This window comes from Cryptomeria japonica, chromosome 2 (genome assembly GCF_030272615.1).
Source record: "Cryptomeria japonica chromosome 2, Sugi_1.0, whole genome shotgun sequence".
In the NCBI taxonomy this organism is placed as follows: Eukaryota; Viridiplantae; Streptophyta; class Pinopsida; order Cupressales; family Cupressaceae; genus Cryptomeria; species Cryptomeria japonica.
In genome coordinates this window covers 552147981-552220069 of record NC_081406.1, presented here as the reverse complement: position 1 = coordinate 552220069, position 72089 = coordinate 552147981, and the positions used below count along the sequence as shown (strand labels likewise).

Below are 72089 nucleotides of genomic sequence, written 5' to 3'. Positions count from 1 at the left end.
CAAACTGGCAAATGACACTTTTAGTACGTACCCGACTAGATTTATGCAGAACGAACTTCACAAGGGAGTGTCACCGGAAGCTAGGGCTTTGGTATAGAAATTTGGAGCCACATTCCTACAGTTTCCAAAGTTCACTTATATTAGGATGCATCGATTCACGTACCAGCCATATAAATTACCAAGGTATCCATTTGATAAACTGGTGCTGCTAGAGCTTATGAGGTAATTGACGGCTTATGACCAAATTCAAAAGAAGAAAAGAAAGTTGTCTATTGAATTCCCAATTGTTCTCGGTGATTATGTAGAAGCGTGCTCAAACTTGGCAGCAGCTGAGAAGGTAGCAGAGGAATTGGCATTCTACCGCTTGGCATTTTACACTTCCAAATCTTATTATGATCCATATCGTAAAATCAAGAAGGTTGTTGGATTAAAATTTGTGCACAAGTTTCACCTAGAGGATTATTGGGTAGGTGCCAAGGATGACCTTGAGGTTAGGAAGAAAATGTTTTCCTGGCTACCCCTTGACACAATTAGGGTAGGTGAAATAATGCAAGTGCTCGATCAAGTCAAAGAGGATTTTGACTTAATGCAACCAGAGTTTGAAAAGGTGAAGGATCAGCCCATTCAACTTCCAAATTGTTCCGAGCTTGAAATTGATGATCTAGACATTTTGGCCAAACCTGTACAGAAATTCACCAAGCATTGGGTTGATCAGCATCTCAGGAGGTTGAAAGAAGGAAATGTCCGCCTAACTTACCAGTTGATGGAAAATATGGATTCCCATAGTGAAGCCACAAAAGGATCTTCACAGGCCCAAGATGAAGAAGGAGGAGTCTGACAAAAAGAAGCTGATCTGAGTAAGGGAAAGAGTGCTCTGAATAGGCCAAGAACAATAAGGAAGAAAGAAACCCAGCCAGACGTTCAGCGGGAAATCCAACAAGAAGAACCACCACAAAAGAGGGCGAAAGTGGAAGAGACTAAATCACCAGCCAGCTCTTCCAGTGTGCAGGAGGTAGAAATGTTTACACAGGAAAATCCAATGAATCCACCTCAAGGCAACCTTCCTGACAATGCTCCAGCACAGGATGTTCTCAGTGCCAGCGCTTCACATAGACCCAATCAGCCAGGAGATCAGAGACAAGAACTTCCTCCCCATCAAGAAGAACCCTGCCAGGATAGTTTCATAGAAACAATCCTTGGAGAAATGGAGGAAAAATCATGGGAGCACGCACACATGGAGATTCAGGATCAACCGGCAACTGCTTCTGATTGGCTTAAAGATAGATTGAGTAAGGAACCAGAAAAGGAAATTGATCCAGCAGAAGAATTTGAAGAACTCTTGAAAAGAATGGATCAGCCAGCAGAGAAGAAGGCTCCACAGAAGTTCTCCAAGGTCATAAGAAATGAGTCTGGATCTCGGACTTTGCAGATAGCGGAGTCTGCAACGAGTAAGGACAAGAATGAGATCACGCCAGATGACTACGTAATCAGAGAAGCTGATCTAGGGCATGCTTCCACAGGGCAGGTGATGGAAGAATTTGAAGGATCTTCCCTGGTTATGAGAGAGAAGATGCAGAAGATGAAGGCAAAATGCAAAAGGTTGAAAGGAGAAAACAGGGCTTTGTGTGAATATGTGAAGAGATTTAAACATCCGCTCAGGGAAGCCGATCCTTCATTTGTTCCTCCTTCCTCTCTTCCTCAAGAGGCCGTTGATGAAGCTGAAACAATTAGGAAAATAGCCCAAAACGCTAGAGAATGGGTGGAAGATGTCTTCGCGGCAGCTGGAAAATTCATTGAAGACTTAGCTCGTCTTCACTCCAGGAGTGTTACCCTTTTGAACAGATTGGAAGTAGAAGATGGTCTTTGGGAGGATGTTCACATTTATCAGGACCTAACCATTCCGTAACTTAGAGCCTTGATGAGGATTCTATAGCAAACATTGATTGATGGAAAGGTAATCCAAGAAAATGAAATTTACGACTTCCCGCGGTGGTTTTGTGCCATCTGCACTGGATGGGATATCTTTGAACAATTCAGTATGGAGTCTTTAACTCTGAAGGACTCAATTAGAAGAGTGCAAGAAGAAATTATTAGCGCAATTGAGACATTGTTCGCAAGAAAGCTGAATGAAGGCGGAGTGACGCTGAACTTCCTGAGGTCCCAGTTGCATGAATTCTTCTTTGTAGGGTCATTTTCCAAGGACCATTTTGAGAATGTTTCTTCATTTTCCAACACAATGAAGAAGACATAGGAAATGATGGTGGAATGGGATAACTTCTTCTCCAAGAGCAAAGAGGAAATCACCTTGATGGAGTTCAAGATTTAGAGTGTGCCAAGTGTCTCCGTAGGAGAGCTGGAGGTAGTCATCGCCAAATTTATCACTTATTTAATGAACGAGATAACGGTCCTCCATTCCTGGACGAGAATTTTTTGACCGAGTAGTGGTGGCGCACTTATTGTTGGAATATTTTGACTAAGTGGCGGCCCAGTCAATGCATGTTGATTTTATGGAGCACCTTTTGCATGCAGCCGCCATATTTATGATTATATGACAGATTCCTTTTGCATGTTCCCATCACATGGGAGAATGATGGGCATTTATGTCTGCATGAACATTTTTGCATGGGGAATATTCATTGTATGATGGGCGAACTTGATGTAAGTGGTGCATTTAATGCACAAATAGATGCCATTTTGGGCAGGTTTGAATTAATTGTATATGGGTTTCATGGGTATTAATTGCTGATTCCCACCTTGTTGCATCACGTGTGGGGAATCTTTTGGGGAAAACCCTAATTAGAGTTTGCATGTAGCCAAGGCATGAAACCTATATAAAGGGGTGACCCCCTCATTTGTAAGGGAGGAGAGATTGATTCTGAGATTGTTGCGATAAGGTGTCGAAGCAGTAACTTAATACATTGTTCAATTTGATGGTGTATTACTTGTTTTGTTTTGGCAACTTGCATGATCTTGCTCTCTTCACTTAGATTAGGTTTTTCTTTTAAGTATTTAGATGAATAGGATTTGATGAGATTACTTGTTGTGAAATCCGAGCTCATAGCTTTTGTTTGAAGCTGATTGTTACCTACTTTGCAAGGTTATTCTAAGCCATTTACATGTGTAGACTTAACTTCGATCATCGGGTGAATGTTGTTCAAATTGATGGCTTTCATTGGTCATATGAAAAACTATTACACAACGTCTGAAGATTGCACTGTCTTCATGTAGTTGTGCTATGCTAGCGAAGTGAAGTGTGGTTTGATTTTGCACAAGTGATCTTGTCTCTTTGTTCTTAGAGTTAGACTAGACTTAGCTTAGCTTTCTTAACCCTCTTCCTATTTACTTTCCACGTATTTCAACCTCAAAAATCCCCAAAAAAGAGTTATTTAAAGCCAAATCATTCGTGTAAATATCCTTGAACCCGCAAATTTGTCAGAATCTTCTTTAAGTGATACGTAAGGCTACCAGTAAAACACATCACCCAACTGAGTCACGTCCGTTGCACGAAGGAACCTTGGAGTTGGCTATTTGATCTTATTGCAATCTTAGCATATGGTTTAACTTTGATCAAGAGAGTAAGGTGACCATTGGTAACTTTATTCTATGTTAGACGTTGTCCTAAAAAACACATCAACAGGTACGAAGAACGAAACTATAGGGAAGAGGAGGAGAGGTGTTGGTGTAAATAATTATTCATCTTGGATATTATTACACTTTACTTAAATTTACATAGGAAATGCATTTCATAGTAGTTTGGGTATGACACACTTGGGTGTTTGTGCCACATTGGGATAGTGTGTGTAGGAGAATTTCCACCTTTTATGATGTTGATCCTGTTACTACTCTATCATATCCACTTATTGTGGAATGATAATTCCACCTTCGGTGAGTGATCCACCTCGTGTGGAATATTTTATTGTTTCTCCTACCTACCCACACCTATTTCCTACCTACCCTTGTTTCTTATTGAGAAACATGTCATGTTTGTGTGCTCACATATCCATATAGCCTTGCCTATATAAGAAGGCTCATCTACATTGTTTGTACGGGCAATCATTGAACATCATGTAATGATCCAATTGATCAGTATTTTCTTGATAGAATACAATTTATTCCTATCATCTATTTTGTTCTCTCTTATTTGTGCTTTCCATTGCCTCTAGATCTTGGCAAAATCTCACAAGAGGGATATGTGTAGTCATCGTACCCCTAGCAATTAATGCCCCTACGATCGAAAAAATACCAACGACGTACTAGAACCACTTGAGACGCAGGGGAGGGATCAGTACATAGATCTCTCTGTGTAAGAGAACAACCTAAACGGAGGCGGCAGTTACGGGAACTTGGTGAAGGCCCGGAGAGTCCGGAGAGAAGAAGTAAGAGCTGGAGTGTGAGTCGAAGCCATAGTAAGAAGAGGTAGAAACCGTGTACGAGGAACCAGTTGGTAGAGGTTTCCAGGAACCAACCACTTCCAGACGTAGTAGAGGAAGATCTCGCCAACCAAGCCACACACTCGACGTCGAGTGAAGAGTCTGGAACCGAGTCCGAGAACAACCCGTTTGAAAGTGACGAATCAGATCCCTGGTGGAGCAATCAAGAATAGGAGGGTTTGAGTCGAAGACTCTAGGAAGAAGAGACTAAAGAAATGAAGGTGACCAAGGTGTAGAAGACACAAAAGGTGGACGTGCAGAGAGCTCACACGTGGTCAAGAATGCAAGAGAAGCACCAAAACATGGAGAGCGGGATGGTCCAATCTGGTTGAATGCACATGGTACCTTCCAAGTGACACACGGTACCTTCCAAGCAAGGACAATAGAGCGGGATGGTCCAATCTGGTTGATGCACATGGTACCTTCCAAGTGACACACGGTACCTTCCAAGCAAGGACAATGTTGCACAATCAAAATAACCCGAAGAGGCAGAAACTTCCAAAGTTCTCGAGAGATGGATCGGAGGACCCTGTATGACATTGCAAAACATGTATAACAATATGGGAGGCGAATGGCCTAGATGACCAAGACTACTGGCTGAAGGCATTTCCTGCCACTCTTCAAGGGATTGCCATTGATTGGTACACAAACCTCGACGCTAAGAGCAAGGTGGGATGGACTGATCTAAAGAAGGTGTTTGAGGAAGAGTTCAAACTCCTAAGGGATGACAACAAGATCGTGACTGAAATCTATAATACCAAGCAAGGGAAAAGTGAGTGTACGTGCTTACAATCATAGGTTGAAAGAATAGTTGAACAAGATGGAACACTAGTTGGTTGATGGATTGAAGAAGAGGTGGTTCGTGGAAGGACTTGTTCCATCCCTCAAGAGGAAGATGAAAGTTGTTCCTCCGCCCTCGTATGCTGAAGCGTACGACCGAGCTATGGATATTGAGAGTGAAAGTAGGACATCCAAAGGGAAGAAAAGGATAAGCAATGATGATAGTATGTGAAGTAGCGATGGAGAGTCTAAAACCGTACAAGCTCTTTAAAGAGACATGTTGTGGATGATGAAGGAATTGAAGGCGAAAAAGGAGAGTGCCAAAGAGAGCAAGGAAGTATGGTGTACCGACTACAAGGTAGAGGGTCATACCAAGGGAACCTACCCGAAAAAATCATTTTGCGACATCTGCCAGGTATTGGGCCAATCCATCAAGGAATGCTCGTACAACTTGAAAGCAAGGAACACACAAGTGCTCTTCGCCCAAGGGGAATAGGCTACCCCACCAACCACACCACCCAAACCACCAGCAAACTCAAATGCCTCGCCAGGTGGATACTATAACAATCGGTGAGGGAACAATCAATCTAACAACAACACGCCGAGAAGTAAAATCGAGTACTATGCGAAGGAGAGGCCCATGATACAGTGTCGAAAGTGCAATGAGTGGGGTCACTTCACTCGTGAATGCCCGAGCGGTAACAATAATCGGAGTTTGCTGTGTAAGCAGTGTGGGCCTGGAAACCATGAGGATGCGGACTGTCCGAAGCAAAAAGGAGTGAACATGCTGGACATAAAAGAGCCAGGCAAGGAAGTACTAGCAATCACTAGGCTCCAAACAAAAAAAGCATTGTACCCTGATCCACATATGAAGGAGAGGCTCTGAGAGGCAAAGGCCGATGTTGAACGAGCAATGGTGAAAGAAAGAAGAGTCTCACATGAATTTGCCAGTGCTCCACTATGGGCGAAGTCCGAAAAAATAATGCAGCAGATGTTGCAAGCCACTGTACCTGTACGGGTGGCAAACCTTCTACAAACCATGCCATCATTGAAGGTATCCCTTAGCAATGTACTCGAGGATGAACCAATTAGCCAAGAACAATGCAAACCAGAAACGAAATCACTCGGCCACCTTGCTACTAATCACATGCTACTCATAGTAGGGGTTGGAAGGAAGCCAACGGTGGTAGAAATGGAAATCATGGGACAGAAGTTGATGGATACCATCGTCGACAAAGGATTTGGAGTAAATGTATTGCCTAAAGAAACCTGGAAGGGCCTTGGCAAACTAACACTCTGGCCGCCAACCTTCCAATTGGTAGGTGTCGACCAGCATGACATCAAACCTATTGGGACGCTCATGGCATAGGTCTTTTTTGGCACTCAATCCTTCCTCTTGAACTTCGTGGTCATCCCACTAGAAAAGAAGGCATACGATGCCCTCCTTGGAAGGGGTTGGCTGATCGCCGCCAAAGGAAATCATAACTGGAAGAAGAACACACTCCCCATCGAGAGAGAATGGCAGAAGTACGTCATTGATTTGAAGAATCAAGCCGTAAGTGAAGAGTTGGCATCCTTAGACTTGGACTTTGATGACTCTCATGACTATGAATGGGGACCAGAGGATGGAAAGAGGAAGATGGAACCCAATGACGAAGGGGTGCTGGAACTGGAAGGCTGCTCGGAAGACAAAACCAGTTCTTTGAACAGGCTGTTTCATTGGCAAATGGAGGACTATGAGGTCTTCCACCCGGGTTGCAACATGTTGGAAATCAAGGAGATTGAGGAGGTTGGCGAAGGTACGGAGAAAGCCGCTTTCACCCCGGAGTACGGAGAATACTAGGAGGGAGTGGCACGAGTAGATGGCACACCAGCCCACTAGTTTGAAAGGGACAAAGCGATAAAATATGAGGAATGGGTTATAAATAAAGTGAAGCTTAGTGACGACGATAACCTAAAGATTATTTTGGTTGGAGATGATTGGAATCCCATACTAAAGGCAACCACATTTAAAAATTTTCATGGAGTTCAAGGACGTGTTTGCTTGGACATACAAGGACCTGAAGGGGATCCCTCTGGAGTTTTGCATGCATCGAATCCCTCTCGTATCGGGTGCCCAACCCGTATGGAAGAGGTCATACCAGATGATCAAGAATTATGCTACCAAGGTGAACGAAAAGATTGCCAAGATGCTGGAGGCAGGAATAATTTTTAAAGTGGAAACGAGCGAGTGGGTCTTGCCAATAGTGATATCCTTGAAGAAGGAAGCCAATCGAATAAGGATTTGTGTGGATTTCAGATGCCTCAGTGGAGTCACGATTAAGGACCCCTTCTCGATCCCGTTCACTGATAGTATCCTGGAAGAGGTGGAAGGCCACGAAATGTACTCCTTTATGGATGGATTCTCGAGATACAACCAAATAAGTATAGCGAAGGAGGACAAGTTGAAGACCATGTTCGTGGTAGAAGACAGGGTGTATGCATACAACATAATGGCATTCGGCCTATGCAACATTCCATCCACCTTCCAAAGGATCATACTACATATTTTTGATAAAATGTCCATGGGAAGTTTTAAAGCCTTCTTAGATGACTAGTCAATATACAGTGGGTAGGAAACTTGTAATATCCCCAACAATTTTTTCAATTTGTTTCCAGTTACAATCACAACAAGAACCCGTTAAGGTTAGGAAATCAAGATACAATAATGCTGAAGTTGTAACCCTTCCACTTTCTGATCACCAAGTGCCCAATATGGGAAGGTGAGAGCATACGGTGTTGAGGGGATCGTTAGCTTCAAATAACTGGAAATAATACAATGCTTGGGTGGCAAGCCAGCCCTTTCCACTTTTCAGCGAGATATGGAGAATATTGAAGATCACTTGGCCAGCCAAGGATAATACAAGAAACTGAAGAACAATCACTCTACCGCTTATGCAGCGGGAGGACTAGAAATGAAATTTACTATCAACTCCACCACTTATTCAACGGGAGGACAACATTACAATCAACTCAACCGCCTATGCAGCGGGAGGACACTATTACAAAATATTCAAAATAGGTGGCTAAGCCAGCCTCTTCCACTTATGCAATGGGACTACAAGCAATAATCCAAAAGATAGCTGTTAGTACTACTAACTAGCTTTACAATGCACATTATGGATTATCAATACATGAAATATCACTATCCCAAAGATAGGCGGCATAGCCATCCTCTTCCACTTATGCAGCGGGACTAAGAAATAACATAACTTTGCTGTTAGTACTACTAACCAGCATTACAATCATATAGAAAGAAGAATCAAGTGCTGATAACAAGTCCAACAACTGCAACAATAATAGATAATCACTCCCAAACCAATTTAGACTACTCACACCAAAAAGCTCTTCTAACACACAACTATGAAATTCTGAAAATCAATAACACGCACAGAAAACACGCAGACCAGCAAGCTACGGACATCCCAAAATGCTCATAACTTCTCCAAATCAACTCTGAATGACACAAAAACGGAAGCAAATGAAAGCTATGACTAAGGCAATGCAACCAGAGACTCAAACCTGCACCGCGGACACTAAAAACAACCAACATGCAACCCAAGGCAGCCAAGAGATGGTACGACCCGGCTAGAAAGTTCGATTTGCTGCCAAAAATCAGAAAGAACACCAAATGAAACGCCAATGCAGAAGAATGATCGCCCTTCAGATACGCTTCCAACGAGCTATTACCCAAAATAATTGATTGCACAGGCAAGGAGATACGATCAAATCTTCGCTTCAGCCACACCAAAAACAGCAACACAACCACACCACACTGAAAATCTGAAAATGCACACTAAAAATCGAACCACACATTCAAAAGATCCAATCACAACTAGGAGTGATGTCTCACACTCGAAGTCTGTCAAGAGCCCTAGGAGGTATTCACCCTCGAAGATTGTCTGGAGTTAATCCAACAGCATAACGATGTAAATTGTCTGAGATACCAAATGAGAAGCCCAACACTCTCATTTATAGATTTTGAGGGCCCAAATTCAAATTCACATTCCCTCCAAATGAACGCCAAATCCAAATCCACATTCACTTCACATTATTTTGAAATTACATTTCATTTCTCATTTCTCCAAGTCGACCTTCTCATAGGAGAAATCATAATGTTGCATCCAAAGTAGATAAGTGAAATAAATTATAAAATTTAACTTATTTCTCCATAAGGCATCCATCTTGCCGTATTAATATTTCACTTTATAAAGTATTTTTCCTCAACAATAAATCACCCAATATATAATTAAGGAAATGACTTATATATCAATATAACTTAGGCAATCCCTTTTAAATAAATCGTCCAACCTTTGCCTTAAGTTATAATTTAATTTAAAACACCATTTTTCATCAAATACTGAACCTCCCAAAACAAGCTCCAAGTATATGGGGAAACAAGCTGAGAGAATTGCCCTACTAGAAATAATCACTGAACTGAGCTGAGGAACCTTTTCCAAGAATAGCACCAAAAAATGAGGGAAGACCAACTGCTCAAACTGACTTGTCGAAAATAGCCATCTGAACAAGCCTGCTGACATCCTGCTAAAAATAACATACTGCTAAAAATAGTAAGTGTTTCCAAAGTGATTTTAACCACATTCTGAGCAGTCGTCACACTTACTAAAAATAGTAAGTCTAGAAAAAGTAACCCGATGCAGATGCATGTCGAACCATCCTGAAGCTCTCTGAAAACCCAGAAGGAATCCAGAATCCAAACTATCAAACTCCCACATACACCCCCTGAAAACACCAAAGAATCCTCCTAGAAAATCGGAAACCCTAATTTTTGCTCCTGACTAGCCTACGGGCCTCCAAAATAGGTTAACGGCCAGCTGAACTAATCACTGCGAAGAAGGGGACATTACAAAACTCACCTCACTGCACTAGGGGAGTGTATGGAAAGGTGTCAGAGGGCACAACTGGCACTGAACCCTAAGAAGTGTCGATTTATGGTGCCACAAGGGAAACTGCTCAGTCACATAGTATGCAAAGAAGGACTGAAGATCGACCCGGATAAGATAAGCATCATCGTCAGAATGGAGAGCCTGAAAGATGTCACTAGGGTGAAGTCCTTCCTATGACACGTCGACTACTACATAATGTTTATCAAGGGCTTCGTTGCAATGTCCCCTTCTCAATGATGTGCCTTCACTGGCCCATTGGCCTATTACGGAGACCCATAGGCTATGTGGAATTGGAGAATTAGGGTTTCAAACGTTGGTGAAGTGAGAACTTACTATTTTTAGTAAGTTAGGGTTTGGCTCTTTGGATGATATTGTCTTACTGAGCTTTCCAAGCTCTATCTCTGGGTGCGAAGATCATGCTTTTCGAAGGAGTAATTCATGACTTACTATTTTTAGTAAGTGTCAATATGGAGCATTTCTATTTTTTGCAGTGGGCAAGCTCTTGATCCTGCAACAGTTCAGTGGTCTTCTTTGCTCAGCTTCATCCTGGTTTTGTTGATGATCAGTATGGGAGTCATAAGTGATTTAATTAAATATTATTTCCTTGTCCTAAGGTTTAATATTTAATTAATTTTATTATTTTTACTACTGATTAATGACTTTAGAAATTGTGCATAACATGATGTCTCCTAAGTTGCTAGGCGAATTGTTTATGTCTTGAAGGGGGAGGCCAATATTAAAAACATAAATCATGGTCTTTACTGGCTAGGTGTGATTTTGACTTGAAGTATGGTGCTATCTTTGGGTCCACTTTGGTAAATGAAATGCAAATGGGAAAGATGAATTTGGGCGTATTTGTGAGCATTTGCATTTGAATTTGGGGAGCATGAAGTTATAAATAAGAGCCTTGGGCTCTCATTTTGAGCATCTTGAAAAATTGCATCGTTATGCTGCCGGTTTGGCGAATGAATTTGAAGCTTCAGAGTGTGGCTCCCTAGTATTGCCAGTTTCGTACTTGAGACATAGTACCTAGTTGAGTGGTGTATTCTTGTGACATTTTTAGTGCATATTTCAGTATTTTCAGGGTGTAGTGTGCTTTCTAGAGTTGCTGGTTTGTTGTGGCTGAAGCATGTTTTCGATCATACCTCCCTGCCTGAGCGACTTGTCATTCTGGGTACTAGCTCAAACCTTTTCTATGCTATTGGCGATATATGTTGTAAGTTTGCAGCCACTTATTTGGAGTTTTAGATTTTATAATGCAAATCGAAATTTTCTAGCTAGGCGTGGGTTTTGGTGAGTGCATTGGGATGCGTGCAGGGTGTTTTGGGATGTTTGGTAGCTTCGTTTTGGTGTGTTCTTAATCGCTTATTGTCTAGTGATTGTTTGGGAGTGATTTGGGGTGAATTGAAGAGGATATGAGTGAGATATGAGCAATTTAGTGAGTTTGTGTTGTTGGTTATGCATTTCCAGCCTGCTATCTTTCATGTCAGATTCTAGGAAGTTGGTGTTGAATTAGTCTGATGATATTTATCTCATGTGTTCAGCATTATACTTCTACTCTATCTTTCCTCTCTATTGTAAGGTTAAGTAGTAGTACTACCAACCGTTTCTAGATTGTATTCTTCATATCCCGCTGAAAAGTGGAAGAGGCTGGCTTGCTGCCTAACTCTGATATTTTGTAACTCAGTCCTCCCGCTGCATAAGCGGTTGAGTGATATTTGTTGTAATAATCCTCCCGCTACATAAGCGGTCGAGTTGAGTTTGTTTGGTGTGTTCAGTCCTCCCGCTGAAATATTGCGGTAGAGTGATTTGTGTTGGGAGTATTATTCTCTTGGATGGTTTACCACCAAGTTCTTTGCTTTCCTGCTGGATAAGCGGAAGGGGCTGGCTTGCCACCTATTATTGTATTTCAGCAGTTCAACAGATTATTTCTAATGATCCCCTGCTACCATATGTTCTCACCCTCCCAGTCTGGGCTCTCGGTGATCAGAAAGTATAGGGTTCCTTCCAGTTGTTTGGATTTCATTATTCTAACCCTAACGGGTAATTGGTGTGATTGTGATATTGCTTTGAAAAATCAAAAAAAAAATAGTGGGAATATTACATTTTGAATCTTCTCCAGAGATAGTTGATCTGCCTTCACTTTCTTTGACTTCTTCTCCAAAGTCACTAATTGAGATTTTCATCATTCCTGATCAGCAAGACCATCAGTGTCTTTCACACTTGGCTAAAGGACACATTGTCAATGATTCATTGCATGAGGTATCTATTTGTCTTCTCGATTGAGACTCCTATTTGACATTGGTTCATTGTTTGTGGAGTCTCACATTTCAGATTTGGAGGACATATTTAAGGGTTTATCTCTCCTCTTTGATGACAATCATTGCACTTCTGTTGTCACCTCATATTTGTCTTTTGAGCTTGTTCTACATTAGTTTATGCATAGTTCCAGCTTGTCTCTTTCTTGTTTGTTTGGACATGTACCTGATTGGATTGTGGCATCATCTTCTTTCATCGACAAGGAGACACGAGCAGTTTTTAGAGACACCATCTTCATTTTTCATGCTTCCATCTTTTCCAGCATATCTAGAATGGGAAGCATACCTCTATCTATTAATGGTTTTGTTTCTTCCTAAGGGAAGACAAGTTGTTTGTAAGCATTGGATCTTGTTTGTTTGTTAAACACTTACCGTTTTTGTGAGGGCTTATTCATTATGGGGGAGATACATAGTCTCTCACTTTCCGTCCTATGGGGGGCTATCGATTGTATTTTTCGTGATGGATGTAGTTCTTGGGGGTATTGATGTTGAGACCTCCATTCATCACTTATCCTATCACTTATCTTCATTTGCATTATCTCTTTTTTTGGAGAGGAGTTTTGTCCCATTAGGTTTTCTCCTTTCTCCGTTTGTGAGAGATTAGTTGCATGATTAGTTGTACATGGGTACCTAACATTGCCTAGTTGTCGGGACCCATCATAATATCATATTGCATTTTGCATAATAATTCTTCTCCCTAAGTTGCACTTAAGGGGGGGTGTTGGAGTAAATATTATTTACTCATGCTTAAATCCAACTTAGGCATTTATCATTTAATAGCAAGGTTACCAAGGGACGGGGGTACTTGGAGACTCTGGACACTAGCACTAGTATCGATACGACTAATTTTTAAAAATAGGAGATGGGGGTACTTAGAGAAGCCAATTTTTTTAATATAATTTAATACTTTCCAGAAAATATCATGACATAGAACTTTGAAAGCAAGAACAGTGGTAAACCTTAACATTAACTTCAAAGTTTAAATACACAAATGTCAAATGTCATTGTGTCAAAGAGTTCAAAACTCACACAACATATTTCATACTAGATTATCATTACATATTGACCTTCAAAAATATTAATAGTTTGATGCTGATACACATGCCAAAGGATATGAGATGCCTAGTTATGAGAAATTTTGTATTGTTCTCTTTTGAGAATGGAGAAGGTTTACAAGGATGTGTCCTTATAAGATATTTGGGAAGGCAGGAGATACTTAGTGGCTTCTATTATTTCCAACAATTGAATTAATGTTATGCAAAGATCTCTTATTATCATTCTAGTGACTTCTTTAAAAGATCAACAATTAGTAAATCATGACACTACAAGAAAAGTGAATAATTGTACATCATTGATGAGTCTTTCTTGAGAGGCAATTGACCAAATTGATTAGAAGGCTATAGTGGCTATCATTATCATTACTAACATATAGGTAATAATGATTTTGGAAGGGTTATGATAGAGGATAAGAGTCAAAGATTTTTATGCCACCTTATGGCCTATGTTTTCTAGTGGGAGACGTCAATTTTTGGTCGGGAGACTTAGGAGATAATAGGAGATGACGGCTAGAAGAACCCTATGCATTGAGAGGTTTTTGGGGGCAATTCTGGTCTCCAATACATGTCTCAAGGGGTAGGAGACCGGTCTCCTAGTAACTATGTTTAATAGTCTTAGAGCATAAATAACAGTTAGTTGTCATTTACATGTTAAGCTTACTTAGGTTTAGTTGGCATAAGTTAGTTATCATAAATTTACTTTATGTAACTTTTCATTTAATATTGTTCATATGATCATGTTAGTTACCCTAGGTGGCATTTTAGAAGATATGAGTCATGTCTCATTATTTAATATTTTCTTCAGGCATTTATTATTATGCATCATGCATTTAATTTTGTATCAAGGGTAGTTGTAACTACCTCATCATCTCTTGCCTATATAAGCAAGGCTCATTTTTACATTGTATCATATCAATTTCATCTCATATCATTGCGATCTCCATTGTTCATTACTGCTCATGTTCAATTTTGGTTGGTTTGTTTCTTGGTCGATCACTTCAAGTTTGCAACTTCATGATGGGGCTCTTAATCTTTCTAACAGAGAGTGTTTACTTGGAGTTTATAGAGTAAATGGAAGTAACAAAATTACAAAACAATAAGATAAATTAATTGCAAACATTTTCATAAAGATATTGTTGTATTCTCATTTCACAAATATGCAATGTGCACAGTATATTATATAACCAATTCCTAACAACATGTACAATATGAAATATATAGGTTGTAATATCCCAGCTATTTTTTTTTGTTTTTAGGCCAATAACAATCATCCACAACAAATAACCCCTTAAGGTTAGAAAGCATAAACTGAAAACTTGTTGAAGATTGCAACCCTTCCACTTTCTAATCACCAAGTGCCCAATGTGGGAAGGCGAGAGCATACGGTGAATAGGGGATCGTTAGCTTCAAGTAACTGGAAACAATACAATGCTTGGGTGGCAAACCAGCCCCTTCTGCTTATCCAGCAGGAATTCAAGAAACTTGGCGGTGAACCAACCAAGAGAAACATACAAAGGCACAAATCACTCAACCGCAATATTTCAGCGGGAGGACTGAAATTGCAAAACAATCTCAACTCAACCGCTTATGCAGTGGGAGGACCATTACACTCAAACATCACTCGACCACTTATGCAGTGGGAGGACTAAATTACAATTTACTTGAAAATAGGCGGCAAGCCAGCCTCTTCCGCTTTTCAGCGGGGTGAGAGTTACAAACCAGAATTGGTTAGTAGTACTACTACTTAACCTTACAATAATCAATATAATGTGAGAAGAGAGTAATTCTGAATATCCAAATAAGAACATGAAATTTCTGCTAACATCAAAATCTACAGGCTGGAATTGCAAAACCAGCAACCTATGGATTCACTAAAATGCTCATAACTCTCTCATTACTCACCCAATTCACCCAAACTCTGTTCTAAACAATTGCTATACTCGCCACAATGAGAACAAACCCAAGGAAAGCCATTCAAACACCCATATTTATTTTGCACGCTTCCCAATGCATTAACTAAACCCCACGCCTAACCTGGGAAGTTCAATTTTCAATATAAAAATCCACACTCAAAATAAGACGCTAAAAACTTACAATATGCATCGCCAGTGGTAGGAAGGAAGGATGAGCCGGTACCCAGAATGATGGAATCGCCTGGCCAAGAGGTGCGAGCAAAATACACTTTCAACAGTCCCGCGACCAGCAACCAGAAAACACTCCAATCTCAATCAAAACACTCCACAATCTACAACTCACTCACCAACAGCACTGGGAATACATGAACACAGCTAGGTACTATCTTGCAATTACAAAACTGAGACTTAGCTAGGAAGCCACACTTCGAAGCTCAGATTTTTCAATCGCCAATTCGACAACATAACGATGCAAATTCATTTCATTTCTCCTTTCTCCAAATCAACCTTCTCATAGGAGCAAATATTCTTTATAAAAATGACAATAAAATCATAATGTGGCATCCAAGGTAGATAAGTGAATATATTATAAAATTAACTTATTTCTCCATAAGGCGTCCATCTTGCCGTATTAATATTTCACTTTATAAAGTATTTTTCCTCAACAATAAATCACCCAATATATAATTAAGGAAATGACTTATATATCAATATAACTTAAGCAACCCCTTTTAAATAAATCGTCCAACCTTTGCCTTAAGTTATAATTTAATTTAAAACACCATTTTTCATCAAATACTAAACCTGCCAAAACAAGCTCCAAGGATATGGGGAAACAAGTTGAGAGAATTGCCCTGCTAGAAATAGTCACTGAACTCAGCTGAGGAACCCTTGCCAAGAATAGCACCAAAAAATGAGGGAAGACCAACTGCTCAAACTAACCTGTCGGAAAAAGCCATCTGAACAAGCCTGCTGATATCCTGCTAAAAATAGAACTGCTAAAAATTGTGCTTACTAAAAATAGCATACTGCTAAAAATAGTAAGTGTTTCCAAAGTAATTTTAACCACATTCAGAGCAATCGTCGTACTTAATAAAACTAGTAAGTCTGGAAAAAGTCACCTGATACAGATGCATGTCGAACCATCCCAAAGCTCTCTGAAAACCCAGAAGGAATCTAGAATCCAAACTGTCAAACTCCCACATATAGCCCTTCAAATCACCAAAGAATCCTCCTAGAAAATAGGAAACCCTAATTTCTGCCCCCGACTAGCCTACAAGCCTCCGAACTAGGCTAACGACCAACAGAACTAATCACTGCGGAGAAGGCGACATTACAATCCACCCTTCCCAAAATTGCTTGTCCTCAAGCAATGCCACCACAATTTCAAAAATTTTTAAACAAATCCACACCCAAGCCAGTATGAGCCTAAGGTCCCATGTCCGTCTCAAGAAGAACCTACCATGCCGATGCTGCACCACTCTGATCACATCAATGAAAACATCACGCCAAAACTCCATTAACCTCCCTTGTAACTCCAAAATATCACCATCCATGATACTCAAACTGAAAAATATTAAAGCACTTACATCACTATCATGCAACATCTCATGCCCATAAAGCTCTGAGTAATCAATATCAACAATGCCACTAGATATCACAAGCCTGGGCAATAGGGAAGATAGTCTACTCAACTCAAAATCAAACTCCACAACACATGTCCATATGGTATCTAACAGAGCCACGACTGTCAATGTGATATCTCCAAATCTTCTTGCAAAGAGGAAAGCATTCCTTTGCAAGAGCTCAACAAACTCATACTCATATCTGCACATGTATCTACTATGCCTCAATTGAATTATCCTGATACAACCATGGAGATTTTTGAAAACTCTTACAGTTCGCACTCCAAGTACCTAAAAAAGGCGAACCAAAGAAACAAAAGGTTCGCTATGCCAACCATAAGAAGAAGAAAGGGCATAAGGATAACCTCTAGTTAGAGCTTGAACACTTCCCATACACGGATACTCATTGCCCCAACTCGCCATACCTCTCACTTGAGACCACAAACCCGTCCTGCTAGGAGACTGTAAAGTCTGAAAAAGAGTGTACCAGTAGCCCACCAAGTCTGAAATGATTGTCTTGAGGTCTGATTTTAGGAAAATCAGCATCCAAGAACATGAACAGCTGCTGCAACACAAGAAACCATCATCCAAAACAACACATTTACTCATGTCCAAGGCTGCAAAAGACCTCCAAGCAATCTCCAATTGAAAACCATTAATTGCATTACCAACGAAATTGTACCAACTACCCTGAATGAGAGCACACCATAAAGTGAAGTGGCTAATCTACAACCAATCAGCAAGCCCAAATCTGAAAAATCTGATCCATTCTTTTCCAAAGAAGATGCCCAAGAGTATGCATTTGATCAATGCTCCAATTTTGAAACAATATCTCATGGTTGCAAATTGCACCTAGATCCCAAACTCTGCAATGTGATCCACCCTCACCACTGAAGTCAAAAGGAATTCCCACATCAAACTTGAAAAGTGCATTAATAAATGTCCAATCAGCATCTGTATCAAACAATGGACTATCAACCCGCTGATTACTATCAAAGTCATGTTCCACCCAAACATTCTTTTGCTCCAAAATCACTTTTTCAAATCTTTGGGGACAAAGAACAAGATCATACTCCTCCTGAATGCAATCAAGCTCCTCCATTACCTGATTGATCTCCTTGGCCATTTCTCTATTCTCTTTCTCTCTTAAATGTTTGAAATCAACAAACTGATCTTCTACCTCCATTAGAACCAACTGAGTATTTTCTAACATGTCCTTTGTTGACTCAAGCTCAAGAGTAAGCTCTTCAACTTTCCTCTCTTTTCCTTGGAAAACACTAAGGATCTTCTTTGCTGATTCGATGGCATAATCACTACCTTTGATCAATTGTATGCACTCTAATTTCAATGTCTCCAAAGAATCTTTGATGAGTTGCAGATTAAGGAGAGAAACTTCATCCTTAACTCCCTTCCGTCTCTCTTCAATTTGAGCCTTCCAATAGAGTTTTTCTATCAAACTATGTGTATGGTCAAATCCAGATAGAACTCGCACGTAATTCTCAAAGGACCTCATGAATTTATACTTCCACTCGTGAACATTTAATGGTGGTGTACTAGTCATTGGCTACAACTGAAAATCAGAACTTTGTTTCTTGTCTTTGCTGCCCGCACAGCTTCTCCAAGACTCCTTTTCTTCACCACCCACTAGCTGCAATTGCTCAATATCATGAAGAGTATCAGATTCCACTAAATCTTCAACTTTTTGCTTACTACCAACTTCACGAATGGGAGAATCAGATTTGCATTTTAGAACTTCTTTAAACTTTCCATCATCAAAAACCATATGGTCCTCTAACTCTACAACACAATCTGCTTTTTGAGCTTCATTAGGATCAAAGGGAAATTCATCCCACACAGGTTCCTTGTCATCGCTAGGTGCCATCATACCCGGATCCCAAGTGCTAAAGGGTTGATTAATTTGTTTAGTTAAAAAGTGCTCACCATAGCTCCAAGTATCATCCAACTTAGATCTTGAATCTTCTCTTAATTTCCACACATTGCTATTCTCACCAAGAGCAATGCTAGAATCAAGTGATGTTTCATCTTCCCACTCAAACAGTGGATTGTCATATGTTTTCACTTTACCCATCTCAAACAATGGGTTATCAACGATTTGGGAAGTATTTCCTTTTTCCAACTTAGACCAACAATCCTGCTGTCCTAAATCTGAAAATTCCAATTTAGGACATTGCTCAAAGACTTACAGAATTTGGTCAAGCTCATTCTTCAAACTACGAGTCTCAACCGCATTATTCTGAAATGCAATTTCTGATTGGTCCTCTAAATCTGCCCCTTGAATGTCATCATTTTGGTATATTTTAAACTCACAAAATAGGACAGCCTCTTGGTCATTAGGAACTTCATCATTAGCTGCAATATTTTCAGCTTCATAACATGAATCTCCAGCCAACAATCTGTTAATCTTTCCCTCTTGTTTAACATCTTCAATTTTCATCTGCTCTTCCTCTAGAAGCACATGAGTGCATTCAACACTGTCACTAGCTCCATAAGAAACATTAAGAGATTCATCATGCACAACCTCAAATATCGTTTTTTCTTCTTCTTGAATGACAACCTCATCAATGGTAGGTGCATGCATCACCAAAGAGTCTTCATGAAGCACTGTCTCAAAGTTAGGTGTCAAAACACCAACTCCATCATTTGTCTTTGTATTAAAGATATTGTTTTCAGAAACTTCCTTATGTTTGGATTTTGCACGAACCTTCATGAACCCCATTTTAATATCTGGATCCTTCATCAAATTAATCAATCCTTGCATTAACTCACAAATAGACTTATCTGTAGTAGACATTCTTCCAAACTCTGATATGCAACAAAAACCACAACCCAACAGGATGGCAGGGAGAACTTGTGCTCATATCAATTTGAACACACAGGCTGGCAGGAAAACTAGCTCTGATACCACTGTAGTATCCCGGTTATTTTTTTTTGTTTTTAGGCCAATAACAATCATCCACAACAAATAACCCGTTAAGGTTAGTTAGAAAGCATAAACTGAAAACTTGCTAAAGATTGCAACCCTTCCACTTTCTGATCACCAAGTGCCCAATGTGAGAAGGTGAGAGCATACGGTGAATAGGGGATCGTTAGCTTCAAGTAACTGGAAACAATACAATGCTTGGGCGGCAAACCAACCCCTTCCGCTCATCCAGCGGGAATTCAAGAAACTTGGCGGTGAACCAGCCAAGAGAAACATACAAAGGCACAAATCACTTAACCGCAATATTTCAGAGGGAGGACTGAAATTACAAAACAATCTCAACTCAACCGCTTATGCAGCGAGAGGACCATTACACTCAAACATCACTCGACCACTTATGCAGTGGGAGGACTGAATTACAATTTACTTGAAAATAGGCGGCAAGCCAGCCTCTTCCACTTTTCAGTGGGGTGAGAGTTACAAACCAAAATTGGTTAGTAGTACTACTACTTAACCTTACAATAATCAAGATAATGTGAGAAGAGAGTAATGCTGAATATCCAAATAAGAACATGAAATTTTTGCTAACATCAAAATCTGCAGGCTAGAATTGCAAAACCAGAAGCCTATGGATTCACTAAAATGCTCATAACTCTCTTATTACTCACCCAATTCACCCAAAATCTATTCTAAACAATTGCTATACCCGCCACAATGAGAACAAACCCAAGGAAAGCCATCGAAACACCCATATTTATTTTGCACGCTTCCCAATGCATTAACTAAACCCCACGCCTAACCTGGGAAGTTCGATTTTCAATATAAAAATCCACACTCAAAATAAGATGCTAAAAACTTACAATATGCATTGCCAGTGGTAGGAAGGAAGGATGAGCCGGTACCCAGAATGATGGAATCGCCTGGCCAAGAGGTGCGAGCAAAATACACTTTCAGCAGTCCCGCGACCAGCATCCAGAAAACACTCCAATCTCAATCAAAACACTCCACAATCTACAACTCACTCACCAACAGCACTGGGAATACATGAACACATCTAGTTACTATCTTGCAAGTATGAAACTGAGACTTAGCTAGGAAGCCACACTTCGAAGCTCAGATTTTTCAATCGCCAATTCGGCATCATAACGATGCAAATTCATTTCATTTCTCCTTTCTCCGAATCGACCTTCTCATAGGAGCAAATATTCTTTATAAAAATTACAATAAAATCATAATGTGGCGTCCAAAGTAGATAAGTGAAATATATTATAAAATTAACTTATTTCTCCATAAGGCATTCATCTTGCCATATTAATATTTCACTTTATAAAGTATTTTTCCTCAACAATAAATCACCCAATATATAATTAAAGAAATGACTTATATATCAATATAACTTAAGCAACCCCTTTTAAATAAATCGTCCAACCTTTGCCTTAAGTTATAATTTAATTTAAAACACCATTTTTCATCAAATATTGAACCTGCCAAAACAAGCTCTGAGGATATGGGGAAACAAGCTAAGAGAATTGCCCTGCCAGAAATAGTCACTGAAATGAGCTGAGGAACCCTTGCCAAGAGTAGCACCAAAAAATGAGGGAAGACCAATTGCTCAAACTAACCTGTCGGAAATAGCCTGCTGACATCCTGCTAAAAATAGAACTGCTAAAAATAGTGCTTACTAAAAATAGCATACTGCTAAAAATAGTAAGTGTTTCCAAAGTGATTTTAACCACATTCTGAGCAATCGTCGTACTTACTAAAAATAGTAAGTCTGGAAAACGTCATCTGATGCAAATGCATGTCGAACCATCCCGAAGCTCTCTGAAAACCTAGAAGGAATCCAGAATCCAAACTGTCAAACTCCCACATATAGCCCCTGAAATCACCAAAGAATCCTCCTAGAAAATAGGAAACCCTAATTTCTGCCCCCGACTAGTCTATGGGCCTCCGAACTAGGCTAACAACCAACAGAACTAATCACTGCGGCGAAGGGGACATTACATAGGTAGACCCACATTGGTTCGGAATGCCAACCATCGATAACTGTCGATTAACCAACAACTATCGGTAACACAAACTTAATTACATTCATTTTATTTTATTTTATTACTTGCCGACTACATCACTCCCCCATCTCCACCCCACCAAAAAAAAAAAGAAGCTCATCTTACAGATAATTGTGACAAAAACAAGGACTGAACTAACGTAGAACGTAATATGCAACCCTATTTTCTATAAAACATTTTGCCTTTTACTTTGAGGTATTTTGTCAAACAGTTTTCTTGCAAGTTTGAATGATCAGTTTAAGAGATGGCATATAATGGAATTTAACTTATTATGCAAATAAGAATGCTGAATGCACATATAACAATTGCAAACTTCAAGATGAACAGCCAAAAAAGGAAATTTAGCAAACTTCATTCATATAATTCTGACCTTGAATAAAGGAATATATTTTTTTTCTTAGATCTGAGAAGCTTCATTACATGCTTGACACCAGCTCAATATCACACAATTTTCACTTAATTTCTAGTGACCAGCATAGAAGGTGTACCAATCACAGCAAGGTTGATAATGCAGCTCAAAGGATAGGGTAGAGCTGTGCCAAATTTGAGCACCACACCAAGCAAGTACTAAGCTCATGCCATAAATAAGGGCCATCCATTTAGCATAAAATCCTGTAATGTCCCTTTCTCCTTAGTGCACAAACATTTATGGAGTTTGGCCTATTATTTGACCCTCGTAGGCCAAGGAGTTGAAGGGAGGGTCGTTTTGGCAGTTACTTGTGGATTTACATATTATTTTACATGATTTTATGGTGAGAAAATATGTTCTCACGTATGATGTCACATATGTTGCTAATTGCACTTTATATTATAAAAATATTTTAATATTTCCTAAAGTGAAATTATTTATCATTTTAAAGGGGAGCAATTAAATATTATTTTATTATAAAGGAATCTTCTAGAAGGGAGGCTGCTTCATGTGTGAAAAAAGAATAAATAGGGGAGGAGCCTCATGGTTTAGCATCGATTACTTGGCATCTCTATTGTGTGACGAAGCTTGTGGAGCCGAAAGTTTCTGCAGTTGATCTATTTGTCTTTGGGAACAAAAACTCCCATTGATAGCATAACTGAGGTGGTGAAAGACCCACTAAAGGGTTGCAGGTTGGGAAGGATAAATCAGTCCTTTCATTTGGGGTTAATTGGTAGCCAAGAGCCAATTTTGCTTGGGTTTGAATTGGAGGCATTTTGGCATCAAGTGTCTTCAAAGATTTTTGATATTTAGAGCTGATTGCAACTAGTTCTTATCTCAGTTATTTTCAGTCTTCACATTGTTGTCCTCATTTTTGTTTTCAGAAATGAAGGACCATTACATAAAATTTTTGTGAAAAAATGAAAATTTTACTCTATGGCACGCTTCCTGAGGCAGAATTTTGACTAATACTTGGCCTTGCTTAATCCTCAGTACATCCTCGAACTGCATTGCAAATTTCGTCAAGTTCTCAATTCGTTTGCTATGTCTTTCCTTCAATTTCGAGTTTTTTCTCCCTGACTGCAGGTGGAGAATTCTCCTTGAACTGCAAGTTTTAATGATTTCCATTGTTTTTGTCTTTGTAGGGAAATTTTTAGCTAATTACAAGTGCACTTTATTGAAAAATAAAAACTTGTAATTTGCTTTTTATTTCCCCCTTGATGCTTTTTGGCTTTTTCAGTTAAAATAGAGATTTTTTGGTTAAGTTACAAGTAAACTTGTAATTCTTTTCTAAAACCCCTACTTTAATGGTTTTTGCTTGTAATAGGGATTTTAAACCTCTATTACATGTGTGCAAATGAATTATAACTTCTTGTAGGGATTTTATTTTCCCTTTACAAGTGATTTTAAACTTGCACATCTCTTTCCAAAACCCGATTTTGCCTAAGAATGAGAAAAGTGACATTTAAAACTTGCTATTTGGTCCAAAAAACCCGATTTTGCCTATAAAGTGCAATTTGGAAGATTTTAAACTTGCTATTTCATATAAAAACCCGATTTTTTCCTTATAGTTGAAAAAGTGCATTTTAAACTTGTTATTTCCTCCAAAAAACCCAATTTTCATTGTTTCATGCAAATTCGAACTTGCTATTTGTTCAAAAAAACCCGATTTGCAAGAAAAAATGTTTTTTGAGGATTTTAAGCAAGTTTTTGTGGAGAAATTTTTGGAGGAAGAAGGTGTTTAGGATTCCTTCCTATTTTCATGCATTTGTAGACATCTTTCACGCCATTTGGAGGTTAAGATTGTTGGTTTCTTGGTTTATAGCAGCAAACACGTTTATACCAAAAACCACGTTTTTTCTCCTTCAAGGATGCCACGAATCAACAATCTCCTAAATCATTTTAGCTTGGTATGCTAAGGCGTTGAGGTTAGAAAGAGTCTTGGCCACTTTTCATGCCATTTCCCTTGCATTTGACACCACGTTTTTATGCAAATGGCATTTTTATAAAACATGGCTAGGGTTTGGCATTGTGGATTGTCTCTATTTATTGGATTGTCTTCTTCATTCCAAGATTGTTGCATCTTTTGGAGAGGCATTTTCAGTTTGAAACAAGGTATGTTTTCTTTTCTTTCCTTGTCTCATTTTCTTATTTTCTTGTTTTCTTAGTATTCCTTTCTAGTTGTAAGTTTGTAAATATGTTGTTCTTGTCCCAAAATCGGTTTTGTGAGAGAGTTTTTCCCCTTGATATGCAATTTTTGGATTGCATTGTTCTTCCCCATTTTCCCTCTTTACTTGTATTCGGGATTTTAAATCCCGATTACAAGTTGGCTGGAAATCTTTGTTCTTCCCTTACGGTTGAAGAAATTTTACCATTTTTGGTTAAAATTCCAAGTTGAAAAAGTGTGAAATACCCTTCCTTTCAAAATCAGGTTTTAAGAACCGGATTGCATGTTGAAAAGTTCTTCCCATTTTCATGAAAATGACATTCCCGGATTTTCCCATTTTTATCCATTCATGTCTCCCATATCCGTACTTTCCATTTTCGTCATTTTCCGCAAGTCTAATTCTCATTTTCCATCCATTTCTCCATTTGCAAATTTACAAGTGTACTTGCGTTCAGGTTTTAAAAATCCGATTGCATGTAACCCTTTCCAATTTGTATACTTGATAAAATTTCCCCAAGATCCGAAATTGGTCAAAGTCAAAATTCTCCCATTTTCATTTATTTCCCCTCTTTCTCTCACAAAGTCGTGAAGTTCGAGAGTCAAAGTTTTTCCCATTTGAAGAAGGAAAAATGTTATTTGCAGCTGAATATGATGTTGCCTTAATGCTTTTAAGTCTTCATCACAGTATTCCAAGTTGTCCATCAATGTCAGATTTGTCGTCATCACCAATTCCAAAAAAGATGAAGTACAAATATGACAAGTACCAAAAGGAAGTTGCGTCTTCCCAAGTTTCCTCTCCTTTGGATCATATCAAAGATACAGAGATAGGGCATGTAGACATGTCAGAATTTGTCAAAAGGGTTGAGGATCCACAAGATAGCAATATGCAGCGGCTGTTGGACAGCCATATCCATCACTCATCTTCTTTCCCGGTGGCTGCCCTAGAACCTGAATTTGTTCTCGCTTGCGCCCATCACTTTGACAAGGAGACAAGAATCATTAAAATAGATGATAGCGAAGCAATAATTCACCTTGATGTAGACACAATTGAGAAGGTCTTCAGAATACCTCCCACACCTGTTTACATGGAAATCTCCAAAGAGAGTGCAGCTGAGTATTATGTGAAAAGGGAAAAGATTGTAAACGACATATCAACAAGTGGATCTATGAGCCACGAGCCGCCTTCTCAAGGTGAGCTAAGTTGTACTGCTGTAACTTCAAATGGGAAATAGGAGACATCGTAACCCTCCTCAGCAGGATAATGGGCCTTGAACACTCTAATGTTTAGAAGGCAGTCCCATCATATATCATGGGGAGAAGTCATCAGCGATGCCTTGTGTGAACAACTTTCAGCAGTCTCTTCCACCATGACTTTCTACATGAACTCATATTTGGTGTACTTGGCAGCATCGCTTAGACATTTTCCGGGTCTTTCTACCAAGGGTGATCGCTCGCTTATACCAGTTTGGGAATATTATGATCAGTTACCTTTGAGACCCAGCAGATTGCATTTCAGAAGAGTCTAGGATGCATTCTTCAGTTACTTCATGTGTCAGTTTGACAAAACTCTGAAGAACAAAAGGGCATCATATGAGGCATGGGAAAGGGTGAGTGAGTATGGATGCTTGTTTCTACAATTCCCGACCTTCACCTATATGAGAATCGGATGCTATAGTGGGCAGCCATACATGCTCCCTAGATACCCAACTGATAAGATCATTCTTATGGAGTTGGGAAGACAAATCATGGTTGTCCACACTCATCAGTCTACCAGACACAAGGTTGGAATGGGGATCTCTACAACAAACCCATTAAAAATTGGCCGGTATTCTCTTGTCACATCCGTTAAAGCTAAGGCCATGGAGACCGAAATGTAGGAAATTAAGCTCAAAAGGTTTAAGTCCAGAGCTGATTTTGATTACCAGGGTATTGTTGTGATGTATTCACACATAGCCCCATTGCAAATGGGGACCCCTTCTTTTTTTGCTTTCTGGGGTTTGTTTTCTAGGTCTTTTAGGGTTTTGCCTATTAGCCTTTGCATGATGAGTGTTGCCAGAGGGATCAATGGATAGCAGGCTCTGCTCGAGCTAAGATGAGTCAGTAGATGGGTTTCTTTCCAGGTCTTCTTTAAGCTTGGTTTTGCTGGTGGTGTCCAGTTTGAGTTTGAGGAAGTCAGTGAGTGGTTGAGCAAATTTGGCTAAGACAGGGAAGGAATGAATCAAGGATCTAGCCTAGAACAAAGTCAAGCCAGTTTGAGGGTGAATCGAGCCAAGAATGTAAATTTCGCTCCTGACCCTTCCAAAGGGTCCAAAGCGAAATTCATATTTCCTCTATTTTGCTTCTTAGCTTGACCAAGTTAGGAACTTCTAAGGCATGGTTTGGTAGGTTTTGATACATATTTGCCTTGAAGAGGAATTTTTGGACCTCAAGATGATGAAAGTTAGCCTCAAATGAGGATTTCGCTCCTGACCCTTCCAAAGGGTCCAAAGCGAAATCCTCCCTTTTTGCCTTCCTTTGGCCTTAAAACCTAGTCTAACCTTGCCTGGACCCAGTTGAGTGATGGAATATCTTGATAGTGAAAGAAGGAAGTTGATTTGATCAAGTTTGGTGGAGAATGAAGTGAACCTAAATGAGAAGCTAGCCAAGAGTGGGATTTTCGCTCCTAACCCTTCCAAAGGGTCTAGAGCGAAAATCCCCTTAAACATCAAATTCTCACTTGTCAAGGCCAGGACCATAGCTTCCTTACGCATAGTAAGGGCAATTTGATACGTCCTAGCCCTAGGGAGTGATTGATGGTGGATGAGACGAAGGATTTTGGTCAAAAATGTGAATTTCACTCCTGACCCTTCCAGAGGGTCCAGAGCGAAATTCTTGAAAACTCTCATTTTTTCCCTTGGCTAAAGTCAGGATCTTGATGGAGATGCATGAAGAAGGATCTATGTTTGCCTCTCAAAGAGAATTGGAGTTGAAAAGGTCAAGAGTCAAGCCCAAAACATGATTTTTCACTCCTGAACCTTCCAAAGGGTCCAAAGCGAAAATCTTGGTAGCTCTCATTTCCTTCCCAATTTTGGCTAAGTGTTGGTTTCTAGGGCATGTTGGGGGATGAATTGGTATGTTCTTGCCTTGAGATGGAGTTGATTGATTTTGAAGAAAAAGATTTTGGCCTAAAGGAGAATTTCGCTCCTGACCCTTCCAAAGGGTCCAGAGCGAAATTCATCATAAACTTCATTTGCTACCTTGTTTGACCTTGAAACCTTCTTCCTCATGTGGAAAATGATCTAAGTTTGCTTCTTGAAGTGGTTTGAAGTTTAAAAAATGAACAATCAAGCCCAAATGGTGATTTTCGCTCCTGACCCTTCCAAAGGGTCCAGAGCGAAAATCCTCCTAAGGCTCATTTCCTCCCTAGTTTGACCAAATTTTGAGTTGCAAGGCATCTTGAGGGGAAGAGTGGACATGTTTGGACTTTGAAAATGTGTGAGAGATTTGAAAAAATGAAGGATTCTAGCCAAGAAGGTGAATTTCGCTCCTGACCCTTCCAAAGGGTCCAGAGCGAAATTCCTTACAAGCCTACCTTTATGACCTTGCTTGGGCTTAAGACTTTGATCCTTGCATGAGAATGATGTTTCGTTACCTTCTGGAGGAGATTTGAAGTTGAAAGGATGGAGAAATAACCCTAAAACAAGATTTTCGCTCCTGACCCTTCCAAAGGGTCCAGAGCGAAAATCCTAAATCTACATATTCCTTTCAAATTTGTGCCAAACCATGCCTAGACCAAGGTGAAAAATGCCCTTGAGATTGCCCTTGAGTTGATTGTTGTCTCCAAAAATGATGATTTTGGGCTAGAGGAAGAAATTCGCTCCTGACCCTTCCAAAGGGTCCAGGGCGAAAATTCTTTAATCACCTTTTCTCCTTGCAAAATCAAGTCAAACTTGGGTTGGATGAGAGAAGAGAGGTGTTTCCTTGCCTTGTGAGGTGAATTCAAGATGAAATGATGGATGAACATGCTAGAAAACTTGAAAATCACTCTTGACCCTTCCAAAGGGTCCAGGGTGAAATTGTGCAAAACCTATCTTTTCCCTCAATTTTATGCCAAATCTAGTGTGGATCAGGATCAAAGAAGGCCTTAGGAATGACTTTGACTTATCAATGATTATCAAATATGAAGGAATTGAGCCAAAAAGTGATTTTCGCTCCTGACCCTTCCAAAGGGTCCAGAGCGAAAATCTTAAAACCACCTATTTTCCTTGCAAGTCTAGTCAAACGTTAGGTTTTCATGGCTTGGATGGGTGCGAGGAGACATGTTCTTACCTTTTGAAGTTAATTGGTGTTGAAAATTGATGGAAATTGGCCCAAACCAAGGATTTCGCTCCTGACCCTTCCAAAGGGTCCAGAGCGAAAATCCTAGGATCACCTACTTTCTTTGCAAGACAAGTTAAAATTTTGATTTTTATGGCCTAGATAGGAGTGAGGCAATGTGTCCTTAGTCTTCGAGGTGAGTTCAAGTTGAAATGATGGAGGAATGAGTCTAAAACAAGATTTTCGCTCCTGACCCTTCCAAAGGCTCCAGAGCGAAAACCCTAAAACCCATCATTTTCTCCAAAATTTGTGCCAAGCTAAGCCTAGACCTAGGTAAGATAAGCCTTAAGATTGCCCTTGAATGGATTTTGGTCACCAAAAATGTAGATTTTGAGCTAAAACAAGGATTTCGCTCCTGACCCTTCCAAAGGGTCCAGAGCAAAATCCTAGATAGGTCCTGTCCCTGGCCATGATTTTGAGCGAATTTTCCCTTTCAGGCCTTCCGGGGATCAAGCAAATGTTGTCAAGTTGAAAGATAGATCCAATTGATGGAGTCAAGGGGAGACGGAGTGAGAAGAATGGAATTGAGTGAGGGAAGGCAAGCTAGGAAGGAATTTCGCTCCTGACCCTTCCAAAGGGTCCAGAGCGAAATTCTTCAAATCAAATATTTTTCCCTTATGTGAGGCCAAGACTTTGATTCTTAGGGCGTGGTTGAGGATGGAAGGATGTTATTTAGCCTTGCAAGATAGATTGGAGTGAAGAAGATGAAGGATCAAGCTTAAAACTTGAATTTCGCTCCTGACCCTTCCAAAGGGTCCAGAGTGAAAAACACTAAAACCATCCTTTTCTTTAAATTTTGTGCTAAATCAAGCCTGGACTAGGGTGAGAAAAACTATTTGGAATGCCTTGGAAAGATGTTTGACCTTCAAGAGTGTGAATTTTGAGCTAAAATGAGAATTTCGCTCCTGACCCTTCCAAAGGGTCCAGAGCGAAATTCTGGATAGGTCCTGTCCTTGGGGAGAACCTTGAGCAAACTTCATTTTGATGTCTTGTTGTTGATGGTTTAAGGTATAAAATGCTATGTTAGAATAAATATATTTTGTGTCCTTAATCATTTTATGGTTTGTCTTGCAGATGAAAGAAGACCAGGCCAGATCAAGGACAACCTCCACAGGACCAAGGCAAGACAAGGACGACCTTCTCCAGTCGAGCATCATCAGGGACAACATCTTCCAGTTCAGCATTCCAAGGAAAGGTACATCATCTATCCTGCACATCAAAGACAAAGGAGGTTAGAGCGAGGGTCCGTTGGAGAAGCAGACAGTTTCAGAAGAGTTAACTAAAGTTAGCTTCTCAGCATCACCAAATTGAACATCAATCAAGTGTCGGACAAGGTGGTGTCCCAGTCATCACTCCTCCATGTTGGATTGGTCCACCCCAGCGTGTCCAGATTCAATGTACGTGGCTCATCAAAATGGCACAAACTTTGATGTACCTACCCTGGTTATCCATTGGTCGATTATTCTAGATAAGACGTGTCCAAATAATGCAATTATTTCATTGATCAGAATTGAGTTTGTTGTAACAAACCCTAATTAGGGTTTTCGTTGTAAAATCTCGGCCATTGATCTCAATTTGATCTGAGCCATTGAATTGTATTGAGGGCGCTATATAAGTCCTGGCTTCTCATTTGTAAAGGCTAATAATAGTTAGTCAATAGTCAGTAGTGGGGTGAATAGTTAGAAATAGTGAATAGTCAGCTAATAGAATAGCAATTAGAGTAAATTAGGAAGACAAGGCAAGAAATTGTTGCCAGTGATTGTAAACAAACTCCATTTTCATTGAAGTTATGGTGAAGTGTGTTGTTTCATTGCAATATGCATAGTCTCTTGTTGAATCTTCATTTTAGATGATAGATAATTAAATTGAATGAAAGAAGTTGTTGAATGCACCTGTGTGGAATCCATCTAGTCCATACCACTAGCCTCTTACTGATTGTAAGTGCGCCCTGCGTGGTCAACTGGCATAAAATGAGCTTAATCTTAAGTCGTACACATCTATTGTTCATGCATTATCTTGAATGGTGATCAGTGTCTGATGGCGTACGATTTGAACGTATTGGAAGCATCCCTTAGAAGATCGCACTGAGTTGGTGTCAGATTGTTCAAGCCTGATGGTGAGACCCAGCCCAGTAGGACTCCACCTAGTCATTCATCCATCTTCTCGCATTCTAGGTAGTAGAGTAGACTTCCTGAACCTTGCATCTTTTGCCATTTGTTTGTCTTCCAGTTAGTAAATAGGACTTGTGATTCCAGCAAATCAGACGTTTAGGTCGTCAAGTGTAAGTCCCCTTGTGAGTCCAGCAAAATCACATCATACAACAGAGAGCTTATCCACAAGTAGAGAACCTACATACAAGAACCTTGGAGTTACTCCGACTGATCCTTCGGGCGAGATCTTCAGCAGTCGGGAACTTTGTTCAAGAGAGAATAAGGTACCTTGTAGGTATTTTATTCTGTGTTTGCATGTGCATGAAAAACACATCAACAGGTATGAAGGGGAAGATCAAAAAATCCTTTGTGCACATGCATCGCATTGAGGATATCTGGGTAGATCTCCGCACAAAGGTCGAGGTTTTAAAGATGGATTACTGCAAACTCACTGTTGAGCAGGTTGTTGATTTGAACTTGGTGGACATTCCACAAGGGATGATTGATGATGAGCACGTACTTGATCCTGAATATATTTCACGAAGGGTTGAGGAAGCTCCACTTCCTTTAATCCAATGGTCACATAAGGAGTGCATATCCATTCTTGAGAGATTTCAGCCTATCTTGGCTAACACCAATGCTTGGCTGAAAAGTAATGTTGTTAGACTCATAAAAAATCAAGATTGGAAAAGAAGATGATTCTATGGGGCCTCTTGGACGTAAGTCTGAGATTCAGGTTGACAACAAGGGAGGCGCATCATCTTCGGGCACAAGGATCAATTTGCGAGTTAGTCGAGCAGTACTGATTCCTCTTGAGGAGGCGACAGTTCGTGGAAAGGAAAAGTCACGATTTCATGTTCAGGTGATCGATCTCGATAATCCAGAAGAAGGGCAGCAATCTGATGATACTCCCAAGTCTCCAGCATCCGACTCGCCTCATGAGATTATTCCTCCAGTTTCCATTGATACGCCCCTTTCTCCTCTTGACTTGCTGCTTGATGAATCTCCTCAGAATGCCATTCCTATTTCGGCATACGAGCCACCTCCTGATCATCAACAAGAGAATATGCAGGAAGTTCCTGAAGATACTCCTACTTGTGTCCAACTGTCAAAAATTGATACCTCCACTTCTGGTTTTGAAGAATTCATGAGGCAATCTTCATGCCCATTGGTTACTAAGCAAACCGTGGTCGCCATCTAGACAAATATTCCTCCTAGGATGACCACGGTTATTCAAACAGAAACTGCTTCTCCTTTGCCTACAGCTGCTACAGAAGGAGAGTTGATGGCTTTACCTCCATGGCTTAGTTCTTTTACTCCAAAAAGGAAGAAGCAAGAAATCTCACCTGATGCCTTTGATTAACAGCAACTAAAACAGTCCAGATCCAAGGTTGCTAAAAAGGCCAAAACTATCTCCAGAGTGACTGTTGACAGCAACAAGATGAAGGTAGCTGAAATTGTCGAACCCATTGCAGATAAGCCACTTGAAGAAATGTCAGCTACTGATTACAAAGTTACAAGGATAGAATTGGGTAAGCAAACGCATGAGGTGATTAAACATGATGCTCTGTTTTCTGTAGCTTCACTGGTACAACGGTGTGATGAACTTCTAGCAAAGAAAGACAAGCTAGAAGAGGAAAACCAACAACTTATGGCAGTTGTTCATAAAATCACAAAACCTGTTGTTGAAGGGAGTAACTCCATAGGTTCTTCCGGTTCCCAAGAATCAATTCGTGGAGTGGAAAGGGCTGCTCAGAAGGTACAAGCATTGGATTCCTAGGTTGATCAGCTTCATGATCTATGTGCACAAGTGATGAAAGACATTTTTCAGATGATGTCTAAGTTGGAAACAGTTGAAGAGAAACTGGATTAGACCTCCGATACTTTCAAAAAGAATCTGGAAAGTGTTGAAGATAGTTTGACAATCTGGCGTACCATGCCCCAACAACAGTTGAGCATTCTACAGGAGCATGCCATCATCTCTTCCAGGGTCATGTATTTGGAATTTGAAGAGCTTCTGGAAAATAAGGCCCTTGTTCTTAAATCCCTCATTGAGGAGATTGGTGATACAATGAGATTACGGGGTGAAGTTTTCCGAGATATTGTCTCTCATTGTGAAAAGGCCTCTTGCAGCATACTAAGTCAGGATGGAGAGTTGATTCCAGAAGAAGAACTTGCTGATTTACAGATGAGGATACATAATGAATGGAAGAGCGAACAATTCTCGGCCGCTTCAATTCAAATGTTGATGAAACACCAAATCTTTTTGCATGAAATCTAGTCCATCCTGGATAAAAACAGCTCTACGCTCCTCCGATGTCATGATACTATTGTGAAGACCATGGTTGTTGCCAAGAACACCCATGAACCGGATCCTGATGAACTACAAATGATCATCCAGAAGTTTGAAGGATTCGTGTCTTCACGTGCTACAGCTTAAGTGTTTTTCAACACTTAGTTGTATTTTTCCATATTTGTAATCTTTAGTTGTAGTTTTTTTTTTGACAAGTTACATGTAAAAGTCTTTTTGTAAAATGCAAGTTAACTCATTACTTACACTTGTGTAATTACATGTAAAGCAACTACAAGTTGTGTTCAATTAGGACTGTAGTTGGAATAAGTCTTAGTTAGTTATTGAAGTTTTAGTTAGTTATTGAATAAGTCTTGGTGGTTGAGAGAATCTCTCAAGTTAGTTAGGATCCTCCCACCTTTTTCTCAAGGCTCCTCTTCTATAAATACTTGAAGGGTCTATTGTAATTTTTATCTTTTTGAAAGCAAGCAAAAACTCTGCCAAATGTACAACAAAGAAGTCTTTGAGCTTTCATGTGTGAATTCAAGAATTGAAAGGAATAGAAGGAAATTCCTCAAGCTTTGAGTCTTTGTGCTACATACTTGAGTTTATGTTCTATATTATCTTTCTTGCAAGTGTTTCTTAAAGATCTTAATCACATCTGATTTGCAGTCTTTGTGCTGCAAGTAGTTGAGGTTAATATAGATTAAAATAAATATTTTGTTGAGACAAGTTGTAAGTCTTTGTGCTTTCACTTGTTCTTATGAGAATTTAGGAGTAGATTTTGTGAGAAATAGTTGTGAGTCTTTGAGCTTATACTACTTCCCATTGTTTTAAGTAGAAAAGAATAAGATATTGCAGTCTTTGAGCTTGATATTGTTGTCCCGTCCCAAAGGAAATGACGGAAGTCTTTGAGCTTTCAGGAAACTTCATTTCCTTTGTCTCATTTCATTTTGAAAGTGGTTACTGTTGTTTATATCAAATCGCTATCATTTTCTGTGAAGAGAAAAGAATATTGTCTTTCTTGAAAGAAGAAGAAAGATTGTTGTCCCATCCCATTTTATTTTCAAAGTTGTAGTTAGATAAGGGGGAGCCTTTCCTTAATTAGGAGAGTTTTACTCACACGCTGTGGTTGAAACCACAATTTTGTATATTTCCCCAAGTGTACAAAATTTTCAACCAACACACATCAGTTGGAGAGGTGCCACGATTTTGTTCATAGCACCCTATAGGTGCATCAATTTCACTCCTAGATTGGGGCGCTCACCTTGGGGAAAGCCAACAATGCCTTCTGATACTTGAATGGGGGTGTACAAGCTGGAAATTATTTATTTATTGTCTGCAGCAGTCAGAACAGTGTCGTGGCATAAGAAGACCCATGATTTTGATCATCAAGCTCAGTTCTTGCATCGAAACTGTTATCAAACTTGAGCGCTCTCCTTCTAAAGGCAGTCCGATGATTTTTGGCATGAAAGGAGGTCCGTAGCAGCTGTCATTTAATTGTTATTATCTGAGGACTCCAAGGACGGGCGATTTGGATAAGTCATGAGTTGAGCTCTCAAAGGACTCCATTTGCAGATATTGCTTGCTTCTTCACTTTAGGCATTGGGCGATCATTTCAATCAGGTTCTCTAAATTGCTTATAGCTGATTATATGTGTTACTGTTATTATTGCTATAGACAACAATATATGATTGCTTGAGATTTTGGGGTGTATGCACATACTTGCAATCTTGATAGCTTGATAGATTGTATTTGGCATTTGGCATCTAATAAAGGAGTCGGTTCTGAGCTTTATATATGCTGTAATGATTTTTTCTGAGGTTGCATGCTATATGTTTGACAGAATGTCAACTAGCTGAATATGATGATAGTATGCATTCTTTATTAATAATTTATTTTCAGCTCATTGCATTCATATGTTCAAACAAGCAAAAACCAAAAAACTACATCAGCATCAATAACACGCATAGTTATGCAAAGGCTGTCCAGTGTCAATAACACGCAAGTTATCAGTCTAAAACTTTAGAACAGAAGATTAGAGGTTGGAAGACAATTGTTCATCAATATTCCTTGCAAATTTCAGTCGTATAACAGCAGGGAATATTACAAATCCATGCTAATAAAAGTAAACTAATACAATCACCAAATCCCTTAATCTCACTCCAATCAACTCTCACAATATCATCTAGCTTCAGCAAGAATGGTTACAAGTTGTATCTTTTACAACTCCATGCCTAGGGAAAATTATTCATAAATTGCTAACTAATGAATCGCCAAAATAACTATAAAGAAGATCTAGGCATTCAATCTCCTTCACAATGTTTGGCAACATAATCTAAACTCCTACAAACTGCAACTAAAAGAAGCCACACAAAGAAATCTCAAATCTGAAAGCACTTTGAAATACGTGATAGATATCTCCAACAAATTAGCTAGGGCAGATCTTTCACCACCGGAGCTAATATTCCTCAAGAGGGATTTCGTCCTCGAGAAGGTTGAGATGGACCAAGTCCAAATCTTTAGAACCTTGCAGGGTTTTCTCAATCAAAAAAAATATCAGAAATAATAATCTTCAACATATTGCAAATGAGCTCAAAAATACCTTTTTGTAAACTCCCCCAAGCCCAGTGCCCTAATTAGGGTTTTCAATATTTAATTAAAATTTAAATTCGTCTTATGTCTCCCTAGGTGCCCAAAAGAAAGTCAATTAATATTTTAAATCGACACCTTAAAATTTCCTAGTGCCAATATTAAGTCACTTTATTAAATTAAATAATGTTAGTTAAATATTTAACTTTAGTGTTTTAATGTTATTTAAAATAATATCTCTAAACACCTTTAGTCGCTAAGATATCTTCAATTTAAGCTATCACCGACTATCCATATATAGTAACTCTTACAACTAACTAAATCGGCATCCAAACCGACAATATAAATACTAAGTATAGATAAATTGTTCAAAATCCCTCCAGAAAGTGTCAGACAGCTCTAATAAATTCTTTGAGCTCAGTAGTGACAGTCAATTATTCCTCTGAACTAGTTGACACAAATCCTGAAAGTCAGCACCAATTGCACTACAAGAGAATCCAAAAAAAGGGGACATTACATAGAATAAGAGTATTGAGAAGAAGGGGAAATGAGAGGACATCTATGGATGAATAGATGAGGTAGGAGTGGATGTGGGTGATCATATCCATCACAACTAGTAAACCTCCTTAATATGTAGCTTTAGATGTTGAGCTGCCACCAACTCTCATTCCCATGCTGGCTTCACCATGTAAGTAGGCTTTCATCGATTTGTACTTAATCTGCTCCACCTCTTTCTTCTATGTAGTTAGTTGTGTCTCCTTTTGAGCCAATTTTCTAGTTGTGTCTCTATGTTAGCCAATTTTGCCTCTCTGTTGTTGCCCTCACCCGTTTTCATCTCAGTAATGTAGATCTGTTGTGCCAACTGTTCTTGAAACTGTTGAATCCTATTTACCATGTTTGCACAAACAATGTTCATTATACATAGGGCCTCATCCTAGTGTTGTGGAGTCTCCTCAGTCAAAACAATCTGGCACATCAATCAGAGGAAGAGGTCCTTAAAACAAGTCTCCATACCAAATAAGGCTATAAGCACTCGTCCATTTTTCCCTCCAACCATCGGCTTTGTGGGGTGCCAAGTTGCCATCATCTTTGGGGTCTCAAATCCTGCCCATCCTTGAGTAGTGAAGCATTTGTGAATTCTCCTTCGCATTCTATTTGCATAAATGCCAGTGTGCACTATGCTTTATTGGCTACTAAGGGAGAGTGTCCAATGTCCAGTCTCTAGGAGATATCCCCCACCTCTTGCATCATAGCATCCATGGATCAAAGATCCTGGCGGTACCTCTACACTATATGGATTGGGTCATGCTCATCTAGTCTGCCAACATCAATGAGAATTCCTTCGAATTCATTCTCGCTCAAGTCCTCTGATGAATTGGTCGTGGATGACTCTTGAGTTGCCAATGGTTGCTATGTAGGGGTTGTCATTGGTGGTTGTGGCATAGTCTCCTGATCGTTCTCCACTATTTGGTGTTATATCTGATAAATTAAGTATAGGACATAATAACATACATGACAATGCATACCAAACACAGTCGTAAAATATATCTTTATTCACACGTGCAATTATTACAGAGAAGAGGACCAGAGATGGTTGGCCAAGGATTACAATTGACTTGACTATAACGGACTACCGGTACACAACATATTTAAAGGACCAACGGTTGCTAAGAGGTACACAACTGTCAACCAATTGACACATAACTACCCAAGAGTGACAACCCACTTAATACAATTAATTCATACATTGTCGGGTAACCAAAATTATCAAACATAACAATAAACATTTTATGCCAACTACATCCACCCTAGGTGGAGTTTCTTGTGTGGGAACAAGCGAGGCACTCTTGACAACCATGAGTGACTACTCATCCTTCTCAGCCAGGAGTCCTAGAGATGAAGGGAAGGTTGGACCCTCCACCGAGACCCCATGTTGATCCAACCATCCTCAATCTAGTCTTCAACAATGTTGCTACATAGTGTAAAATCTAGAGGCAATATGCCTTCAGTAGTTGTAATATCCTAGTATTTTTGTTTTTGTTTTTTAAGCCAATAGTAATCATCCACAAACAGATAACCCGTTAAGGTTAGGAAGCATAAACTGAAAAACTTGCTGGAAAATGCAACCCTTGCACTTTCTAATCACCAAGTGCCCAATGTGGGAAGGTGAGAGCATACGGTGTTGAGGGGATCGTTAGCTTCAAATAACTGGAAACAATACAATATTTGGGCGGCAAGCCAACCCCTTCCGCTTATCCAGCAGGAATGCAAGAAACTTGACAGTGAACCAGCCAAGAAACATACAAAGGCACAAATCACTCAACCGCGATATTTCAGCGGGAGGACTGAAATTACAAAACAATCTCAACTCAACCACTTATGCAGCAGGAGGACCATTACACTCAGACATCACTCGACCACTTATGAAGTGGGAGGACTGAATTACAATTTACTTGAAAATAGGCGGCAAGCCAGCCTCTTCCACTTTTCAGCGGGGTGAGAGTTACAAACCAGAATTGGTTAGTAGTACTACTACTTAACCTTACAATAATCAAGATAATGTGAGAAAAGAGTAATGCCGAATATCCAAATAAGAACATGAAATTTCTGCTAACATCAAATCCGCAGGCTGGAATTGCAAAACCAGCAACCTATGGATTCACTAAAATGCTCACAACTCTCTCAATACTTATCCAAAACACACAAAATCAGTTTTAACCAATTGCTATGCTCACCACAATGAAAACAAACTGAAGGAAAGCCATCGAAACACCCATATTTATTTTGCATGCTTCCCAATGCATTCACAAAACCCAATGCCTAACCTGGGAAGTTCGATTTGCAATATAAAAATCCACACTCAAAATAAGATGCTAAAAACTTACAATATGCATCGCTAGTGGTAGGAAGGAAGGATGAGCCAGTACCCAGAATGATGGAATCGCTTGGTCAAGAGGTGTGAGCAAAATACACTTTCAGCAGTCCCACAACCAGCAACCAGAAAACACTCCAATCCCAAATAGAACACTCCACAATCTGCAACTCACTCACCAACAGCACTGGGAATACATGGACACAGCTAGTCACTATCTTGCAAGTACGAAACTGAGACTTAGCTAGGAAGCCACACTTCGAAGCTCAGATTTTTCAATCGCCAATTCGGCAGCATAACGATGCAAATTCATTTGATATCCAAATGGGAGGCCAAGCACCTGTATTTATAGTTTTTTCCTCTGAAATTGAAATGTAAATGCTCCCAAATTCACCTCTCCAATTTGCATTTCATTTCACTCTCACATGGCATCCAAATGACATTTCATTTCATTTCCCAAGGTGGGCGCCCAAGTTGCATTTTAACCAATAATTAAACAAGTTCGAACTTGCCTAAGTCTTCAATAATAACTTAATGCATTCTTCAAATTTCAACGCCTAACTTAGGAAAAAATAACACTGATATTAGATATAAATGTTTTTTCCTAAGTCGCCCAATATATCATTAATCGGTAATAAAATAATTAAATATTAAACCTTAGGATAGGGAAATAATATTTAATTAAATCACTTATGACTCCAGTACTGATTATTTACAAAATCCAGGATGAAGCTGAGCAATGAAGACAACTGAACTGCTACAGGATCAGGACCTTGTCCAAACTGCTAAAAATAGAATTGCTCAATACTGCCACTTACTAGAAATAGTAAGTCATGAAATACTCCTCCGAAAAACATGATCTTCGCACCCGGAGAAAGAGCTTGGAAAGCTCAGTTTGATAGTCTCATCCAAACAACCAAACCCTAACTTACTAAAAATAGTAAGTTCTCACTTCACCAAAGAATCAAATACATGTTATGCCACCCTAGAGCTCATGAAAAACCCAAAAGGAAACCATAGACAAAACTAAAGAATTTGCTCCTGGTAAATCCTAAAAATCTCGAGCAGAACTCCACAAAAGTTGGAAACCCTAATTCTCCTTTCCAAATAGCCTACGGGTCTCCGAAATAGGCCAATGGACCACTGAACTAATCACTGCGGAGAAGGGGGCATTACAATCCACCCTTCCCAAAATTGCTTGTCCTCAAGCAATGCCATCACAATTCCCGAAAATTTTAGACTGATCTGCACCAAAGCAAGTATGATCCTAGGATCCCATGCCTGTCTCAAGAAGAACCCACCATGCTAATACTGTGCCACTCTGATGACATCAGTGAAAACATCATGCCAAAATGCATTAACCTCCCTTGTAACTCCAAAATGTCACCATCCATGATACTCAAACTAAAAAATCTTAAAGCATTGACATCACTATCATGCAACATCTCATGCCCATAAAGCTCTGAGTAATCAATATCAACAATGCCACTAGCTATCACAAGCCTGGGCAATAGGGAAGATAGTCTACTTAACTCAAAATCAAACTCCACAACACATCTCCATATGGTATCTAACAGAGCCACGACCATCAATGTGACATATCCAAATCTTCTTGCAAAGAGGAAAGCATTCCTTTGCAAGAGCTCAACAAACTCATACTCATATCTGCACATGAATCTACTATGCCTCAATTGAATTATCCTGATACAACAATGGAGATTTTTGAAAACTCTTACAGTTCGCACTCCAAGTACCTCAAAAAGGCGAACCAAAGAAACCAAAGGTTTGCTGTCCCAACCATAAGAAGAAGAAAGGGCATAAGGATAACCTCTAGTTAGAGCTTGAACACTTCCCATACACAGATACTAATGGCCCCAACTCGCCATACCTCTCACTTGAGACCACAAACCCGTCCTGCTAGGAGACTGTAAAGTCTGAAAAAGAGTGTACCAGTAGCCCACCAAGTCTGAAATGAATGTCTTGAGGTCCGATTTTAGGAAAATCAACATCCAAGAAGATGAACAGCTGCTGCAACACAGGAAACTGTCGTCCAAAACAGCACATCTACTCATGTCCAAGGCTGCAAAACACCTCCAAGCAATCTCCAATTGAAAACCATTACTTGCATGACCAAAGAAATTGTACCAACTCCCCTGAATGAGAGCACACCATAAAGGTGAAGTGGCTAATCTGCAACCAATCAGCAAGCCCAAATCTGAAAATCTAATCCATTCTTTTCCAAAGAAGATGCCCAAGAGTATGCATTTGATCAGTGCTCCAATTTTGAAACAATATCTCATGGTTGCAAATTGCACCTAGATCCCAGACTCTGCAATGTGATCCACCCTCACCACTAAAGTCAAAAGGAATTCCCACATCAAACTTGAAAAGTGGATTAATAAATGTCCAATTAGCATCTGTATCAAACAACGGACTATCAACCCGTTGATTACTATGAAAGTCATGTTCCACCCAAACATTCTTTTGCTCCAAAATCACTTTTTCAAATCTTTGGGGACAAAGAACAAGATCATACTCCTCCTGAATGCAATCAAGCTCCTCCATTACCTGATTGATCTCCTTGGCCATTTCTCTATTCTCTTTCTCTCTTAAATGTTTGAAATCAGCAAACTGATCTTCTACCTCCATTAGAACCAACTGAGTATTTTCTAACATGTCCTTTGTTGACTCAAGCTCAAGAGTAAGCTCTTCAACTTTCCTCTCTTTTCCTTGGAAATCACTAAGGATCTTCTTTGCTGATTCGATGGCATAATCACGATCTGTGATCAATTGCATGCACTTTGATTTCAATGTCTCCAAAGAGTCTTTGATGAGTTGCAGATTAGGGAGAGCAACTTCATCCTTAACTCCCTTCCGTCTCTCTTCAATTTGAGCCTTCCAATAGAGTTTTTCTATCAAACTATGTGTATGGTCAAACCCAGATAGAACTCGCACCTCATTCTCAAAGGACCTCGTGAATTTATCCTTCCACTCGTGAACATTTAATGGTGGTGTACTAGTCATTGGCTGCAACTGAAAATCAGAACTTTGTTTCTTGTCTTTGCTACCCACAAAGCTGCTCCAAGACTCCTTTTCTTCACCACCCACTAGCTGCAATTGCTCAATATCATGAAGAGGATCAGATTCTACTAAATCTTCAACTTTTTGCTTACTACCAACTTCATGAATGGGTGAATCAGATTTGCATTTTAGAACTTCTTTAAACTTTCTATCATCAAAAACTATATGGTCCTCTAACTCTACAACACAATCTGCTTTTTGAGCTTCATTAGGATCAAAGGGAAATTCATCCCACATAGGTTCCTTGTCATCGCTAGGTGCCATCATACCCAGATCCCAAGTGCTAAAGGGTTGATTACTTTGTTTAGTTAAAAAGTGCTCACCATAGATCCAAGTATCATCCAACTTAGATCTTGAATCTTTTCTTAATTTCCACACATTGCTATTCTCACCATGAGCAATGCTAGAACCAAGTGATGTTTCATCTTCCCACTCAAACAGGGGATTGTCATATGTTTTCACTTTACCCATCTCAAACAATGGGTTATCAACGATCTGGGAAGTATTTCCTTTTTCCAACTTAGACCAACAATCCTAATGTCCTAAATCTGAAAATTCTAATTTAGGACATTGCTCAAAGACTTTCAGAATTTGGTCAAACTCATTCTTGTAACTACGAGTCTCAACCCCATTATTTTGAAATGCAATTTCTGATTGGTCCTCTAAATCTGCCCCTTGAATGTCAACATTTTGGTATATTTTAAACTCACAAAATAGGACAGCCTCTTGGTCATTAGGAACTTCATCATTAGCTGCAATATTTTCAACTTCATAACATGAATCTCCATCCAACAATCTGTTAATCTTTCCCTCTTGTTTAACATCTTCAATTTTCATCTGCTCTTCCTCTAGAAGCACATGAGCGCATTCAACACTATCACTAGCTCCATAAGAAACATTAAGAGATTCATCATGCACAACCTCAAATATGTTTTTTTGCTTCTTCTTGAATGACAACCTCATCAATGGTAGGTGCATGCATCACCAAAGAGTCTTCATGAAGCATTGTCTCAAAGTTAGGTGTCAAAACACCAACTCCATAATTTGTCTTTGTATTAAAGATATTGTTTTCTAAAACTTCCTTATGTTTGAATTTTGCAAGAACCTTCACGAACCCCATTTTAATATCTGGATCCTTCATCAAATTAATCAATCATTGCATTAACTCACAAATAGACTTATCTGTAGTAGACATTCTTCCAAACTTTGATATGCAACAAAAAACCACGACCCAACAAGATGGCAGGGAGAACTTGTGCTCATATCAATTTGAACACACAGGCTAGCAGGAAAACCAGTTCTGATACCACTGTAATATCCCAGTATTTTTTTTTTGGTTTTTAGGCCAATAGTAATCATCCACAAACAGATAACCCGTTAAGGTTAGAAAGCATAAACTGAAAAACTTGCTAGAAAATGCAACCCTTCCACTTTCTGATCACCAAGTGCCCAATGTGGGAAGGTGAGAGCATACAGTGTTGAGGTGATCGTTAGCTTCAAATAACTGGAAACAATGCAATGCTTGGGCGGCAAACCAGCCCCTTCCGCTTATCCAGCAGGAATGCAAGAAACTTGGCGGTGAACCAACCAAGAGAAACATACAAAGGCTCAAATCACTCAATCACAATATTTCAACGGGAGGACTGAAATTACAAAACAATCTCAACTCAACCGCTTAAGTAGCGGGAGGACCATTACACTCAGACATCACCCGACCACTTATGCAGTGGGAGGACTGAATTACAATTTACTTGAAAATAGGCGGCAAGCCAACCTCTTCCACTTTTCAGCGAGGTGAGAGTTACAAACCAGAATTGGCTAGTAGTACTACTACTTAACCTTACAATAATCAAGATAATGTGAGAAGAGAGTAATGCTGAATATCCAAATAAGAACATGAAATTTCTACTAACATCAAATCTGCAGGCTGGAATTTCAAAACCAGCAGCCTATGGATTCACTAAAATGCTCACAACTCTCTCAATTCTTATCCAAAACACCCAAAATCAGTTCTAAACAATTGCTATGCCCACCACAATGAAAACAAACCCAAGGATAGCCATCGAAACACCCATATTTATTTTGCACGCTTCCCAATGCATTCACAAAACCCAACACCTAACCTTGGAAGTTCGATTTGCAATATAAAAATCCACACTCAAAATAAGATGCTAAAAACTTACAATATGCATTGCCAGTGGTAGGAAGGAAGGATGAGCCTGTACCCAGAATGATGGAATCGCCTAGTCAAGAGGTGTGAGCAAAATACATTTTCAGCAGTCCCACAACCAGCAACCAGAAAACACTTCAATCCCAAATAGAACACTCCACAATCTGCAACTCACTCACCAACAGCACTGGGAATACATGGACACAGCTAGGTACTATCTTGCAAGTACGAAACTGAGACTTAGCTAGGAAGCCACACTTCGAAGCTCAGATTTTTCTATCGCCAATTCGGCAGCATAACGATGCAAATTCATTTGATATCCAAATGGGAGGCCAAGCACCTGTATTTATAGTTTTTTCCTCTGAAATTGAAATGTAAATGCTCCCAAATTCACCTCTCCAATTTGCATTTCATTTCACTCTCACATGGCGTCCAAATGACATTTCATTTCATTTCTCAAGGTGGGCGCCCAAGTTGCATTTTAACCAATAATTAAACAAGTTCGAACTTGCCTAAGTCTTTAATAATAACTTAATGCATTCTTCAAATTTCAACGCCTAACTTAGAAAAATATAACACTAATATTAGATATAAATGTCTTTTCCTAAGTCGCCCAATATATCATTAATTAGTAATAAAATAATTAAATATTAAACCTTAGGATAAGGAAATAATATTTAATTAAATCACTTATGACTCCATTACTGATTATCAACAAAATCCAGGATGAATCTGAGCAATGAAGACAACTGAACTGCTGCAGGATCAGGACCCTGTCCAAACTACTAAAAATAGAATTGCTCAATACTACCACTTACTAAAAATATTAAGTCATGAAATACTCCTCCGAAAAACATGATCTTCACACCCGGAGAAAGAGCTTGGAAAGCTCAGTTTGACAGCCTCATCCAAACAACCAAACCCTAACTTACTAAAAATAGTAAGTTCTCACTTCACCAAAGAATCAAATGCATGTTATGCCACCCTAGAGCTCATGAAAAACCCAGAAGGAAACCATAGACAAAACTGAAGAATTTCCTCCTGGTAAATCCTAAAAAGCTCGAGCAAAACTCCACAAAAGTTGGAAACCCTAATTCTCCTTTCCAAATAGCCTACAGGTCTCCGAAATAGGCCAATGGACCACTGAACTAATCACTGCAGAGAAGGGGACATTACAGTAGTTGGCAATATGACTAATTGTGTTGGCAATGTGGCTAGTGGTATTGGTAGCATGGCAAGAAATACTGGCACTACTGCTGATAGTGTGGAAAATGATGGCTCTTTGTCTCTAGTTAGCACCTATACATTGGTTGACTTTCATGCATAAGGTACATTTTCCTTAGGACACATGCATCTATTTGACTTCATAAAATAATATCCATTATATGGTATGCACTTCTACCCCAAGCATTCCCCTATAAATACACTTTGCTCTGATTTTTATAAACTAAATGTTTTTCTTTCATCAAAGCGTATTCTTAGACCCCAAGCACACATCTATGAATGTGAGTTATTGAATGCTTGGTTTTCCTTCTTTGAGGTGTGTCTTCCTGCTTAAGCATGCAACTATGTTCAAGACTTCATATTTTAAGTTGAACTTTGAATTCTTCTTTTTATAAAGTGTGCACGTACACACCAAATTCACACTTGATAGTGTGTACAAAATCTTTGAATGTTAAATCCCATCCCCTTTGATGAGATATGCCCTTGATCTCCAAGGCTAGCCAATTTTCATATTTAAAAGCTTGTGCCTCAAAGGTGCAACACTATCTATGTTCTTTGGCAGCAACCAATCCTTCTTCACCTCAACAAATGATCTGAACTGAATTCTACAACACTGCAAACTTAGAAAAGGACAAAGTATGACAAGAAAAAGAGGCTAGACAAGACCCAAAAGATCTTTCACTTGACAAAATACAAAAACTTTGTGGGGATACAACACCAGTGACCTGTAGCATGTTGCCAACTCACTTGAAGTAGATTCTAAAACACCTGCAGCACTGTCAAGGAGATTTTCCATCGCTGCAAGTGATCTTGTAGAAATACAAAATGCTCATAGAGATACTTCAAGTGACCTTTATACTGCAAGTGCATTAGAAGGATCCAAAGATCCAATCCAATTTCAAAATCAGTTATGCATTTCCTATTATTGGGTACTCAGGTAGGTTATCAGAATGACAATTAGTAATGACACTTATTAGCACACAATAAGAGGTTGTCACCTCCTGATGTCAGCTTGGATGGCAAAGACATGGCAGAAGTCAGCTTGTTGCTATCATTAGAACTATATGAGAAAGAGGATAATGCTGAAGGTACTTTCTTGATCAAGATATCTATCTCAGGTGTAAGCATTTATTAATGATCATTCATGATGGTGCTATAATTTTGACTTGATATTTATTAACAACTAACTATGTGAATGATAACATGGGCCATAATATCAAAATCATCTGTTGCTTTAAATATGCACAAAGCTACTACTTCGACAAAGGAATAAGGAAAATTTCTTTAATATCAACAAAGGAATAAGGCAAAGTTCTATAATAAAAACTTGTGGAAAAACAAATAAAGAGAACATTGCAACACTTCAATATTGAATATATCTTATGCTAATAAAGACAATTAAAATGCCAAAAGGGAAAAAAAATTCTCCTGACCTTATTCAAGTTCATCCGTAGATCATCTTCTTTTCTTTGTGTCTCTTGCAGAATTTTCTCCTTCATAATCTTGATCTGCAATTCAATGGAGGCTCTTTTTTCTTCTTCCTGTATTAAATGCCAATCCCAAACCAAATAGACATCAAAATGAGATAGCATAGATAAAAGGACGGAATAAATAGTAAAGACTTTTACACCCAAATTTGTGGCTTTCCTGGTGATAAAATCGAACAACTGAATATTGACCCCTGATCAAACATTCGAGAGTAATGCAGTCTAATGATCCAGAGTACCCACTCCTAAACAGTGCACAAGGAAGCTGAGGCCTTGTTTTGCAAGGAACTAACAAGGGAATGATTATGAGGATAGACATAATACTGTCTAGCAATACCACTCAACTCTCAAAGCTACCAGAAGTGAGATTAATTAGGAATGTTGTATTAGCAAGGAACAGGAAAAACATCAAAATTAGACATGTAAATCCACTTAAAACTAAACAACAGGTTAAGAGCAGTACTGCTAATGCTTTGCCATAGATAACAACTTAACACATTTATCAATTATTAATATAAGAGACTAGTGTTAATTCTTTGAACAGATATATGCATTATACTATTTTTTGTTTATACTTATTATGCCATTGGGTAAACCTACAAATTCCAATATCACATGAAATAGCATTGAACTCTTGTACTCCAATATACATTTATGTACCTCATTGTATCCATTGGATCATCATAGGGTTGCACACTATTGACTTATTATGCCATTGGGTAAACCGACAAATTTCAATATACATTAAGTAACATTAAACTCTTGTACTCCAATATACATTTGTGTACTTCATTCTATCATTTGGATCAACATATGACTGCACACTACTGTTCTCTACACTTAAATTATGGATACCTATTTCAAACTTGAAAAAAATTTGGTCTTAGGGGACAGTGTCCCAATGTTGCCTTCTAAAAATGTCTCCCACTGATTGGGATTCTTTCACAAAAAAAAATGCATATATATTAGTCAATAATCTGTTCACCTCATATACTATTGAAGGCCTAATAAGGATTGGAAAATAAGGTATAGCACAATTCTCAAGAGTCCATAAAGTCATTCTTGGGCCTAACGTCAACAGCAATAGTTAATCTGAAGTGGAATATCATGCTAACTGTTGCAGCCTCGATAAATTATTCCAAATCAGGAAATCAGACATCAATTTTGAGATCTATAGAAAAGGATTTTACAAGCTTATATTGGAGGCCAATGATACACCAACCTCTATGTCAAATAGTCTCTGAAATATGGCTAAAAAGTAGGATGGATTCTGTGTATTCATTGACAGTAGAAATCAGCTAAAATAGGGTTATTCGGATGAGCAAATAGTTGCAGAAATTGGACTTGAAGGAAAACATCATGATAGCACAGAAAAAGGGTTCTATAAGCTTGATCTAAACCTACAATGTAAACCTGAACTATGACAGTTTAAATACCCTTAAATATTTTATCATTTCAATCATCATTCTTATTGAATGAATTCAACAAAGTGATGCAAAATTAAATCTGGCACAATTTTTCTCTCACCTTCTCTATTCGGAATTTCCAAAAATAAATAAATGCAAAGTCTTCAAAGAAGGGTGATTTCAGATGATAGGGTGTTGGATAAAAAATTTAGGACTCTATCTCAGATATTACAGTTTCATGTCAAATGAGCAAAGATCATATTTAGGAATTTGAGGCAGAAGTGCTTGATAAATGGAGATTGATGTGTACCATAATTGGATCAACTATTTTTAATCATTAAGTCCATGGGATTCACTACTTGATCCTTCTCTTGAGCCACTTCGATCTCCATTCCTTTTGAAGTTATCCCAAGGGCTAAATGCAATGTCAAGATATTGTTTATGTAAGGCCCATCCTTTATGCAACTGTAGTTGCACTGAATAAGCTTAATAACTCCAATAATCAGTGTCTATTTCATGAGATAACATTGCAGTTTATAGTGATAGAAAGAGACCACACAATTTTGGAATTCTGAGTACATCCCTTGAGACCTCAAGCTGGCTGCACCAGTACATATCCATGATCCTACGTTAGATGATAGTTTTACCTGGGTGATTTAATCCTTTTTAGCTGTACAAGTTTTCTAGCATTACACATTGTATGCAATTTCTTTGCATGCTGTACCTTTCTAACTAGGCTGTATAACCTATAGTTATTCCTTGAAAATAATTACTAGATGATATGAATAATTTTTGGGAACATTAAATTGTATCTTGCAGCTTCTATTTGAGGCACCATAATATTCCAAAGGGTGTCACACAGTTATTTGACTATTGTTGCAAATTATAGGGGTGTTACAACAATCTATACCAATCTATAATAATTAATATTATTACTTGTTTTCCCATACAATTTGAGAGATGTAATTTTGCAAATAAATTATTAATCTTGGAGTTGCATGTTTCTTTAGATAGTAAATATTGGTTCTTATTATTCTAAATTTATTATTTGAAAGTCTAAAAGCAAATATTACCAGTTGTGTGTAGTTACAGTAATTTTCGATTGATGCCATTTTTCTGATGCAAATATTACAATCAAGAATACCCAGGATCAAATAATGGTTTCATGTTTATTATTGATAATGTAATAACTAGATGATATATCATTAGTAATCTAATTTTATTTGATTGTAAGATCCTATACCGTTCACCACCAAATCCTCATTCTTCATTGTAAGAGATCGTTGTTGGTTTATCCACTAGATCCATTTTTTATTTCATTATATTATCTGCTATCTTAGTATGTATCGGAATTTGGTGATGTAGCTTGTCATTTTGGCATCACCCATTTTTGCTTGTATTCAACCAGATTGTCTTGATAAGAATTTACGTATCACTATTAGCCATGTTGGCTCGATCAATTCTAGGACTTTGCTTCTACTTTTTATTGATTAGCTAGCTGCCAATGCCTTTCAATTAATTCCACTGTCCTTATTCCAATCTTTGTATGGTTTCACATTGCCCACATCGAAAACTTGGTGATTAGAAAGATCTAGGATTCAAGTAATCACAAATTTCTTATATGTACACTGTAGGGTTTGCTGGTTTCTTTAAGTTTTTTTTTTTTTTTTTTTAAATCTACATGGTAGGGTTTGCTGATTTCTTTGAAAGAAAATGAATACAAATTCTATTACATTGCTTTTTGTTTTCAAAACAATTCTATTTGATTGTTTTTTTTGTATTAGTTTATAATTTAACAATGCACAAATGTTCATTTTTTTGTAATTGTGTCTTACTCCAGCAACCTTCAATTTTTAAAAACCATAATTTTCACAATGTCTAGTTCTACTCCTACCCCTAGAACTTACCCGGGTAGAAGAGATCCAGCTTGGAAACATACTGAATATTTTTCCGAGAAAAAAAAGGGAGAGGCAAGGTGTAAATATTGCAAAACAATCTTTCATGGAGGCATATATAGATTGAAATACCACATTGCCGACATACGTGGCCATGATGTTGGTCCTTACGAGAAAGCAATTCTTGAGGCTATTCATGAGTGCCAAGTGCAATTAGAGACATTTGAGGCTCAAAAATAAATGAAAAAGAGGCAAAGAGAGGAGTTGGCTAGCATTGGTTCAAGTTGTGTTGGAGATGCTTCTTCCATGCCTCCATATCATCCTAGTGCGAGTGCTATTGCTTCTGTTAGTGAGAGTGCTACTGATTTTGTTAGTGCGAGTTCTACTGGGAGTGCAAGCATTGGTCCTAGAATTTGTAAATCTAGGATGGATTCATATTTTAAGCCACACACTACTCCTGGTACCCAACCTTCGCTTGAGAGCATGGGTTGGAAAAAGGAGGCACATGATATGGCAAAATGTGCAATTGGGAGATTTTCGTTCTGGTACAATATTCCATTCTTTGCAACTAGGTAATTATTTTTAGTTTTTTATTTGATTGTTTTAACTTTTTAATATTTACAATTTTTTTTGTCTAATGAATTTTTATTGGGCATAGAGTTAGACATACTTATCTTATTTAATTTATTTGTGACAGGTCTCCTCATTGGCAGAGCATGGTTGATGCCATCACTATCTATGGGGCAGGGTTCAAAGCCCCTTCTGATTCTAAGTTAAGTGGCCAAATTTTGACAAATTTGGTGGCTGATGTAAAAGCCACATTAGAGGACCGATGAGAGAGATGGAAGAAGGGTTGCACCATCATGACCGATGGTTGGACCAATAGGAGAAACCGAATGCTCCTAAATTTTCTTGTTTCTTCTGCTAATGAGTGAATAACTTGAATTTTATTTAATGATTCGTATTTGATTTCAAATTTAAGATTTATTGAATGACCATTGATCATTGATTTTTCTTTGTTTTAAAATTTAGGTGGCACCATGTTCCTGAAGTCCATTGATGCTTCTGCTGTTGGAATCAATGAACACTGAGAGGGGGGGATGAATTAGTGTTATGCAATTAGCATTTTTCTTAAACTGATCCTTAAACCACCGGATGTAAATGAATAAAAGCAAAGTGCAAAAACTACATGCAAACAAGCACAAAACCATAACACCGAAATTTTTACGTGGAAACCCGGAAAGGGAAAAACCACGGTGGGAATGAGACCCACAATATTATAATACTGTGATCAGGAGTATAATAATATTACAAGGGGAATGCACATGCATTCAGGCACACTGCCTAGAGCTCACTACTCAATTACAAAAGAGTGGGCTCCAACCCCCGAAGGACTCACTATCCTACAAATGATAACAAGAATGTCTGAACTGATGATTAGCATCTACAAATGCCAAAATGCAGTTTCGGTTAAGCGCAAAGTGACTGACTTCCATTGTTCTAACTTTTGACAACCTTCTCTGTTCTTCTGATCTGTCATAAACCGGAGCACAAAATCAAAGATAGCGGACGTGAAACTGTGCTCGAACACTCATACACTCTTTGCACATCAAAATCCATACATAAAATGATCAACTAGATCAGCCTTATATATCTGCACCACTTGATTAGGTCACCAATATGTCGGCTTCAAAATATTTGCAAAACATGAAACGTGTAACAATAAGTCGGCTCAATCCAATTACAAATCCATATGCGGACCTAGACAAATTGATAATATGCTACACACATGTCGGCTCAACCACCTCGAACTCAACCAATCACCGAAATCATCCCAAAGATTTCGCATAACACGCTTCATCACTAAACACCAAATTAACCACGTTCTTCCTGAAATACCGAATACCGGATCTTCTATCTTGCACGATAATCAATACCAGAGGCTAGGATTGCGAATTAAGATGTCTCGAACATCCAATCAACTACCTCTTCCACTGCAACAAAAACTACGCAACCAAAATTGAGTTCTTCTCACTGTACCCATACTCTGTATTCCACCTTCCAGACTTAAGCAAAATGAATATCAAACTCCCGGTAGAACAATTCTGCATATACTGGATGTGATTTCTGATTTGAGTTGCCATCAATGACAACCCCAAAACATTCCTTAAGTACTTAACTCAACCAGTATAGTGTCTCTTGCCAACATCCGCACATTCCAAAAATGCCACTTACCCATGTGAGATTATAGAGGAGATCATACATGAAGTGGGTCAGGAGAATGTAGTACAAGTGGTGACCAATAGTGCAGCAAATTATGTTGTTGCAGGTAAACTTTTGATGGAGAGGCACCCATCTATATTTTGGTCTCCATGTGCTGCCCATTGCATTGACCTCATGTTGGAGGACATTGGTAAGATAGCATGGATCAGGACAAGTGTAGAGAAAGCAAAAAATATTTGCAAATTTGTATACAATCATGCATGGGTCCTTAACCTAATGAGGCGATACATGGGGCAGAAGGAGTTGGCTCGTCTTGGAATCACAAAATTTGCCACCAACTTCATCACATTGCAATCCTTGATTCGAAGTAAGGCAGCTTAGAGATGTATGTTTGTTGGTGAGAAGTGGACTTCCTCATCCTATGCTAGGATGGTTGTAGGGGTTGATGTGGCAGATTGCATTTTTGATGAGCCAGGCTTTTGGACCCCTTGTGTTGAGATTGTGAAGGTAAAATTTTTAAGCATTCTAAATTATGTTTTAACTTTTAATTTTTATTCATATTTTTCTTTTATTTGCTTATTTTCATTCACAATTTCACACTTAAGTTAACTGATATTAGATAATGTTTCACAATATTTGCAATTCATTGAGCCCTTGGTAGTTCTCCTACGAGTTGTTGATGGGGAGAAGCCCGCAATGGGCTACATATACGAGGTCATGGATAGGGCCAAGGAGGGCATCTAATCTACCTATGGAGGGGATGAGAGTAAGTATCGTCCCATTTGGGATATCATTGATAGGAGATGCAGGTCCAGCTTCACAAGCCCCTCCATGCAGCTACTTATTACCTCAATCCGGCATACCATTTCCGCCCTGATTTCAAGGCCGATGAGGAGGATCTTAGTGGGCTCTACTCAGTGATACAGCGAATGTCGCCTAGTCATAGCAGCACTATAATCCACGAGCTAGAGGCCTTTTCTAATGCAGAAGGGGAGGTCTTCTCTAGTTAGCTTTGCAAAGACAATCGGACAAAAATGCAACCAGGTAAAAATATATATTTTTCAAAAATTAAGAGTATAATTTCAATTTATTGTTAATTATTAAATGGGGCTGATTTTTTTTTTCTTTTTCTCAACTCAAATAGATGGTGGCAAATGTTTGGTCCTAAAACACCAAATCTGCAGTGGATAGCCATTCGTATTTTGAGCCAACCATGTAGTGCTTCCGGTTGTGAGCACAATTGGAGTATGTTTGAGCACATACACTCCAAGAGGCGCAATAGACTATGTATGGAGAGGTTAAATGAGACAGAAATGGGTTATGGACAGTGACACCACCTCGATCATGCTAGAGGAGGTCGATCCAGAATCTAAGTGGATCAATGAGGCTACAAATCCTGCCTTTAGTGACAAGGACTTAGATTGGACCGACCAAGCAGATATAGAGGTTGAAGCTGTAACCATGGCAGAGGAGGAGGTTAGAGCACGAGCAAGGCTAGAGCCAGAGCCAAACACAAACACAGTTGATGTTGCTGAGGGTGGAATGGAGTCACAAGCAGAGAGTATGGTTGTTGAATCATCTAGGACCTACCTTAGACGCCTTCGTAGGAAGGATGCAAGCTCCTTTGAGCCAGAGACTTGTAGTTGTTTTGATATTTTGTGGAACATTTGATGTCATGGATTTCATATTCCATGAGTTTTGTAATATTTTTACATTTGACACTATGACTATTTATATTTTATATATCTATGTTTGCTATTTCCTGCAGCAGTTCAGCTACAATTTGCGTTTAACAATTTAACTTTATACTAATGTGATCGATGTATATATGTGTATGTGATCGATGTATACATGTGTATGTGATCAAATTAGCTTCCATTTGATGATGTTATTGTGTATTTAAGGTTTATTTAATAAAGGGTGCATGAAACAAGTTTTAAATCCTTAAAAATCTCTAAATTTCTTGGGTATTTCACTTTGCCGAGTCCAGAGTCCTGAGTCAAGTCACCCTTGCCGAGTTCAAGTCTCAAATCTATGATTTCAAGTGATGCAACACCAAAAGTGGAATGGAAAAAATTCCAACATTTAAATTTCCCACAGTCACAAAAGGACAAATTAACAAGCATCTTACAAGACAGATTAGTACTCTTCTCAAACAAAGAGGATTCTCTTTTTTGGCCCCCCTCAAAAATAGGGTAGTACATAGTCAAACTAGGCTACGATGGGGATCAACAAACAAATAGGTCATTTTCCTTTTGTTGGCATGATTTAGTGCTTCCTAAAGTCGCTGCCTTTTCACAGTTAGCAATTAAAAAGAAGATTATCACAAGTGGCAGACTTGTCAAATTAGGCCTTGTAGCAGACTAGTTCTCATGTGTCATGTGTGGCCCGATAGAGGAAACAACAAAACACTTGCTTGTTCAATGCAATTTTTCTAATAGCTGTTGGGATGGATCCAAAATAAGTTAGCATGGAAAGCTCCACTTCCTAATTTAATTGTCAACATTTTAAAAGGTTGGCCATGCTCACATCTATACTCTTTCTTTTGGCCCATATGGAAGATAACTCCCTCCATCATACTGTGGCATGCGTGGTGTGAAAGGAATATCAAGATTTTTAGTAAGGAGCAGAACTCTTTGGCTTCTGTTTGTGAAAAGATAGAAAAGGCTATCTTAGAATCAGCCAACTCATACATTTTGAGAACAAAAAATCCAACATCCAATTTCTCCTCATGGGATTTGTCCTTAATGTCTACTTGGAAACTACCTCCCATTCCTAGGTAGCATCATGTCAAACAAACTAGATGAAATCAACTAAAAACTTATTAAATCAAAAAAGCCTCCAAAAGGCTAGATTAAGTTAAATTTTGATGGAGTCAGTCGAGGATATCCAGGACCATCTGGAGCTAGGTGTTCTATTCATGATTTTTAGGGTTTTGTAATTCTGGCTAAAAGTTTTAAACTGTATAGAGACAAATAATATGGCTGAGGCAATGGCTCTCCTTTAAGGTCTCAAGATGGCTAAAAGTTTGAATATCCAAAATCTAATCATAGAAGGCGTTTCTATGATCACAATGCAAAATCAAACACTCTCATAACTAGAGATTAAATTACATCTTGGAAGCAATTCTAAAATTGCTAGACACGATCAACCATTCCAGTTGCAACATTGCTTAGAGAGGCAAATAAGTTGGCAAATTATTTAGCAAATGCAAGAATAGACTCTTCACTGGATGAGTGCAATTTCCCGCATGACATATTGCTCAAAACTCTCACGGCAAAGGACATTTTATCTAAAGATTGTAATGAATATTGTTATTGTTTTTTGCATTATCTCTCTATATTAATGGTCAAGTATGACAAAAACTAAAGAAAAATCATTTTCAATCTTCTCTTGTGGGATATGTCATTCTTCTCACACTTGGAAACCAAGGCCTTGCATCGTTGGCAGCCGTTGGGGTTCCTAAAAGGACATGCAAATTCATTCACATCAATTTTCATTTATTGCCAAAGGACGGGGATGATCTTATCTAATCCTCCCCATAATCATCTGACATCATTGTTCTTTTTTGCCTCTTCTTATTTATCTTGTTGGCTATGCTCCTTTCAAAGAGTTCTTTGTTTCTTTCTTGATTTAGTAGTTACCAATCGAAGCAATGGCATACTAACTAAAAAATTTCAAGCTCAATCTTCCAATCCAAAAATGGGAATTGCCATATAGTGGGAAATATGATAGGCAACAGCTCAACAAGGTATTCATTATCAGCTGTGATTAAGTGGAAAAAGCAATTAGGGTAATCATGTGTGAGGAGTTACTCGACACCATGGCTAGGGCCAGGGCTCTCTACACTTCTCAAGTTCTCTCAATTTTTCTCTCAAACTATTTTGATTTAATGCAAAGCCTAGGTCTGTTATTTCAATTATCCGTGGATTTTGTGAAAGATGAGTACTATACTCAAGAAATCCTTAGTGAAAAAGTAAAATACTATGATATTTTTCATGGTAAGGCCTGGATTAGGGGACATTTTCCAATCAGATATCTGAAAAAGAAGGCCTTCAAGCAGATTTATGACGCAATGAAAATCTCTTTCATCTCTAGCTCAGATGTGTTCTTCTCATAGGCTATGGGGAGATATGGATCTTCTATGGGCTTTCAAGAGGCTGCTCATTTCTCTGGGGTCTTCCGAGCTCCATTACTTGCTGCACCATTCAAGGCATCCACCTATTGTTTCCCACACTGCAGAAAAAGAAGACCCCAAATCAGAACTAGGGAAAACCTCAGGCTCTAAAACAATGGAGGAAGACTTGCTGGGGAAATGGGCTCTGTAATCATGAATTCTCTATTTTGGTATCAATTTTGGTACTCTTTTTTCTTTGGTTTCTTCCCATTCAGAGCATAGGCAGAAGATAGATGTCTGCTAATTTTGATAAGCCTTTGTATAAAACCTTCATGTCTTTTGGTTTGTATCAACTAGGCTCTTAGGGGTTTTTTCTCTCTACATGTACTTGAGATAAGCCTCTTCCCATGGCTACATTTGATGATATCAGCAGTTGATCTACTTCATATGCTTCTAGTCAAGCATCTCGGAATGTAATCTCTTGTTTATTATATATATATATATATATATATATATAGGCTTTTACGCCTTTTTACTAAAAAAAACATTGATAAAGCATTCATCATATTGACATATACATTATGGAATCCTTAAAACACGACAACAGAGGTCACATGAGAGTTGAACAAATTAATATTTAATTGCCTCCATAATTCTTGTCAATATGCAGATGATATAAAATTGAAAAATAATAATACTACACACACGGTATACCAAAGTGCCCAAATGCTACATGTTTGCACTACAAATGTCAAAAACTGTAAAACATATTGATGGTAATTATGATGGCTGCCTCTAATCGATGTTGGTTTTTCCAGTAGCACCTTCAAACCCTATTGTTTTGTCTTTCTACCTTGGTTGCAATTTTTTCATGTATAAATGAAGTTAAATGCTACTCATAGACTATTATATTTAGTGATGTAAGGGTTAGAGGGGCATGGGGGGCACAAACATCATTTACAAATGTTTTTTTTTAAGTTGGGCATTTTTTTTAGTTTTTTAAAAAAGGGGACTGCTGGCTGCCCTTGGTATGGTCGGAGGACATCTCATATGTCCCCGACGCATCCTAGGGACAACCAGCCATCTCCACACCGTCCTCGAGCCTGTTCCCCAGTTTCTGAAATGTCCCCAAAGTTATGGAAAATTTTGGGGAGAGCTGGGAAACATTCCCAAGCCATCCCCATCCCAAGACATCCCCAGTGCAGGGATGCAAGTGAAAATCCACACGTCCCCGTGTACCATTGTATATATGTTATTATATAGATTTTTTATCATAGGTTGTAAAAGGTGAAAGTATATAGTTACTTGAAAAAATGTAAACTGAAGATAAGACAACTGATCAATAGATCAATGACCAGATGTATAGGTATTCACTCAAAACATGAAACTTCATCTACAAGTTTTAAGGTAAATTTTTTCGAAATATATAATCAATTAGAAATAAGAAAAAGAGGTATAAGTGAATCAGGAATAGAGCAAGGTCAAAATTTCCTTTTCACTAGTTCAATTTGGAAAACAGAAATCTTCAATCAAATGAACATTTCTTTATTTTTTATGGAGCTACTATTGCATAGTTTATCTGCATGAATGTTTTCTAATTGTGTTTTCTTATTAAATGATGTTATAAATGGGAAAAGGCACATAACACATTTACATACCCCTCACACCCACCTTTTTCAATTGCAGGTTTTGTTCCTCGTGCAATTTCTTCACTTCTTCTTGGTGCATAATCTGCAGGTCTTTAACTTTGATTTCTGCATCTTTCGTGAGCATTTTTTGTTGCTGGGTGCAAATAGAAAATGGAGTTATAACAAAGTACATAGCAGCAAGGATAACATTGAATAGCATATGATCTCTATCAAACCTCTTCCAAATCTTTCTCAAACTGTTGTTTCTTTTTGTTCATCTCCTTTGCATATTGCTCATGAAGCAACTTCTTTTCATTGTCACGTTCCTCCATAAGTCGTTTTACCTACAGTCATCAAACATATGATAAGGTTCGCAAGATACTAATTTTATATATTCACCATACAGAGCAAATAAGTGGGACAAGTTAACAAAATTCTGAGTCAATCTTCCAATGGAATTATGCCCATAATCGTTTTGAGCTATTGACCCTAGACAGAAAAATCAAGTTAATTACACAAAAGAAAACAAAAAAACCAAGCAAACAAGAAAACCAGGTTAATAGGATCCTGAGTAAATCTTCCAATGGAGTTATGCCCATAATGGTTTTGAACTATTGACCACCCTAGACAGGAAAATCAAGTTAATTATACAAAAGCAAACAAGAAAACCAGGTGAATAACACATGCGACAACAGTCATGATTAATAGTCACAGCCCCGGGTCTTTGCCAAGTATCTTTTTGATAAGTATTGATGCTTCATGATTTTTTTTTGGATGGCTTTGTCTCAAAGAAAAGAGAATTCGCATTCAATAAATGAAAAAAAATTAAAATCAGTATTATGTTTTCCTGAGTGTTTTGAAACTAGTTGCTACAACCTTGAGAAAAAACTTACTAATGATTCATGTTCTCCTTCGACTTTCTGTAAACAACGGGATGCATCATCTTGTATTTTTGCAACTCTTTGCTCAGTATTTTTCTTTGCCTCCTCGAGCATTGCATCTGCCTGAAGATGACAAAGTAAGACGATTGGAATGATTAATAGAAAACAGCATCGGGTAGCAAAAAATTTAATTAATGAATTATATTGTATAAGCATACACTGCTGGAAAATCCTTTTAACATATAAAATTAGATAGAATAATAATATTGTTTATAGTTTATACACATTCTAAAAATTATATAATCCATTGCAAATCCTTATGAACATTGGTTACAATTATCTTAGATTAAGGAAGACCTAAACGAGAACAAGTTGTCACTGCCATTCATTTCCAACTGAAAGGTAGATACTCAAAAATAGCCACTGGAAATTTGGATCTATCAGATATGTTTGAGAGTAAGCAATGCCTCAAGAGATCTAACTATTAAGTTCATCTGAGTCACTACTGTGATGAAAGAAACCTTCAATTTTTCTTTCTCTTTCTCCTTTATAATGCTTTCTCTCATCTCTGTTTCACACCTCCTCCGAATATCATTTATTTCCTGCACAGACCATGTCATTTAATGGAGTACATGGAACAGTTAAGCGATTTGGGAATTTTATAATTCATCCTCAAATAGACTGAAACTTTTTCCTATGTGAGAAACATAAAAAATGAATACTTGATCATTGTGTTGAGATATTTCTTTTAGATGTCTAGTAAGCTCTGCCTGCTTTGCTTCTATCTGTAATTCGCATTGCCTTCTGATTTCAATGGCTGAATGTCCAGCTGCAAGTAGTTGTGCGCTAATCTGTAAGATGAACACTTAATATCAGAATGTAGACAACTACAGATGACTATTTCGGGTTTTTCTCAGATGCTTTGACATTACATCTTCACTGCACACTACTTTGAAAATGAGGTATGTCTCAGTGAGAAGAAAAGAAAATTAAAATAGGACAAATTGAGAATTTCATTCATCATAATAGAAAGGATACTTGTATTTGAACCTTGCCATTATGTTTTTCCAATTCCTTTTGCCTTCCTTGAACCTGCAACATCATCTGAGCTTTGTTGAGTAATTCCTGCTGAAGTTGATTCATTTGAGTCTCCTGCAATTTGATGGCCAACTTATCTTCTGCAATTTTTTTGAGAAGATTCCCATTTTCCTCTCCTTTCTGTAAGAAGAAAAGCAATTTAAAATAGCAAACATTGAAATTTTTATTCATCGTAAACAGAAAAGATAGTTGTATCTGAACCTTGCCATTCTGTTCTTCTAGTTCCTTTATTCTTTCTTGAACCTGAACAATCATCTGAGCTTTGTTCAATGATTCTTGCTGAAGCTGACTTATTTCAGTCACCTGCACTTTGATGCTTAGACTATCTTCTGCAATTTTTTTGAGAAGTTTTCCATTTTCCTCTTCTTTCTGTAAGAAAAAAAGCAAATTAAAATAGGAAACATTGAAAGTTTTATTCATCATAAATAGAAAAGATACTTGTATCTGAACCTTGACATTCTGTTCTTCTAATTCCTTTATTCTTTCTTGAACCTGCATAATCATCTGAGCTTTGTTCAATGATTCCTGCTGAAGTTGGCTTATTTCGGTCTCTTGCACTTTGATGGTCAGATTATCTTCTGCAATATTTTTGAGAAGTTTTCCATTTTCCTCTTCTTTCTGTAAGAAGAAAAGAAAATTAAAATAGGAAACACTGAAAATTTTGTTCATCATAAATAGAAAAGATACTTATATCTGAACCTTGCCATTCTGTTCTTCTAATTCTTTTATTCTTTCTTGAATCTGCACAATCATCAGAGCTTTGTTGAATGATTCCTGCTGAAGTTGACTTATTTCTGTCTCCTGCACTTTGATGGTTAGATTATCTTCTGCAATTTTTTTGAGAAGTTTTTCATTTTCCTCTTCTTTGTGTCGCAGTGTCAATTGAAAACTTTCATGTGCATCTTTATTTTCTGTTTGCAACTTTGAAATGGTGATCATTAGGTCTTCCTGTTCAACATTTAAAAAGTATATGACTACACAGAAATCAAAGGATTTGAAGCTAATCCCGGTATCTCATAGAACAACTATACTACACAAGAAATTTAGTTACTATCAACGTTTTATTCTTGCGATTGAATTGAAGCGAACTGTTTCAAAACCATGTCCCAGCATGCACACTCACCCCCATAAGGTGTTGGGGAGCAATAATTTCAATTATTACATTAAAATTTTAAAAAAGTGGTAGAAAAAAAACAAATGCTTCATATTTTAAAAGACCTCTGATAGCAAGTTGAATTTGGGCAATGCTTACTCAATTACGAGACTAACCTTATGCTTTTGAGCTTCACTGAGAGAACGTGACAAGGAAGCAATATTTTCTTGCCAGTTTCCAATTGTAGTTTCCAACTGACACTTGTTTTTGATAACCTTATCCAATTCCTGCCTAGCATCATCAAGTTTTCCATGAGCTTCTTGTTCTTTCTTCGTATGCTCTTCTGTTCTAAGATCCAGGGTTTTCTGAAGCTCTATGACCTGATTATTTGACTCTGAAAACCCACGATGCAAGAATGAAGATAACTTATGAAGTGTTAAAAAAGGTTCCTATAACAAGTACAACATGTAAAGGTACACTTAGAGATTTACCTTGAAGTTGTGCTTGCAAACTTTCTTTTGCAGAAAGCTCATCTTGGAACTGTCCATTAAGATGATCAAATTCAATCTGAGCTTTCTCTCTAGCTAATCGTTTTTCCTTTTGAGCCAACTCAGTGCTTTTATCTATTTCTTGCAGTAACCTATCCACATTGTTTGATGCCACAACAGATATCGTTTCCAGTTCAATAACCTTGTCTGAGAGTCTTAAAATCTCATCTCTGAGCACCTCTCTCTGGTTTTCTGATTTTAATAATTTCTCTCCGTATTCTTGTATCTGAGTCTTGAGCTGAGCTTTCTCTGTTACTAATTTGGACTGTGTGACATGCAGGCTTGCACATGCATTTTCTTTGAGGGACAACTTTCTTTCCAGCTCCCTGAGATGAGCTTGGACATTTTCCACTACTCTATTGTCTTCTTCAATGGTACTTTGCAGTTGTTTTTCAATATGATCTATGACCAGGCAATGTCCCAGCGATTAGAAGTTAGGAATAAAAAGTTGACCCATCTTGAAACTAGTACCCAACTTATATTGCCAAAAAATTCTCCTTATGCGCCAGAAAATCTATCTACCTTTTTCAGCAATAAGCAGGTTTGCTTTGATAACTTCAGCATCATACGATTCACTTATTTGCTCCTTCTCAACTAAAAGTTCTTGCAACTCAAGTTCACCTACAGAACCAGATACATAATTCAAGTCATAGAAGACAAGTAAAACTCTAAAACGAGTCATTCAAACATATACTAAGACCAGGCATTTATTTGTATTTATTTGGACTTACGTTTTTTAGTAATTTCTTCTGCAGTGTTCAATCTTGATGACAAAGCATTCAAATGAACACTCAATTCCTCAAATGATTTCAATCTTTCAGTCAGCTTGTCCTCTAAAATTTGCTTGCTACCTTCAGCTACATGTTTTGAAAAGTATTTGTGCCAAGGCAGCCCAATACTCAGAAAAAAAGTTTGAAATATTACACAACTTTTACATTAGAAACTATTAAATTGATGTAATGAAGTTCTGCATGGTCACAAACATAGTACCTTCTTCTACATTCATGGCCAAATTCTGTAAAGTCTCTGTAAATTGTTCATATATCATCTTCATGGAAGACAGCTTTGAGTCCAACCCTCTCCAAATTTTTGCATCTTCTTTCTGCTTCACTTTAAGCTTGTCATTTTCATTACTGATGTGCTGCAACTTTAGTTCAAGTCGAAGTATTTGCTCTGAAGACTTCTTCAGTTTGGAATTCTGCAACACGGGAAATTGCTATCATTCATCGGGCACAAAATGGAAAGCATGGCTTTGCTTCTCTCTTAGTTAAACATGATATTATGCATGACTGTCTCGTCAGTTGTTAAGACATATATAAGAAAAGGCGGTCCCCGGAGATCTGTTTCGAGAAGCCGGCGAAACTTCGATACCAAAATTTTTCTAAAATACTTAAGAAGCAAAATTTAGGGAGAGAAGAAAAATAAATAAAAAAACTTCAACAAATGACCATTAAGAATACTACTTGCTTACAGAAAAGAACAAGAAAGACAAATTATGAGTTGTGAAGAAGATTTTTGGAAGCCGAGAAAAATAAAATAATTTGCAGAAAATCTGTCCATAACTTAGTGAACAAAATGTGAAATAAGAAAATTTCAAAAACCCTAGCAAATGAGGCAGCTCAAAGGTTGTCGTAAATAGTCAATTTAGTCATATTTTAAACAAATGCTGCTCCGAAATAAATCGTGAAAGAAAATTCAAACAATCTACGGAACTGTCAATTGGAGCCCGATAAATATCGTACACGATTGACAAGAGTGTTTCAGATGCTGGTCCTTACGTTCAAACTTGGAGAAAAATTTAGCTAAATAATTCCAATGTAAGCTTAAAACCAGCGAAACGGAGAACGGAGTAACAAAAAATTGAGAAAATTTGTGAGAAAAGTAACAATCTAAGCAAAAGCTGAGAAGTAAAAGATTGAAGGACAGCCTGAGCTCAAAACGTCGGTTAAAAAATATAGCCTATTAATCTTAACAGATATCTAAATACAAACAATTTAAGAAATCCTGAATTTTTTTCTTTTAGTAGTAACAATCATAATATTTCGAACTAAAGAATAGTTAAATATGACACATACCAAATTTTGAAGGTCATTATTTGCGCTAGCCTGATCTTGCACAAGCTTTTCTGAAAATTTGACAATGAGAATAAGAAAAAGGAAGAAAATATGTGGCGAAAATTACATATTTTGGGATGAATTTAAAGTTGTTAAGGTGAGTGAATGCTTGGAAACCTGCAGATTGCTTCCGAACAGTGAAATTTTCAGTGGCTCGGAAGTCTGTTCTTGTTTGAGGACTTTTCCTCGCGAGTCCGAGAAGAGGCCTTCTGACAGCATCGGAGCAATTGAATCCACTACCACTGCTTTTCTGCAACGACAACTGAAATGTCGCCATTCTCAACGCTTGGCTTTGCTTTGCTCAGCCGAGAGAAATAAAAATGGCCGCCATCGGTGTTTATATACTCTACCTACAATTTTCGTTTCAGCGGGATGGTAGAAGAAAAGGTAAAATGCCAAAAGATCTCGAGCACCTACAAAACTTAAACCAAAAATTTACACTTGACATGTTGGAATCCTAGTCATGGGCTTCAATCAACAACCATCGTGTGCATGTTACCGTGGAACTCGATCACCACAATATGGGGAAATAAAGTAGTGATGAAATAAATTCATCTTACTACGGATGTCATGGTCGACGGAAAGTTCTGTCAAGGGAATTATAGGGGTCAATGTCTATGCAGTCATACACTCTCGTATTAATTAATTAAAAATAATATTTTTTATTTTTCGTTTATTAATTATTACAGTCAAATATGTAAGATAGTTGCATAGACAAAAAAGTTATAGGCAAGTTGCTATTTTTAATTAGTTATTAATAATTTTTTTACAAATCGAAATTGAGAATTTTTTTTAATTTAAAAAAATGTTTATTTTTGTTAAAGTATAGATACAAATTTCATAACAAAACATATTGAAAAGGTGAATTTTCTTTAATGTTATGTTCAGGGTGTTTCGTGTCTTGACATTCCTACAATGCTTCCTAGCATCTCTTTGGAGCCTCCTCCTGTCCCAAGTGCTAAGCAGGTTACTCCCTCCCAGCTATCGTCTTCTTTAGTGACCATTGATTTGTATTGTTCTTTTGCATCCCCCTCTTAGATTGTTGTTGATCTTTCTGTTGAGGGATCTCCTCTTGATTCATCTGCTTCTGACAAGTTGGATGATAGTAAATTGCCTGGACAATCATTGGTCAAAGGAGGAAAGGTCATTCTCCTTCTCCCCTTACTCTTTTGGGGTCAGTGAAAGAGATTTTTGTTATTCAGGGTCAGGACCCTTGTCTCTCATCAATTCTCGGCTCTGGTCAAAAGCTCCCTCTCCCTTCTTCTCTCCTTTCATGAATCCCTGCAAGTTGGTTGCTCCTATCAAAAGCCTCTTTTCCTCCTATCAAAAGCCTCTTTTCAAAAAAGGGTTTGTCTTTTTTGGTTTTGGTTTTCTTGCTTGTGAGTTCCTCCCTTTTGTGACCCTTCATTGCGGTTATGTAAAGGTTTGGGCCTATCGTGCTTTAATTAATCAAAACTTCAATATTTAATTTAAATATTATTTTAAATTAATATTAAAAACTCAGCTAAATGTTTAAATAAAAACAACATTCATCATCTTGTTATAAGTATTTTGGTTGAAATAATTAAAATATCTTTGTTTTAATGTGGTTTTTATCTTTTAATTCATTATTAGGGATTAATTTTGTTTTTCGATTTTCTTCTTTTCAAAGTTAAACATACAACTAGCACTTACACTAGAAGAAGGTGCAAGGGCTACATTGATAGAAAATTATATGTAAGATAATATATTAGATGGTATAATTTGACATGTGTATAGTCTAAAATATATTAATTTAATTTATCATTTTTTTAATACAATTTTGAAATATAACATTTAATATTTACAAGATTCAAAAATGTGCAACTCTCTTTTTTTCAAGAGATGTTTGATCTTTATCAACATCTATTCATTGAAGACTTTACTTCTACCATACTCTTAAAAAATCACTATTTCATGAATATGGTATGAAATGACCGCATTGAAGTGTATTGATATGATGAAATTTATGAGACATTTAGAAAATATTATTGATTTACACTTTCTACTAATTAGTACTCCCACTGTAGGTGGATCGGAAATGTTTGGTTTCCTTTCAAGATTAGTTATGACATTCAAATTTTGGGGTATAAATTTCATGAATACGTAATATGAATAGGAAAATGAACTCCCATGACTTCCACAGTGGATTTCTTATGCCAAATTGGACGATTTTAATAGATAGAGGATTGGGGAACAATGAATATTGAGGGCGACAGGCTCATCTTCCAAAATTGGGACTGCCTTTCTAAAATTGCTCTATAAAATCTATTTACTGTTTATTTTAAAAAATTCATCCTGGACAGCATTGCATAATAGATAACACGTTTAAATTTATTTTCCAAGATTGAAATAACAAGACAGTGAAAAAGTGGTCAACTGTTAGTTCAGAAGGCCTTATGTTTTTTTTGCCCCTAATGTTCCAAAAAACTTCAAATTTCCGTGATCCTTAAACTAGATCTATTCGAAATAGTTAGAAGTCAATAAACGATAATGGCATAAAGATCTGACTTACAAGGAGATACTCTGATGGTCGATACTAAAGGTCCATACATATCTTGTGGTTCACAACATGCCCAAAAGAAGTTAATCTCCAAGAAGTTTTATGTTACACTTATGGTGTGGTTCATGATAAAGGCGACATTTTTGCCTCCAGCAACCTCTTTAAGGTAGCTGGTGCAACAAAAGAAGCGATTAACCGCCTGTTGCTCTTGCTCTCACTGACCACAGATCTCAGCTTCTTCAATGCCTTCACTTGAAATGACTCCGTGTCTATGAGTAATTCAAGGGCTCTACATTTAACGAGAAGCAGCAGACAACTTTCGCAGTTTAACAACGACCAAAAAATAGCAGACAACTTTCATAGTTTAAGGGCAACTGAGAACCATTTGATGTCACAAGACACAAATCCGGTGGGGCCTCCCAACCTATATTAGTATATCAGCTAATTATTATATTTGTAAAAACTATTCTTAATTTTTATTATATTTGTAAAAACTATTCTTAGTTTTTAGACTTATAATTTAAGTATGGGTCAACTTTACATATCTTCATTATTGTTGTGTGTTAGTTCAAGGTATAAAAGTGTTTCATTTGACTTTTGGTGTTGTATTTATTGTCTAACCCTAATTCATTTTAGAGATTTAGATCTTATCTCACTTTATCAAATCTAATCATCCTAGAGTTATCATATATTACTTGCACACATTATTAAGAGCATTTATTAGAGAGTATGCATCACTTAATCATCTAGAACATCTTGCAAGTTATAGAGTGTAATGTGGAGAAAATAGAACTCGCTAGTCTAACATAAAAACTAGGAATGAAACCCAATCCCATGAATTACACTATATAACAACCAATAGGCCCAAGTACAAAGCCTAGGGAGAATTGGGCACTTGATTGTTTGATTGTTCTCTCTTTTTTGATTTGATTGATTGGATACGTTGAATGCAAGAACTAGGCTAAATAGTGCAAAATTGATAATGAACAACATAAACAAGCAAATCAAGGTTGGAAATGAACTAACATGTATAGAACTAAAAAGGGGATGTAAAGATAAACCTATGACAAAAATCTAAGGTGAAACTAGGTGGACACTATTGCTAGGTGCCCTAGTCCAAACAACTATCCAAGCGCAAAATAGGTATCAAATTAAATTCAAAAGCTTCCAACCTTGCTTGGTCAACTTTTAGGTCGAACCACCTAGGCTATGGCATTGTGTGCCCTAGTTTTGGTGGACAAGGGCACTAGATGCCCTAGCCCTTTTGTTTTCTACTAAACTAGGTCTCATTGATCCTATCTAAATCTATACTATGATCATGTGTGCTTTGTCTAAACCTATAACCTATTTCCTAGCCTATATATGTACATAAAAGGAGAGAAATGGTGTTTGGTTGTATAAGGGATTGCCTCAGTCAAACACTAGGTTGTACTCAACCCTACAACAACGATGAATAGGAAATAGAAGTCTGAATTGAAATGCTTGATTGAAATGATTATACCTTCAATTCATATTGCAATGCTCTAAGGATAGGTCCTTAATGTGTTGATGTAATAACATGATAAATCATTATAACATCCATCTTAAACTCATTACAAAAACATAATTGAAGATGCCTTGTTGTAGCTTGTTGCTCCTGAAACTTAGATCTTCTTGAATTGGAATGTTAGCTCTTGGATTGGAATGATAGCATGATAATGAGATGATGAACTGAATTAGAGATGATGTCTTATAGAGGGATCTCAAGGTAAAATCACCTTTTGGCCGACTTAAAATAATCATTTTTTCACATTGAATATAGCTATAGAAATGGAAAGACCGACATAGTACCCTTCCAAAATTTTGGCCAAAAAATATCAAACATTATTTGTTGATTCAATGTCCCCACAAAATAGGCCCAAAATTTTAGAGTCATGAGTTGATAGGACCTTGATACTAGAACTATAATTTATATGAAAAATGACAATATTTAAGTGGGGGAAAGATACATTGAACATCAAAATGAGATCTAGGACCCATATAAGCTTAAAATGATATAAGATAAAGGACACACTTAAAATAAGGGCCCAAATAGGAAAGTGTCGATGTATTAAAGTAATATATATGACTCGTGATATTGAATTAAATATTAATTAATGCAATAAAAGGTCCTATAATGCATAGAGGAATGAGAAATACTAAGATGAGTGCTAGGAGAGTGGAAAATTGGACTTACTAATTAAAGGAGTACAATTTACGACACTACAAAGAGTATTATAAAAATTAAATTAGCATTCATGCATAGTTCAACACAAGAGAATCAATTATTCTTGTCAATTGTAAACCAATAAACACCAAAAGTATTTTTATGTGAGAAAAAACTAAGAATGTCAAGGCAAGATGAAAGCAACATTCTAAAAGTTTGTGAAGATTGAGTTCATAGGATTGTGTTAGAATCATGAGTAAAAGATCAAATCCACACTAATGAGATCAATATTGAAAGTGATCGTGATCAACATACATAACATTTGGCAATTTTATCACAATAGGTTGCCATCTTTTTGCATCTGGCGATTGGAGCTTTTGTGCCGCATTATGGATGAAATTATATACTAGAATACATTTGGTTTGGAGTCTCCATTATTGCCTAGCCTCTATAATGTGAGCAGCAAAAGAATTGCTTGTTAGTTTTAAATGAATGAATGGTGGATTTGGAGGCTATCAAGGGAGTAAATGGGTTGGTTGGTCATGTGAAGTTGCAAAGTGTGTTGAAAAAATTTGTGGATAGAGAAGAGGGGAGACTGGTGAAGAAGAATAAGTAAGAGTTGAGTTTGAAAGGGAGATGCACAATCACAAAAAATTAAGGAAGCTCCTTTGGTAACTTAGAAGCTACATTTAGTGGCCTTGTTATACCCACTAAAACCAAACATAACAATTGAAGAATTTAGTAGAAATTGGTAAGCATTTTGTTAAAAATAAATAAAAAATTAAAATGTGGGTAAAACCTTCTTATTACTTATTATTTTTCATATCCTATTTGCTCCCCACACCTTGTAGTACTTCGTCAACATCTGATTTAAAGTTTCTCAATGAATTGAGATAAATATGTTCTATTTCTATGCATTACCTATTGGAACAATTAATCTCAACTACAATGTTATTTCATTGATTGTACATCATCAAAACATGCAAGTGATGTGATGAAGTGAAGTCCTACAACATGTTAGTGCATGCTTTCGACATGAAGAAACTCAATATAATTGATCATGACTGTTGTAGAAGGCTTGAATGCTTGAATGTTTTGCTCCTTGAATGCAAATATATACTTTGATGATTTCAATTGCTTATTGAATGTGCTTGAAAGTGTTAGTTATAGGTGTTGGAATCAATGATCACTGAGAGGGGGGTGAATCAATATTCTGCAATTTACAAAGTTATTAACCTGATTCTTAAACCATCGAATGCATAAGAATGAAAGTAAAGTGCAGAAACATAAACCAATCAACCACAATACCATAACACCATAATTTTTACACAGAAACTCGGAAAGGGAAAAACCATAGTGAGATTTGAACCCACGATATTATTATACTTTGATCAGGAGTATGATAATATTAAATGAAGGGGAATGCACTTGCATTCAAGCACACTGCCTACAGCTCAGTGTTCAAATACAAAAGGGATACAACCCAAAGGAAGGCTCACTGCCTTACAGGTGATTACAATTGATTATAATAAGGAATGAACTAAAGAATAGCATCTACATATGCCAAATAGTAATTTTGGTTAAGCTCAATTAGCCTTCTAAAATTGTTATGTTTTTTTGCTCTATCTTCTCGCATTGTCATACAACAGAGCACTAAAACTTTCAATCACATTCACCAAAATTTGCACATTCGCTCATACAGACATCTCACACTCATAACATTCACCAAAATTCTTAACCAAACCGATCTTATATATCTGCATCAACAAAATAAATCAATCACCATGTCGGCTTCCAAAAACTGCATAACACGCAACATGAAACGTGTAACCTTAAGTCGGCTCAATCTATCCATAAAAAATATATGTGGACCTAAACATGATGATAACAAGCTTCCCATGTGTCAGCCCAATCTCCTCGAACATGAAACCAATCACCGAAATCAACTCAAAGATTTTGCATCACACGTTACACCAAAATAGCTTTATTCTTCTTGGATTACCGAATACCAAACCTTCAATCTCACTCACGAATCAACATCGGATATTAGGATTACGGAATAAGCTACCTCAAACCTTGAATCATCTTCCTTTATCACCACAACCAAGGTTATACAACCAAAATGAAGATATGCACACTGAATTCATACTCTGTCGGTAACTGTGTTCCACCTTTTAGACTTATGCCTCATGATAATATGACTTCCAGTAAATCAAATCTACATGTACCAAATATGTTTTCTAGACTGAGTTGCCATCAATGACAACCCCTAATCATTTCTTATGTACCAATCTTCACCGGAATAGTGTCTCTTGCTAACAATCCCCCCCTTTGGCATTGATGGCAACACTGTGAAAAATGAATTATACACTCAAAGCTCAAAAATCTTGAAAAGTTAAAAAATCTCCAAGACTCTACAAACTCAACAAGCTCCCCTTGAGGATTTGCACCATTTTCACCTCGCTTTCTCCCCCTTTGACAACAATGCCAAAGAGATGAATCCGCCAAAATTTATATACACAGATATACAATGACTTACAAAAGTTTGAAAATATCTGCAAAATTTGTCTTTAGGCTTAGCATGCAGTTATCCCAACCCTTCTTCAAGCTCTCCAAAATACTAATCATATAATTGAAAAGATAGGCATGCATCTCTGGTCCTCTATGATCTGTCGGAACACTCTTATTCAGAGCATTTGTTGCATCTTGCATACTAGTGATCAAGGAGTCTATCTGGGGAGTGATAAGGCTTCTTACTTCTCCAACTCTACCCAAAATTTTGTCCTTCTCCTGATTTAAGATTTTAATCTTATCCAATATACTCATGACTTGTGCTTCAAAATTGCTAGCCGGAATTGATTGAGGTACATATGACTGATATATGCTAGCTAGTTGCTCTTCACATTCTTTTATTTTCTTGTCAATGTCAATAGTAAACTTCGGCAAAATTAGACATGACTTCTATATTTGGCCGCCTTCATCTAACACATCTTGAATACCCTTCATAGTAGTTATCAAGCTTACCCTATCTCCCTCAATTATCTTCAAAAATATTTTTAGTCTCATAGCATTAAAGTGAGACAAAACTCTAGCATGTGCCGCCTTCTCCAAGGATACAAAATGAGATTCTACAACATTCAACATACTTCTAAGCTTACCGGAGGGAGTGTCAGCTATGCCCGATTTAAATGATGAAAAAATTTTCTCTAACACATCTGTTGTCAATGTTATCAACTCTTTATCTGCGGTGTGAGACTTGAGTAAATCCTCACTGGCTTTTTCGTGTGCGAGAGTTGCTAGCTTCAATGCTTGAATAGGAGATAGTGAATTAAGATCTATAGGCCCTTGAGCAAAATCATGAGTTAGTGACAACCTATTTTCCTTTGTCTACTATAGTGTCTCTTGCCACTGTCATCGGAGCCTGATCATCCTTCTCTTCTCCTTTATCCTTCTTTGTCGCCTCTGCACCTTTTACTATATCTTCACCCTTCTCCGCATCAACTTC

General features: G+C 37.9%; 1 protein-coding gene across 1 annotated transcript; it reads right to left on the bottom strand.

The window, feature by feature from the left end:
* Positions 1-44865: 44865 nt before the first annotated feature.
* Positions 44866-64400, bottom strand: LOC131038053 (synaptonemal complex protein ZEP1). The gene is made up of 18 exons (XM_059215375.1): positions 63996-64400; positions 63840-63889; positions 62755-62962; positions 62496-62621; positions 62287-62385; positions 61708-62166; positions 61393-61610; positions 60823-61071; positions 60574-60741; positions 60325-60492; positions 60076-60243; positions 59748-59876; positions 59547-59627; positions 59038-59148; positions 58381-58488; positions 58188-58298; positions 46822-46929; positions 44866-44937 (listed from the first exon to the last, which is right to left on the bottom strand). Exons 1-18 carry the CDS (start codon positions 64153-64155, stop codon positions 44866-44868), a joined length of 2793 nt encoding a protein of 930 aa, XP_059071358.1. The 5' UTR covers positions 64156-64400.
* Positions 64401-72089: the final 7689 nt, after the last annotated feature.

Bases quoted from the DNA above. Each gene is read 5' to 3' on its own strand.
- LOC131038053 (XM_059215375.1), bottom strand. From the start codon at position 64,155: ATGGCGACATTTCAGTTGTCGTTGCAGAAAAGCAGTGGTAGTGGATTC. The intron at 61,611-61,707 runs GTAAATCTCTAA...GTGGGTTTTCAG, and splicing joins TTTGCAAGCACAACTTCAAG to AGTCAAATAATCAGGTCATA. The intron at 58,489-59,037 runs GTAAGTTTTTTC...TGATGACTGTAG, and splicing joins AAGGAGAACATGAATCATTA to GTAAAACGACTTATGGAGGA.